Source organism: Oncorhynchus masou, chromosome 25 (genome assembly GCF_036934945.1).
Source record: "Oncorhynchus masou masou isolate Uvic2021 chromosome 25, UVic_Omas_1.1, whole genome shotgun sequence".
NCBI classification, from domain to species: domain Eukaryota; kingdom Metazoa; phylum Chordata; class Actinopteri; order Salmoniformes; family Salmonidae; genus Oncorhynchus; species Oncorhynchus masou.
Window position 1 is genome coordinate 26,369,108 of NC_088236.1, and position 51,587 is coordinate 26,420,694.

A 51,587-nucleotide genomic window follows, 5' to 3' on the forward strand; every position below is an offset into this window, starting at 1 on the left:
TAAATAGATGATGGTTTTAGATCGATAATGCACACTTGTGTCTCCCTGGGAACTTGACCTCAAACTGTCGCCATACTAATATTACTGGGGCATTTCTATCCTGTTTAGTTGATAAGTGCCAGGTTGATGTGTTCAGGCTGATGTGTTGAGGCTGATGTGTTGAGGCTGATGTGTTGAGGCTGATGTGTTCAGGCTGATGTGTTCAGGCTGATGTGTTGAGGCTGATGTGTTGAGGCTGATGTGTTGAGGCTGATGTGTTGAGGCTGATGTGTTCAGGCTGATGTGTTGAGGCTGATGTGTTGAGGCTGATGTGTTGAGGCTGATGTGTTCAGGCTGATGTGTTGAGGCTGATGTGTTCAGGCTGATGTGTTGAGGCTGATGTGTTGAGGATGTGTTGAGGCTGATGTGTTCAGTAGTGAAATACAAAGAAAATGGTGTGTGTTTTAATGATATTGTAGAGATTGAGGGGCAACAGCCAAAGTTTGTCCAAACCTATTGGCAAAGGCCATAGGGTGTTCACATTTAGGGAGGCTCCTACAGCATATGTTGGAAGAACAGGCTTGTAACACTGCTGTTTAAGAACAGTAGCATATTTTCTCCCTGATTTATGTATTACTTTCTGAGGGAGAGAAGTTGACCTCTGTGTGGCATGCAGTAGCAGATGCCAGGCTGGTGCCAAATCTAATGAATGTCATTGATTGTTGAGATCCTGTGACAGCAGCAGAATCATTACTTGGGTGGACTGAGAGGAGGGGAAATTTCAGGCAAGTTGCAACTCAATGTGCTGCTAAAATACATCTACAGTATTGTGTTCATAAATCACCATCACAATGTATACAGCAAGCATGTTTAACACCAGTAAATTAGCCTAACTTTAACACTTAGTCCAACTAACTATCAATACTAGGCTTAATCCTTGTGTTTTGTGCTCGGTGTTGTTCACATTACTGATGAATCTGCCTCATTGACAGGAAAAGATCCATCCTAGCATGTGACAGATGTATGTCCTGGAGAGGGGAACAGGATATCCCTTCACTTCAAGGAAGTCCGCTCTGCCTCCTGACGTCATATAATGGGAGGGAAAGCAGACCCACCTCTGGAGAGCAGTGGTCAGCCTTGTGCACCTCTCACACCATACTGCTACATTATGCATATTTATGATGCACACATGTTACATATCAGTCACGCCTGTCATCCGTCAGCCTACAAATGATCTTCTTCTCATAAATACTCATGAACCATGACAGCTGTTACGACACTCCTACAACGCAGGTTGTGTACCAAGTCGTTTCAATTTATTAGTTTGTGATAGATTTTTTCATTCATCCACTACTGTGGATGAGCTGTCAATCATCATATTAACCTGACTGAAGTGTCAGTCAATGGAGCGGATGTATCTTTGGGGATACATCTGTTAGGCTGAAGTTACCCATATGCACTGATATAGGATCAGCATAACTGCCCAATCCTAAATTTAACAGAGGGTTAATAGAGGGAAAACTGAAAACTGACCTTAGGTCAGTGTCCAAGGGAAAATACATCGTACTCAGTTAGGCTCAAGGGATGCTGCCATTTTACGGGCTGGATTTAACAGGAACTGATTGGCTGGGTATTGGCAGACTGTCATGGCATTGTGGGTACTCACGTGCTTACGCATATCCATTTTACTAGCCCTGGTTCTCGTTGCCAACCAGGCCCAGAGGGTAGAGCCAAGCTAAACAGCCATCCCTCCTGCAGTGCTAAGCTGCATGAATGGGCAGGACTAGATACATCCATTAGCTCTGTGTGCCCTGTAAAATACCAGGAGAGCGTACAGTACAGCTGAATTCTCACATCTAGAACTGTGCTCTGCTCTCTGACATGCACAGGCTTGCATGGAGAGCTTACAATATGCATGAGCCAGATGAAAACCTACTCATTGTTTTCACTTTTATTATGTGTCACACCCTGACCATAGTTTGCTTTGTGTGTTTCTATGTTTTGGTTGGTCAGGGTGTGATCTGAGTGGGCATTCTATGTTGGATGTCTTGTTTGTCTATTTCTATGTCTGGCCTGATATGGTTCTCAATCAGAGGCAGGTGTTAGTTATTGTCTCTGATTGGGAACCATATTTAGGTAGCCTAGGTTTGACTGTGTGTTTGTGGGTGATTGTTCCTGTCTCTGTGTCTACACCAGAGAAGACTGTTTAGGTTTTCGTACATTTATTGTTTTGTTAGTTATTTCATGTCAAGTTCCTTTATTAAAGAACATGAATAACCACCACGCTGCATTTTGCTCCACTTCTCCTTCACCAGAGGAAAACCCTTACATTATGAGTTGAATGGTTTGCATTAATGGTTTGGGATTTGTGATTAAACAATATGAAGGTTAACGCAATATGATCAGAAAGTGATTTTGAAAATCTTTATTTGTTTATTGAGAAGACTGTCTGAACTCACACAATGGAATAGGTACAAACTTAGTTTCATGTCTGGTTCAAAGCTTAGCCTTATATGTATCATCTAAATATGTGGCTCTGGTTCAAAGAACGTACAGCTACATACAGCAAAGAGGAACTTAGTAATTGCTTCCTTCCCTCAGTGTGCACTTACCAGTTTAAAAAAAGGAGTGTACTGTTGGGAAGAAAGTTACTCCAACTGTGAACTGACGTAATGTTCCCCATTTGGTACTTACTGTTCAGTCTGTAACAATAATCATACGGTATAAAATCCAAGACTCAGAACTTGTGAATTAAACATTATCAAAGGCAGTTTTAATCTTGGAGTCAGGGTAGCAGCATGTGAAAATACACTGTTCTATTTGTGGCACAGGCTACTTTAAAGAAGCTGTGAGTCACACTTTTGCCCAGAGAAAACTTTGTGATGATAGTTGAGGGAGAAAGATCCCCTCTAGCACCCTAGCTTAGAGTTTCTCTTGCTAAGCCTGTGCACATGTTAGGAGTTCTCTGCTGACAATGTGACATGAAGCAGTTTGTGTTTGAGGAAGCTGAAGAACCTGCATAATCTGAAGTGAACAGATTGTTGGCAGACACTGACACTCCCAAGAACATCTTCTGAGCTTAGTCTTTATGTTAGGACTGAACTCCACTATCTAAATGGATTTTTAAATGAGCTAGGCTGCTGTAAATTATTAATGTTGGTTAAGAAATCCTCTAAGATTGTGCAACTGGGCCAGTCTGCTATGCTGACTCAATAACAGTTGGATTAAGGTACCTCCAGAAGCTGATCTCTGGTGAGTTTGGTATTTACTTGATGAGATTAGGATGGAAAGACGCTTAACTGATCCTAGATCTGTGCCAACTATTGAGGTGGTATCATGCAACTCCTACTACTCTAGCCAACGTACTATTCCTTTTCTGCAGGATGTTTGACCTCCTGAAATGTGTTTGGATGTGGAGAAGAGGGGGCATATTGGTCTTGGCTTGCATGGCATGCGTCACATCATTTGATGTCAGCGTTTGTAGTTTATTTGTGTGACTCTGACCGAAGGAACCACCGACTCCAGAGGCTGTCGATGTCAAACCACATGAATTGAGACCTGGAAGTGTCATAAATAATGCCGCCTGTTCCTTCCTCTTGTACTTCCTGCCTTGTCTCGTTGTGTGTTCATGTTTATGTATGAGGAGCATGTATAATTTACCTTCAAGAAAGTTACTCAAGCATCCCGAGTGGCACATTGCAGCCTGAGGTTTGATTCTCCGACACAATGATGCGGCTGGCTTCCGGGTTAAGCGAGCAGTGTGTTAAGAAACAGTGCAACTTGGCGCCTCTCCCAAGCCCAATGGAGAGTTGCAGCGATGAGACAAGATTGTAACTAGTAATTGGATAGCACAAAATTGGGGTGAAAAATGGGGTACATTTTTAAAAGACAGTCATTCAAGATGGATATCCAAGATAATACATGTTTAACCTGTCTTTATATAATGACTGGAGGAGAAAAGATATTCGACCACTGAAGATGACTCATCATGTACAGTAATTGAGGTTAGCTGTATACATATTTTCTCTTAACACTCACAAACACACACAGAGACACACACACACACACACACAAACACACTCACACACACTCACACATACGCAAACTCACACACACACACACACACACACACATTCACACACTCGCACATGCACACACAGGATTCAGTGCCTTGGCTGACAAGACAATCATTTTAAAGACACTCCACTTTCAGGTCTGAATACCTCATGGTTCACTGACGCTCTCAGGCTCTGCTGTTAATAACAGAACCTGTCAACAACAGACAAGTCATTTTTCAGGAAGTGAATAAATAAGTGGTGGGAAATGTAATCCAACTCAATGTTAAACCACTATCTCAGTAAATGCTATTATTACGTTATCATTATCATCAATTCTATGCGATGCAATGCTGAATATCTGTGAACTGTAAATGGAGGGTGAGCCAGGGACAGGCCTCATCAGAACAGAATGAGAAGATGAATAGACAGGCAGAGCTGAGGTCAGAGGCAGGCTGACGAGGAGAACCACGTCATGGACCAGGCTGTCACGAGGACTGTATGTCTCTCTCTTACGTAACCAAAGTCCTTCCCATAGAAATAGAATTCTTGATCGAGCTCTACCTGTTTCTATGGATACGAAGTCAAACAAGGTGAAAGCAAATATCATACAATTAGGAATTAGTCATTCAATAGGATCTCTATGGGAAAGATGATCTTAAATAGTCAAACAGGAACATCAAGCACTGATGCAATAATAACTGCGGCATAATTTTACGACATTTATTTAAATTCATTCATTTAACCATTATTTTATCAGGGAGGCATGGTGACACCAAGGTCTATTTTACAGGTGAGTAAAAAGAATGACAGAAATGACAGAATATACACATATCAAAACATAAATACCAAATGCAAACAGAAAGAAAAACAGTCATAAAAAACAGTCATTTATCAGTAATAAGGTCCTGAATCAGCTTTCTGAATTGCCCTAGAAGCACTAAAACATCACATTTAAGAACATTTAGAAGATTGTTCCACAAATGAGGTGCAAGAAAAAACCTAATTTACCTAACTCAGTAGAGACCAAAATAACTTCCAGAGTTAACATCCTGAGACTGGGTGTGGTAACTCATAAGTCTAAAGTGTAGTGATGATGTTAGGTACCGTGGGAGTTTTTGTGAAAGGGGGGTTGTTCTTACAAAGCAACTTGGAACGGCTATCAATTGAGAAAGCAAAAGAATAGACAATCTGAAAGTATAAATTCAATATTTCTCAAGAGTTACCCTCATCCACCCACCCTCAACCTCATCCACCCTTAACTCCATATTCCTTTACCATCCACCCTCACAACAACCAATTCAATCAGCTATTTCCGGTGAGGAAATTAAAGTAGTGTCATTTTCCAGCTCCAATGTCAATGTTACCAATGCTGCACTCTGAATCATCGTCAAGCTTCCTCAATTCACCAAAGTGCTTTAACAGACCCTCACGTCTCCCTTACATCCCTCAAGTCTCCCTCTGTTCCCTGACATGTGAATGCACTAGAAACTGCTGACATGGGAAACTAGTAAAAATTTAACTGTCGGAATGTAAATGCAAGTGAGTTTAAAGTATAATGTATTGCCTGAGGCTTTGTGGAATTCATTCTGTCAGTATTTCAAAGTTCTTAATCAAAACAGCCGGGAAATGTTTTACACCTGGGGAGAGTTTCACTAAGACAGGTAGTTCATTGTATCTCTAAGAATAGCAACCATTTCATAGCAATCTTTAAAACACAATTCAACCATAAACGCTTGAAATAGAGACAGACCATTTGATATGTGCAAACCCCAATAACTCAGTCATATCACAGAACATATTTTTTGAAAAAGTTGTATATTTATTAAATACTTCACTTTTGTACACAATAAGTTATTTTTTTCCAATGTCTAACAGTGTAATGGCTCTTCTTGTATGATCAACATCATTCTCCCCCTCCTTCACAGTAAAACAGCCATGTCCATCTATCCTCACAGAGAATGAATCACAGTTTGAAGTTAGCTAGTGTTTCTCCCCACACACAGCCTCCCCTCCCTCTGCAGAAGTGCTGTGTACATTACAGTCTTGTAGTGTAGGTTTTCCCAAACTCTGTCCTGGGGCCTCCCCTGGGGCCACATTTGTTTTTTTACCCTAGCATTACACAGCTGATTCAAATAATCAAAGCTTGATGATGAATTGGTTATTTGAATGAGCTGTGTAGTGCTAGGACAAAAAACAAAACGTGCACCGAGGGGAGGCCCCAGGATCGAGTTTGAAGCATCCATCAGCCCTTATGGTTATACTTTCATTAGAAAAATAACAATAACATAACAGTTTTATCTGGTTCCAGCCCAGTGTTACTGTCCTCTTCACTTCCACACTCTTCCTCAAAAACAGATGGTTTTCACATTCGTACCTCCATCCCCTCATCATAACATAACATCCAGTCATCTTATCCTCCAATTATCAACATACACATCAGCCCTTTTCTGTTCAAAGTCATTGTGCTCAATACACTGTCCTTTCCAGAGCCTCTCCATCCAGATTCAGCTGCAACTCTGCTGATAGATTGGCAAAGGTTACCAATCAGTAGTCCATTGCTTTACACAGGTCCGACCCCATTCACTTTCCCACCACCTGCCGCTGCTTCCTTGTTCAGTGCTGCAGTAGCATGTTGAAGTCTGTCCGGCTGTATAAACGGTTCCCCGCGTGGTGCTGCTTCCTGGTTCAGTTGCAGCGCTGCAGCAGCATGTTGAGTGAGTACTCCATGCGTTGGCGCAGGTCTGCGGGGCAGCCGGAGGTGAGCAGGGAGCTCAGTCTGAAGGTGGAGGACACACGCTCCTCGTTGATGTATGTCAGCATGTACTCCTCCCTCTGGGTGCACAGGATGATCTTGGTGTGGTCGTGGTAGAAGTTGACCTGTTAGAGAAAGATATGGATTAATAAAGTACTGAAAATATAACAAATAGCATAATACCAACATTAATGTACATTGTCTCATATTTAACCCCCCTGGAAAACTGATGAACAGTGTGCCTGAAATGTGGAATAAGTACATTTGGGTTCTTATCTGAAAATATATCTATGAGTCAATAGAAGACAATAACTGATTTGAATATTTAGCTGATGTATGTGTTATGCATTTACATGAAGTGTTCTGTGGATTTACCATAGCTGCACTGTGTCTATTTTGCATAATGTCTATTTTGGCTGTGATGATGTGTGTGTTTACCTGAAACGTGCCGTCGTTGAAGAGCATCATGAGGGCACGGTCAGACTTGAGCCACTGCAGCAGGTAGAGTCTGGGCATGTGCGTGTCTGACTGGCTCACTAGGTCTCCACCCTACACAGCAAACACAGGAACAGGTTTAATCATTAGACTGAGAGAAGACTAGGAGGAGGAGGAGAGAAAAGACGACAGAGGGAGAGAGCAGTACAGGAAAGGAGAGGGGGGGTGGAAAGGAGAGTGGAGTGAAGGACCGGGAGAAAGAACAGGGGAGAAAGGACGGGAGGAAAGGAGAAAGTGGAGTGAAGGATAGGACAGGAGGAAGAAGGAAGGGAGGAAGGACAGGAAAAGTGGAGTGAAGGACCGGGAGGAAGGACAGGAAAGGAGAGTGGAGTGAAGGACCGGGAGGAAGGACAGGAAAGGAGAGTGGAGTGAGGGACCGGGGGGAAGAACAGGAAAGGAGAGTGGAGTGAGGGACCGGTTGGAAGGACAGGAAAGGAGAGTGGAGTGAGGGACCGGGGGGAAGAACAGGAAAGGAGAGTGGAGTGAAGGACCAGGAGGAAGGACAGGAAAGGAGAGTGGAGTGAAGGACAGGGAGGAAGGACAGGAAAGGAGAGTGGAGTGAAGGACCGGGAGGAAGGACAGGAAAGGAGAGTGGAGTGAAGGACCGGGAGGAAGAACAGGAAAGGAGAGTGGAGGGAAGGACCGGGAGGAAAGACAGGAAAGAGGATTTTTGGGGGGGAAATGGTAACAGTAAGAAGAAATGACTGAGAGGATAGATAGAATAGAAAGATTGTCAAAGATAGGATCATCAGGAAAGGAAAAGAAGAATAGAGGATGAGAGGAGAGGCTAGAGGCTAGACTTACATCCATCAGGTTCTCTTCCATGTAGTGAGCGAAGTACTTGAGGATGGTCACCTGACCTATGAAGTGCTCAGGCACGTCAGATGTGGAGAACACAGAGCACTGACCCAACTCAGCATAGTAGTGGACAGTCCTACAGACAGAGAGAAGAGACAGAGGGAAAAGAGAGTTAGCAACCAAAATTAACTACTTGCATGTTTCTGAAGGACAAGATGCATGCCAAACAGATGTATTTATCAGTATGACAGCAAAGACCTTCTCTGTCGCTTACTTTTTGTTGACTTTTACATCTGAAGCCGGCAATACTTTCCACTTCTGTTTATTTACGCCCATCAAGCATTTTGATGTTCAATCTGACAGCTGAATGTAAAAACCCATAGAGCCTAAACAATCTCCTAAGGTATGAGTGATGTGTTGTGTGATAAAGAGAACAGAGTACGCACTTCTTGTCTGCGAGGAGGCTCATGTGTGTCCCGTTGTTGAACAGAACGCCCACTATGTGGTCTGAAAGCTGGTAGCCAAAGCCATACTTGTTGGAGTAGTCCACCCACTTAGTGACCCACTGCAGGTTACTGCACTCTGTCCCTTTGGGGATGTCATCCGCTAGAGACAGAAAGGTAGTTGTGATTAAAACACAATTCAACCATATGCAATAACAAAGGGAGTCCAACTTTATCATATTAAGTAACATTGGTGTTAGAATCATTTCTTTACATGGTAGTAAGTACTACAGTATAATTACACTGTACCTGCCTTATTTCAACAAAATCATGTCTCCAGGATTATAAGTGCATTAGGCTTACCTTTGGGCATGTTTTCCAGGCATCCTCTGAGAACGCTGGTGATTGTCTCAGCCACACTGCCAGTGGTGCTGTCCTCTAGACATTCGCTACTGCTGCTGCAGCTACCCAGACTGCCCCTGACAATAAGCCGGATGGTGTCTCGCGCCGTCGGGGGCAGGCCCTCTGTTGCCAGGGCGACAGGCCTCCCAGCAGATGGTGACGGTGGCCTTCCATCCTGAGGTGAAGAAAGAGGGGTTAAATAACATGGCCTCACACATTCCTTTATCATGATTCGGTATTTCCTCATACAATTGCTTTTCCATAATCAGACTTTTCACTACTCCCCTAACGCTGTGCATTACAGTAGTCTGTGTTGACTTTATATTTGATTTCATCATGACTATCATGGTCAAATAGAGAGTGATGAGCTTCTCACCTCAGTCATCTGTTTGATCTGCTGCTGCTGGCTGATAACCGTCTTCTTCAGGTCATGTCGAAGCTTGTAGATCTCCTCTTCCTCTTTGGTGAGTTTATCTACCAGAGACAACACACAGTCAGCAAATGTTCTGCATGGCCTCACCCTGCAGCCTGTCATTCATACCAGATGTGTGATTAGATAGGAAATCTGCCAAAAACACTCATGATACATCAGCGGATTACGACTCCACAGCTTTCATCATCACTTGGTAATTAGCAACATTGTATAATAATTTTACAAGGTAAACAAATTTGAACTGATTTAATAATTGGCGACATTGGCTAAGGCAGTCTTATGAGGAGAATAATTGATATACTCACTCAGAGTCTCGTAGTATTTGACCTTGTCTCTCTTCCCGCCGAAGAGGGCAGCCGCGGCCTTCTTGAAGAAGCTCTTGGCAGGGCTGGAGACGTGGAACTCTGGAGCGGAGTGGCAGCAACTAGCAGGAAGACGCTCTGGCACAAAACCCTGGAAGGAGGGAGAGAGAGATGTTAGGAGAATGAAAAAGTGCATATAGACAAACAATCCTATCATAAGTAGGAAACAGAATTTTAAAACAAAATTAGATTTGCAGTCTCATGCTCCATACGGTACAGAGAGAGCAAGAGAGAGAGGCTGAGTAGGGCTAGCTAACTCACCTGTGAGAAGAAGTCATGGCGCAGTATGTGGTCCAGGTGAGGTCTGTCCTCCGGGGTCTTGGCCAGGAGGCTGGAGATGAGCTGTTTGGCCTGGGGCGACAGGGAGGAGGGCAGGGAGTAACGTGCCTCCCGGATACATCTATACGTCTCCTTCAGATTGGTGGTCTCGAACGGGGGTCTGCCCAGGAGCATGGTGTACCTGGAGAACGGAGGGGGAGACTTAGTTGGTGACTGGTTGTCATAACAGTGTATTTACATATGGAATAGAATTTTACAGAGCCGTCTATTGACAAAAAACCTGAAATAAAATAGAATGTACTTACATGACACAACCCAGGGCCCAGACGTCTGACTCACAGCCGTGGCCCTGCTTGTTGAGCACCTCAGGGGACAGGTAGTTGGGTGTCCCACAGATGGTCTTCCTCCTGTTCCCAGCAGGCTCTAGCTTGGCAGCCAGCCCAAAGTCTCCCACCTTCAGCTCCATCGTCTCACTCACAAAGAAGTTACCTAGGAGGGGAGAAGAAGATTACAAATATTGTACCATTTACTGAGTCATCAATAACATAGTGGTTGGTTTACAGATTGACAGGTGAAGGTTGCAGGTTTGAATCCCTCTGCATTGTGCTTGCCAAAGCCGATTGAAAGATAACGACTCTGGCTTCGATTGTGTCTCTTGCCATAGATGCTTACCAAGTTTGAGGTCTCTGTGTAGGATCTCTTGTTCATGCAGGTACTTCAGCCCTGAGACGATCTGACGGAGGTAGTATCGCACTTCCGGCTCTGTGAGCACTTTGCGTGCCTTCAGGATATGTGCCAAAGACTGTACAAAGATAACATGGGAATAAATATTAGATCAGTCAAAGCAGTCTATGGAAAATATGTCTGCTGCCCAGTAAGGGCTGTACTTTTGAGGTGCTGCTACTGTATGCAGGAATTTCTCAGTTCAGTTCAGTAATAAAGGCTTAGTATTCAAGTGTAGCAGTTAACACTCACTCTTCTACTGCAGTATTCTAGGAGGATGTAGATGTTATCTTTATCCTCGAAATGATGGTAAAAGTGCACGATGTGTTTATGGTGGAGAACTCTGTGTAGCTCGATTTCCCTGTCAATCTATGGAGAAGATATATCATAGTGATTATTAAAAGCAATTAATTAATTAATTATCCAAATGTCCTGGATATTCAGTTTCAATCTATATAGACATTATAATTATAATAATACATGATGAATAGTGGTGCGCGCTCTTACCTTTTCCCGCTGGTGCGGTTTGGAGACGCGCGTGTGGGGAATAATTTTCGCTGCATAAACTTTACTCGTGGACAGGTCGGTCATCTCATAGCACTTGGCGAAACCTCCCTGAAAAGAAAATAACACAATCATATTGATAAGCATATTTACCAGGTTCCTTTAAAGTGTGCATGCTTTGGAATAACAGTGTACTATTCCCAAAGTAGACACATAAAGAACCATATTGTCTTTGCGTAATTTGCGTTTTGTTGTAATTCACTGGATGGCTACCTTTCCCAGAACTTTCCCACGGCAGTAACATTTCCCGGTGGCAGGATCCGTGATAATCTTCGACATCTCTGCAGGTGCATGACCGTGGTCCTCAGTTCTCTTTCTCCGCAGTTCACAGGACCCGGGTTGGTTGGGCTCGTACACCCTGTTGCTATTCGTCGGCTGTTGAGAGATATTCCTCAGTAATTCCATAGCGAGGTGATGACTTCGTTGCTCGTACTCTGAATGCAGTCAAGAGTGCTTGGGTTTATATGCAGCCTGGTCTCATTGACTAGCCAGAATGACATCGTAGGCCCCGCCCCTTTGTCTGGCTGGCTCTACGACGTCACTCTAGAGGTCCGGTAGAGCTCCCTCACAGTCATGACTGGCATGTCAATGACTGGTGTTTATATGCTTACGATAAAGGAAAATGCTTGGATAAAATGAAAAATATTTACCCAATCTTGCAATGCTAAATATTAATCTTCATCATCATTATAATCTTCATTATTACCATCACATGATCATCATCAACACCATATACCCAGTGTCAAGGTGTGGGACAGTGTCACATACCAGACTTATATCAAGCACAAGCAAAATCTTGATAACAACTAATCAAATCTGATAGTTGTGTGACTCAGTGATGAAAACCAAATGGTTAAATCACGTGTTCTGTATGTACAGTATTAATCAATAAATCAATCAAATGTATTTATTTAACCCTTTTTACATCAGCCGATGTCACAAGTGCTATAAAGAAACCCAGCCTAAAACCCCAAACAGCAAGCAATACGGAAGTTTATTTATTTAACTAGGCAAGACAGTTAAGAACAAATTCTTATTTACAATGACTGCCTAGGAACAGTGTTCAGGGGCAGAACGACAGATATTTACCTTGTCAGCTTGGGGATTCGATCTAGCAACCTTTCTGTTACTGGTCCAACACTCTAACCACAAGGCTACCTGCTGCCCCCTGTAGAAGCATGGGGGCTAGGAAAAACACCCTAGAAAGGCAGGAACCTAGGAAGAAACCCAGAAAGGAACCAGGCTCTGAGGGAATTATAACAGTATATGGCCAAGATCGTCAAGTGTTCATAGATGACCTGCAGGGTCAAATAATAATAATAATCACAGTGGTTGTAGAGGGTGCAACAGGTCAGCACCTCAGGAGTAATTGTCAGTTGGCTTTTCATAGCCAAGCATTCAGAGTTAGAGACAGCAGTATGTGTTGTAAAATCATATACATTGCTACAGCGCATAGAAATGCTACAAAATTGTGAGTGTAAATTAATACAACTATGGTTTTCTGCCACTCTGATTTTAATTTGAGGTTCTAGCACCATCAGGTGGTTATTTTACAGTCCTCCAGGTTGGAATACAGTTTAACGATCTGCCAGTATGTCATAGCAGATTACCATAGTTCCTGGGCACAGCCATGGGTACTCTGTGGTGTACAGCAGAGCCCTCTGCAGGCTTTAGATCTGTGGGTTATGATCACATTGACCCAGGCTCTTAGCGGAGACCGTGTGCCACCTTGATTTCCCTACTTTTGACATGATACCGATGGGCCCTGGTAAAAAGTAATGCACTATATAAGAAATAGGGTGCCATTTGGGATGCACAACCTTCCCACCTCCTGTGTGACTGCTTCTGTCTGCTGACTAAGGGGGAGACATGCACGTGGGACGTGCAAAGCCCCCACTCCCTCCACATCTAAACAACAGGAGTTGGCTTAAGAATTTTCCCGTGCTTCCCTCACTGGTCTACTACTGTTTCTCTGCTCTCTCCTACCTGCTTGGCATGTGGAAAGGCAATACAATTAACGTGCCTTTTTAGTTAGAGTGGGGATGATATGACATGAAGTCAGACAAATGCTGGGCTCTCTACTATATGTCCTGCTCTAACCTCTATATCAATGCACACTGGCCAGTACAGTGATCAGCCTGGATAACTAATGCTCTTCTAGCTTTTTCCATAGTAGCCTCCTGTAACTCAGTGGAAGTTAAAATGACTAGGTCCTACAGAATGGACATTTTATAAGACAATAGCCCAGCTGGGAACAAAAAACATTGTCAACATCATCCAGAAAACAGAATTGTATTAATTTCTCTCACAGTTTGCAACCTTACTTCCACACCACAGTGGGAAAGACTAATTTGCATAATTACTTCAAATGATCTGCATATTTGTTCTCACGGGACATAAGAGTATCTGGCACCTGGTTTAATTACAGTGTAAGGACATGTTTATAATTCCCTTCCTTTACATTTGACCAATGAAGCTTGGCACACACCTCACCCTTCATATATTGTTCAATAAATCAACAAACTGCTCTTGCTGGTATTACAATGTGTGAATGAAGCTCTTAATTTGGAATTAGTGCTACAAAAAAGACCCACTAAAGCTAAAGAACACTCTGTAATGTTCACCTCCACATATACTTTGAACTCGCGCAAAGTGGGAGATGATGTCAGGAAACACTGGCATGTTTTATCATCGGACCCAGCTCTGCCAGCTGAATTTAAGAATTCACGATTTATTGTTTAAAGGAGGAAGCAATTTACGCGAGAAATTGGTCCATGCCAACTGTCAGCCACAAAAGAAAATGAGCCGGGCTCTTTAACACCCTCTTCCGAATGGTGCACAGTGCAACAATATGATGGAGTGTGAATATTTCTGCCACCCACATACAAGAAAACGGTTCCAAATAAATGACATTATTACGTGCTCCACCACCCATATTATTTACATTATTAAATGTCCATGTGGGCTGTGTTCTGTAGGTTAAACCTCTGCTTCTCTCAAACAGACAATTAGTGAACGTAATAGTTCAATCAGGAGAAACGACAGGTATTATCTAGTCACAGTACATGTTAAAGACCAAAAACATGACATTTCTACCTTTAGAATTTGTGGCATAGAGAAAGTGAAGATATCAGACATGGGAGGCGATATAAATAACACTGAGCAAAATACAATTGTTTTGGGATTTTCACCCTCGACATTATTTCCTAAAGGACTTAATGATGTAATGCCTTTATACGGTATGTTGTAAATGTGAACATGAATTAATGCCACCATTTCAAATTACTCTGATGTTTTTCTTGCGCTGTAACCAATGATTTATGAAAACTTGCTTGATGGGTTGATGTCCTTATTGTGGTTTGACAGACGTGTTGTTACGCCCTGACCTTAGAGAGCCGCTTTATTTCTCTATTTGGTTAGGTCACGGTGTGATGTGGGGTGGGAATTCTATGTTTTGTGTTCTGTTTCTTTATTTCTATGTTTTGGCCGGGTATGGTTCTCAATCAGGGACAGCTGTCTATCGTTGTCTCTTATTGGGAATCAAACCTAGGTAGCCCTTTTCCCCTCCTTCAGTGTGGGTAGTTCACTTTGTTTGTGGCAGTTAGCCCTATAAGCTTCACGGTTGTTGCTTTCGTTTGTTGACGACATTTTACAATAAAAGGAAAATGTAGCTGACCACGCTGCACTTTAGTCTACTTCCAACAACACCCATTTAATATGTTTTATGTTGACACTTGCTCTGAGACCTTGAAGTAGTGGCTCCCCTTGCTCTGCAAGTGCTGCAGCTTTTGTGGAGTGATGGGTAACGATGCATCGTGGGTGACTGTTGTTGATGTGTGCAGATGGTCCCTGGTTCGAGCCCGGGTATGGGCGAGGGGACGGTTTAAAGTTATACTGTTATAAGCATTACTAAATATAACAAATATTCTAATAATTTTCCCTTAACTCCAACCCCATTCGATGCATTGAACGGATGTGGGTGGAGCTATGTCTACATAAGGGTGTAAAAACGTTTTTTTTTAACTCACAAATGCTCTGAGGAAGGCCATGAGGCCTACACATAGAGCTTATTAAAGAGCAGTGATACTATCAAGAGCAGTGTGCGGGTTTCTTCTTTTTTCTCATCTTGTTCAACTGTTACCATGCACCTGCAAGAAAGATAGCTCAGATGTGCGAGTGCCTTTTGAATAAATGAAAAAAGAAAATGTACACAAAGACAGAAGCAGTTGGCGATACTGGGTTTGATTTGGGGTGATAATTAGCATATATTGGGTTTGGTGTAAACCAGTGAATGACATTAGGATTAATCCAGTCATCGATGCACAGTATAAGGTCATAGGGTCATGCCTGGCCCAGAGCTGAGCGTACAGTGCTGATGTCATAGGCCCAGGCCTGGTCGAGGCCGTCGCCCTGCGAGGCTCGGTGGGGCCACTGGGGGAAGGGGAAGCGGCAGGCGACGACACACGCGTCATCAGGAAGCTCCCTCAGAAGCTTCTCACACAGCACCTCCATCTGAGGACCAATCAGAGAGGCTGGTTTTAGTCATCAACCAATCAGATCAACACTCTCTTGTCAAATGATCCAGCACACCCAATAATTTCTGAATTAGGACTGTTTGAATATAATTTAGTTATTAAAAATCTAATTGTAGAAATAATCGTATTATAAGAGCAGGAATTGTTCTTGCTGTGCGGATGCCTAGCATGGATAGAGCGCTTACCAATCCTGGGGCTAGGAATACAGTCACGTTGTTGTAGTTTGACAAATCAGTCTGTCAAACGAAAGAAAACACATTTAGTAAAGAGTATGTGTCTAATAAACACAATGTTAAAGAACTATACTGTACCTTCCAGAAGTCCTTGTTGACAAAGTTTGCCTGTCTGGGTGGTACTCCTGTCCAGCGTGCCTTCACTCTAGCATATGCCAGCAACATGGAGTTGATCTCAAATCCAGTACACTGGAGGCCAACAGAGTAGGCAGCAAACACCTAAGACAAGAAGGTACATGAAAGTTGAGTCATACAACTACCTATAGCAAAAGAGTGACTTCACTATAATTTGTCTGTTGCTTGTTGTCCTCGCCACACAAGATCCCTTGCTAGAACTGAGAGAAATGTAAGTGTCAGACAGAGTATGTGTCCCAAATGGCATCTTATTCCCTATATAGTCCTCTAAGAAGTACATAATATAGGGGAGAGGGTGCTATTTGGAACACAGCCTCTATTGTTCATAGCAGAGAGTTTTATTTCACCAGAGCCAACTCACCAGTCTCCCGTCTCCTGATCCCAGATCAACTAGTTTGCCTCTGCGTCCCTCCAGCAGCTGCATGACGTTTACGATCTGAGCTTTACTCGAGGGCAGGTAAGGCACCTGTATGAAAATAATATTGCCAGTCAATAATATGGGAGACGGTTAGCCTGGTCCCAGAACTGTTTGTATTTTTTCTAACTCCATTGGTCATTGTCCAGCCAAACATGACATCGATTGACAAGAAGTTGGCATGTAGCACAAACAGACTGGGACTCAGACTAGGGGACGGAGTATGTGGGAGACTCCACTGAGTTGTATATCACCTTAATTGGTTCTAGGTAGGACATACTTATCCCTTGGGGTTTTACAGTTGTAGACTAATAAAGCACTACTGTAAAAAAAAAAAAAGCAAGGGGATTGAATGGAGCCTGCCTAATGTCATCAATTCAGCTGCATAGGTGGAAAAAGCCTTGCAAAGGGCCTTGCACATACAAGATGAGACATCAATGACCCAGCCAAGACCAAAACAAGACCCAGCCAAGACATCCATACAAAGGGTTGTAAACATGTGACGATCCAATCTATCTTCCATTCTCTATGGCCCTGATGGTGAAGAGAATAGCACAGGATCCATTAATCAAAAACACTGCATCATGGCGTAATTTGAAAAAACAACCAACAAATATGACTTACCAAATTGTTCTTCTAAAAATATTTGACTTACCACATACACCCCTTTCTTAATTTGAAGGCACCATGAAACACACATGGAGCATTCCAAGACAAGCAGCTAAGCATTCTTAAGAGTATTACTGTTTATTGATTTCACTGCCCTTCCTGAGCACATTCATGTGAATGAGATGTACCTTGAGTCTTCTTGGAACTTTGCGGAAGCCAGGAAGGGCAAACATAGTCCATATTCCGTAGAGGCCAGCAAGCAAAGCCCCAGTAGCAACTGTCAGGACGGGGTTGTCCTTACTGCTATGGACCATCCTGGAGCCTTGATCCTGGAGAATGAATTCTGTGGAGTCCTCCATGATAAACTGTCTCTATTAGGCTACATAAAGCAGTGGTTAGCATCCATATTTATACTGTACTAGGCCAATCAAAACAGCAGAGGCAACAGTCAGGTAGACAGGGATAGGCTTAATGTCTTGATTCATTGTTTATTTTTGACACAAAAGTTGTTGCCGGCATTCAAAGTAGTTGTAAAGCAATGCAAATAGAGTTTCTCTGATATTGACATTTGCAACGTGTCATAGACATCGACAATTAATAAAGTAATTCAATAGACATGCAAGGATTCAAGCCCCCAGCAGAGGGTGCCATAGTGTTATATGATCGTGCAAAGCAATTTCTAGAAAACTTTTGTTTACGAAACTTCAGCCATCAAAATCTTTTCAAACATAACAATTGTTCAAAGCGAATTTGCTACTATATCAATGCATGCGTTAATATTGGTGAGTTGATCATTACCCAAGATGTTTAGCAAGATATTTCCCACATATGTTATACACGTTGATTCTGCAAGCCTATGTATGTTTTATAGAACATTTTGCAGACACATTTGTAGACGAGAAAACATGCGTTGTAATATTATTGCACGACATAAATTGGTTACTTAAGATAGTTGCACAAATAGGCTACAATTTAGTAAACCACGCACATTTGGCTTTGCAACTGCGACCTACCTGACGCGCCGTTTTAGCAATCCCTTATTTTATAGGTCAATGAGCCATTCAGGCGGCCAGTAGACATCAATCAAAAGGCCAAATGTTTAATTCCTGCCCATGAGTCATTAATAAATAACACACCCAATCAAATCCGTTCCTGGTACATGGATAGGTAATTTCATTCCATAACTGAGGTTACCAACAACTAAAGAATGGGTAGTGGCCACGCTACAGCCAATGAAATTGCCTGTCTATCTCATTATGTAACTTTAGTTGTGTCTGGTAGTGTCGTTACGTCACCCAATATAACATTTTAATCAGATATATTGTCCGAAACACTTATATTTTACATAACACAATCTAGTCAGATGTAGGCCAAATTAATTATGCTTTATAGGGCAACATGGAAGACTTCAAAGTCATTTATTATCATAATGGCACTGGAAGTGTCTCCAGTCTTGCCTTTTGTCTGCAGCACCTTCACAAATCAGCTTTGGTTGTGCAGTAGATTCAGCCTATTATCATAATGACATGTGCAAAATACAGAAGGTTATTGTGACCTTAACTCAGACTAGTCTGACAACCTGATACCTCCCAGCATTTTGTTCCCCTCAGGACTGTAAGAAATAGCAACATAGATTAGGTGTGGTCTAGTTGATCACAATTGTAACCATGGGATAGCCTGGTCCCAGAATGGTTTGTACTCTTGCCAACTCCAATGCTGGCATTGTTTGTCATGGCCATGAGTGACAGGGAGGTGGCATGAAAGTACAAACAGACTGACACTCAGGCGAGTCAGACCAGAAATAGCAACAGAGAACAGGTGCGGTCCAGTTGTCTAGAACAGTAGCCACATGAGCCTGGCACAGATGATAAATGGGCTGAATGAAATGTGGAGGGGTGTTGACTATGATGACATATTATTGTATATTGGCAATGTAAAGGGGGATACCTAGTCAGTTGTACAACTGAATGCATTCAACTTCCACATTTAACCCAACCCCTCTGAATCAGAGAGGTGCGGGGGGGCTGCCTTAATCGACATCCATATATACACTACCGTTCACAAGTTTGGGGTCACTTAGAAATGTCCTTGTACTATTTACTATATTTACTATCCAAGTTTGTGTGACATTGGCACAATATTTCCCACATTTTTTAACATCCCCCATCCAAGGGTTAAGGACAATATTGCAAATCTCATAAAGGCCATACCTAGATGTTTGAATTTGCTGTATTTTGCTGTATAGGCCTACCCCTATATATTTTTTCCCTTATGATCTTATCTATTTTCCAAAATGATGATAAAGGCATAATTGTAACTGACACATTGTTGCACATCTTGACTCCATCTGCTTAACCCCGGCACGCCCGATGCCAGAGACGCTATCAATCATGTGCACCAGCACCTCCTGTTCTGTTTACTGTTCTCTGAAGCAGAGCAGGATTTCTGGGCGGGGGCTGAGAGACTGACGGCAGTGATGCTCAGAACGAGCAGCCATTATTGACTTCACAAATAATTAATTTCAGAAAGAAGGTCTTGTAATATCGGTCAAGGTTTACTGTTTTCATTAACATTTGGCTCATATCACAATACATTTTGTTTTATTTATTTATTATTGGGTAGCAGAGCCTACATGGATTTATACGGAAAGGTAAGATTTTACCAGCATCTATCTGTATAGCATCCAGGTTTATATGAGGCTATACAGAACTCCAAATACACATAATCATTACATTGAACAAATTGATGTAGTAGACTAAATGCACATTTGTGAAATGTAATATTGTTTATTCTAAAAGCAAGCATAGTTTTTGCTAATGCCACAGAGGAAATTTTATAGTTGCCAAAATACTTCATTAGTAAAATGAAAATGGTCACAAAAAGATTTTAAAAAAATGTTTATGCAGTCTTCATGTAGTTTTAAATGGTTTTCTTGAGCTTATCAAGAGTAATGCAGGCCCACAGCTGTTGTCAAAGTGACTTTGTTGTATGCTGAATGATGTAGTCACATCGCTTTAATATTCCAATCTCCTGGAGCGCTTTTTTCATTATAAAGACTACATGCCCCATATTGTGAACTTTGACGTCGTTGAACGTGCTTACTACACTTTCCAACCGTTCAGTTTCGGGAAAACACGGGGACAGCTCCGAGGTGCTGAAATTGCCTCGGCTCAAACAGAACCGTCTCCAACAGTAAGAATTTATATAACAACAGCCTTATATATAAACTAGGAAAAGCCACTGACTGACACGAAGCCTTCGAATGAGGTTTGTTTGCTATAATGTCGTCAGATATGTTTTCTACATCATGTCAATTTTTCTAGACTGTGATATAATTTCGGAAAGAACTTGATTGACCTAGGGCGGCTACTATAGATTACAGTGTATTTGCGATTATCCAACATTCTGTGAGGTTTTATCCAATATAAGAAAACTACATCTGTGTAGCAAAATGGAAGCGTATATTTTCGTCCTCATCATAACATTTTAAAATGGAAATTAGCGCATTAAACAGCTAAAATGATGTGTCCTTGTATAGCTTATTGCGTAAGGTAAAATGACATTTTGTTTACGAAACATTGTACAGTGTTGTTAATAGTGCAATTGTAGACTTGCTTGATGTAAAACCGAAAGCATCATTCTTCGTGTAACAGAACAAACAGAACAGGCACATGCTTGACATGGCAGATTGCTGAGGCACAGTGAAAACATTAAGGCTATTAGGAACAAAGATGTCTGCTGTAGCCTAGTTGTATTTTTGTAGAATGCTGACAAATGATGGCGAATTTTGCAAGAACGATTCAACATTCCACATTTTGTATTTGCTAGAGTCAGTAATTGGATTGTAGAATTGATTGGCATACCCCTTGATAAATCAAAGCCTATTTGATCAAACACCTTGTGAAGGATCTGACTGATGTTCATTGGCAGGCACATAGATGTGAGGATGTAGAACACAGGTGGACTCTTCAATTCTCCAGGGTGTGTAGTGCTTTTCTGGTTTATTCCACAATAGCCATCTGCCATCAGACACACAGTCTGTGCTTTTAACACCTAACTGAGAGACTGGTGTGTCAATCTGGTCTGAGCATTTCATATTAGTCTAATCAGAGACACGCCATTTAGTATGACATGTTACGTTTTGTATGCTATGTATTCATTTTGTGGTTGTTCACCACCCATTTCGTATGATAAATGTTACGAATTACAATTTATATTATATGTTACTGTAACAGTATAACTTTAGACCGTCCCTCGCCCATACCCAGGCGCGAACCAGGGACTCTCTGCACACATCAACAACAGTCACCCTCGAAGCATCGTTACCCATCGCTACACAAAAGCCGCGGACCTTGCAGAGCAAGGGGAACCACTACTTCAAGGTCTCAGAGCAAGTGACATCACCAATTGAAACACTATTTAGCGCGCACCACCGCTAACTAGCTAGCCGTTTCACATCCGTTACACTCACCCCCCTTTTGAACTCCTCCTTTTCCGCAGCAACCAGTGATCCGGGTCACGGCACCAATGTAACAGTATAACTTTAGACCGTCCCCTCGCCCCAACCTGGGCTCGAACCAGGGACCCTCTGCACACATCAACAACAGTCACCCACAAAGCATCGTTACCCATCGCTCCACAAAAGCTACGGCCCTTGCAGAGCAAGGGGAACCACTACTTCATGGTCTCAGAGCAAGTGACGTCACCGATGATTGAAACGCTATTTAGCGCGCACCACCGCTAACTAGCTAACCGTTTCACATCCGTTACATTACGAATTTGCCAAATGTACAATATGTTACACATTTGCAAAAGGTAGAATATGTAAACAATTTACAAAACGTATGATATGTTACTAGGTGGCTAATGTTAGCTAGCTGACTAATATAGCTAGGCTAGGGGTTAGGTTTAGAGGTTAAGGTTAGGATTATGTTTAGGAGTTAGGTTAAAGGGTAAAGGTTAGGGTTAGGGGAAGGTTTAGCTAACATGCTAAGTAGTTGCAGAGTAGCTAAAAAGTAGTAAGTAGTTGAAAAGTTGATAATTAGCTAAAATGTTAAAGTTTACCCTGATGAGATTCAAACTCACAACCTTTGGGATGCTAGACATTTGCGTTATATGACCAACCACACTACTTTTGTTTTTGCCTTAAGTAACCCCTGTCCTGTGTAACCATACCAAACGTAACATCATATTAATTTGAGTGTCACAGGATTTACGTTTACTATGTTATGTCTAGTCTATGAAACCAGGCTGGGTCTGTGTGTGATTAGCTTAATAATTTATTCTTCTTTTACACGTCCTTGACGTCCCTCCTCCATGCAACATTTCTAAACCTTAAATAGTACCATTTCTAATTCCAATGAGTTGATTTTCAGTTTGTCATGACCTTTTACACTGTGACTCCTGATATTACCAGATGTCTGCCACTCAGGGGACCACTCAAGGGAAGGAGGGCGGGGACCAGAACTTTGATTACATGTTCAAGCTGCTGATCATTGGGAACAGCAGCGTGGGTAAAACCTCCTTCCTTTTCCGCTACGCTGACGACGCCTTCACCTCAGCCTTCGTCAGCACTGTGGGCATCGACTTCAAAGTCAAGACTGTCTACAAGAATGACAAGAGGATCAAATTGCAGATCTGGGTAAGTCTGTCTCTAAAGTCCAGGGTACTTACTATTGTAATAGATCATGTCTAATGTAAGTATAGCTTTTCAACTACAGTTTGGACAAATATCAGCTATTCATTCAACTGCAATATTGATCTTACCTTGCCTTGGTTAATGAACAGTAATTTTGATAATTTGATCTAAATACTCAACAGTATTAAGTTCAAAATGTCAATGCCAGTTTTAGTAGATTACCAGTGCTGTAAAATGGCTACATTCAAAACAGTTTAACAATGGCCAGAAAAGCCATTAAGCAGTGCTGAGCTTTTCAAGATGATTCTGCCTTTGCAACCACACTCCAACTTACTTTATTGCATGACATCATGGAGAAACTCAATATTTTGTATCTCTCTTTGAAATCTATTTTGATATCACCAGTGTATTGCCGCTAGCTCATAAGTAGTATGCATATTAGGAGACATCCTGACCTACAGTAGTCATAGGAACTATAGGCTCCTGTTAGAAGTTGCCCGCAGGCACAGATCTAGTTTACAATATCCCAACCCTAACATTCACCATTAGAAGGAAAAATACACAAGAGACCATAAATCAGCCTCGAGAGGCAAATTCATTCTTCTCCTACAGGGGCTCGGCATCAGGCTAGAGTTGTCAATCTATTTCAGACATTGTCAGTCTCTCATCATTACCATTATGCACTCATTCATTCCCAAGGGGCTCGTAACTATTGAAATAATCAGTGTCTTCTCATGTCATTTGTATTCTAGCCTCCCAAGGAGTATTTGGAGGACTAACCTAACAGTGGGCTAATGGAGGTTCTATTGAACATGAAACAAAAGCCTTCACTAATTGTTAAGGGGAGTCTGGAAAAAGAAACTCCCCTGTCCAATCTCCCTTTCTTTTAACCGAATTACCCTGGTCTGTCAACCACATTAGACTGTCAATCCATAGCCAGGCCCCTTCCCCTGTCCCCTACTCTTGATCAATAACTATCTAGCACTGTGACAGGTTGTAACTAGATGGCTCATGGTTGGCCAAGCATTCATTCCCTCCATTTCTCCTGAGTAATTTGTTTTCAGAAAACACACTTGTAGTTAAACTTAACAAACGTAATTGTTTGCTGCTTCAAATCTTTTTGTCCATTCCTGTTATGGTTACCAAGCAACTGGTATACTGACTTCTACATTGTTATAGATTTCTATGAGCCAACTAGGATCCAGTCACAATTACATTTGAGGTGGCTTGTGCCGCTTATCTGTATGAACAAGGCCTAGAGTGATTGAATGCGAGACAGGGAAACGTGGAGAACCGAGACAGGGCAATGTAGAGAACTGAGACAGGGCAATGTAGAGAACCGAGACAGGGCAATGTAGAGAACCGAGACAGGGCAATGTAGAGAACCGAGACAGGGCAATGTAGAGAACTGAGACAGGGCAAGGTAGAGAACCGAGACAGGGCAACGTAGAGAACCGAGACAGGGCAACATATAGAACCGAGACAGGGCAACGTAGAGAACCGAGACAGGGCAACGTAGAGAACCGAGACAGGGCAACGTAGAGAACCGAGACAGGGCAACGTAGAGAACCGAGACAGGGCAACGTAGAGAACCGAGACAGGGCAATGTAGAGAACCGAGACAGGGCAATGTAGAGAGAACCGAGACAGGGCAACGTAGAGAACCGAGACAGGGCAATAGAACCGAGACAGGGCAACGTAGAAGAGAACCGAGACAGGGCAACGTAGAGAACCGAGACAGGGCAACGAGACAGGGCAATGTAGAGAACCGAGACAGGGCAATGTAGAGAACCGAGACAGATGGATGTGTCATCGTTAGCAGGATGCTTGTAACCCTTAGCTGAAGGACATCATCACCGAATAACACTCCTCTCAGACTGTGTTCCCCTCCTGTGGTTGGTCGACTTTGCCTAAGGCTCTTTTAATTAGGAGGTTTCGGAGATGGAAGAGTTTGTTTCTGAGCAGCTCTGAGGCAGCTAAGGCTTCAGTTTAAAGCCTTCTTCCTCCAAACACCCACTCTTTCTCTCTCTTAGAGAGGCAATGCTGTTCGCTGTCATATTTACTGTCTGTTCCACCAATTCATTGGTCCCAGACAGGACTGTAGCAGATAATCAGCTGATTTGCATGGGACACAAATCACACACACTTTATCGGGAAGCAGAAAAGCAGGGTTGAATGTAAACAGTTTAAATTCTGAGTAATAAGGGTAATTGTTTTTTGTCAGTGAAGGAAAGACAAGCAGGTTCAACAGAGACAGAATTGCCAGAGAGAGCATCCAAATGAATAATTGGGCGTTTAGAGAGAACTGTTCCTTCAGTGGTCATTTTATAATAATGGATGATGTCCTTGTTGGATTTACAATATTAATCACGTGAAATAGTGTGTCATAGTCATTTGCAAATACAGTTACGTTTACTGGTTATAGTTTTATGTATTATCATAATCATGTTTGTGTACTGTACTATTCCTGACGAGCCACAGTATACCAGAATTGACCAGTAAGATTCAATCCCTACTGTCACTCTGCACTGACTGTACTAAATGTTCTGTCCATTTCTTGGGCTTATTCACACTGTGGTCCATGGTGATGCATAAACAAACTCAGTCAGGTAGTTTCTAATGGAACTCCTGTTCACTGGACTCAGCAGGATTTTTCTGTCTTGCTGTGTCTTTTAGCTAAGAACAAGCAAAGCTGCACACTCAAATAACCCAGAGATAAAAAAGGTCATCGTCAAGCACTTTGCCCTGAATCGATATTGTAATGAAGTGTGTGGATGCATACAGTTTGTCCTCAGTATTCAGCCAAGAAGAAAGTCAGCAGTCAAAGCATTGTCTAGATTCATGTTTAATGTAAAGTAATGTCACAGTCTGCCAAACAAGATAACCATTAGCACAATGTGTGAAAAAGGCTCAAATGATTTCCTTTCAAAACATTATATAGGACTCAGTAATTATTTAGGCCTACTGTGCATATTGTATTGTACAAAAAATAACACACACACACCTGTACACCCTCATGCATGTGTATAAGTAGGTGCACATACAATACATCAATGTGTTAGTGTGTATTATTGTGGGTTTCCATTGCTCAGCCCAGCTGCTGTATGGAGGAGATGGAGGGAGGCAGCCTTTGAGCTGTGTGTGCTTTTGAAGGTCAGAGATGTCCTCTGGCTACCACACAGACATAATTATAGCCATATTCACAGAGCAGAGCAGGCCTCTCTGGAGCTAATGTAACCCAGCACTGTTTTGGTTTAGAATTCCCTACAGAACACAGATGACAGATAGTTTTAGTGTTTTCGCAAAAGGACAGTGGGATTTTGACCCCTCCAACGACCTACTTCAAACATGAGTTGGAAATCAGACAAAATGGCCATGTGCCATTTTCCTTTTGATGAATCAGACAGTCTGCTACATGACTGATATGCTATCTAGAGTACCAGCTATGACAATCAATAGCCCCTATACAATATGTTTACTGTACGCCCATAGACATTACATAATACAATATGGCACTTCCAGTAGGCCTCAGCCACCACAGTGGCTTTACTGGGGAGACTTGAACCTCTAGAATCTGTGAATAGATAATGACCTTCCTATCAATGACAGCCATGCAGCATACATGATAATCATAGCCGGCCAAACCAGTCAGCGATGCATTATGCATATGATAATCACAACCAGCCAAACCGGTCCAGAATAAATACACACATGAAGGATGGGAGACTTTCTCTGTGACTAACTGTTAGTTATCTGTGTGACTGTGTATGTGTGTGTGTCTGTGTGTGCATGCATGTGCATTTGTTTGTGACCAGCAATAATAATGTTCTGTATCTCTCCAGGACACGGCGGGGCAGGAGCGGTACCGGACCATCACCACTGCTTACTACCGCGGAGCCATGGGCTTCATCCTTATGTATGACATCACAAACCAGGAGTCCTTCCATTGTGTGCAGGACTGGTGAGTTTTACTGGGGTACAAAACATTTTCACCCTCTCTAGGAGGAAAACAGGGGCCGAATAGCGTACGTTTCTTTTCTCATCGAAAACCAATACCTACCAACAATACATCTTTCATCAGCACGTTGGTAAGACTGCAATGTTGTGTCAGTACATCATGCATCATGAAATACACGAGGGAAGGAAGCAACTTCAGATGCCATGTTATGTTATGGATGAAGTACTGTTTATCTTAACCACATTCTCACAAAGACTACATATCTTTATGGACAAGGACAACAGAAGAGGTGTGTTGTTGTTGGGTTGTATTGAGACAGGATGAGTATAATATTTCTCCCTGTGAAGAAACAGGCCCAAAATAGCTGACCTTCATCCCTTTCTGTATCTCCTTATCTAAGCGTATTGATTAGAGCGCTTGCTGTCAGAGAGCCACTAGCCCACCTGTGTGGGGGTCCCTGGGAAGGTCAGGCAAAGTCATGAATCGCTGTCTTTGTAAACCACACAAGCTATTTCCATCTGAATACTGAATACCTACACTAACCTGTACTGTGTGTTTCCTGTACCCTGGATTCAACATGATTTATTCAGGACTGGAAATAAGAACACAAGAGGAGTCTATTTCATCAGTCACAAACAATAGGTTTCTGGGATAAAGTCTACCAGAATGTTTTGATGGATGCACTTGACAAAACTATGAACTGTCTCAAGGTGAAACAAAAAGAGTGTTGTCATTGTGTGTGGGGCATAATGTGTAGAAATGAGACTGGTTAAACATCTCTGTTCACTGTGGTTGTGTAATATAATATGAACAAAAATATAAAGATGCAACAATTTCAACAATTTTACTGATTTACAGTTCATATAAGGAAATCAGTCAATTGAAATAAATTCTTTAGGCCCTGATCTATGGATTTCACATGACTGGGCAGGGGCGCAGCCTTGGGTGAGCCTGGGAGGGCATAAGCCCACCCACTGGGGAGCAAGGCCCAGCCAATCAGAATGAGTTTTTCCCCAGAAAAGGGATTTATTACAGATATAAATACTCCTCAGTTTCATCAGCTGTCCGGGAGGCTGGTCTCCGACAATCCCGCAGGGGAAGAAGCTGGATGTGGAGTTCCTGAGCTGGCATGGCTACACGTGGTCTGCGGTGGTGATGCCTGTTGGATGTACTGCCAAATTCTCTACAACAGCATTGGAGTCAGCTTATGGTAGATAAATGAACATTAAACTGCACATTTTAGAGTGGCCTTTTATTGTCCCCAGCACAAGGTACACCTGTGTAATAATCATGCTGGTTAATCAGCTTTTTGATATGCCACATCTGTCAGGTAGATGGATTATCTTGGCAAAGGAGAAATTCTCACTAACAGGGATGTAAACAAATGTGTGCACAACATTTGAGTGAAAATAAGCTTTTTGTGCATATGGAACATTTCTGGGATCTTTTATTTCAGCTCATGAAACATGGGACCAACACTTTACATACATTTATATTTTTGTTTAGTATAGTTACAGTAGCTAATGACTGCTATTATCCTGGAGCTGTTCAAATCAGTGAGATTTTTCTCTAGACCAGGTATTCCCAAACTGGGGTACGCAATGCCGTCGGGAGCACACCAAATAAAAATGTGATTCACTTTTCTTTTTTTTTTACATTTCTTCACATTTTCTTTTTTTTCTGTGATGTGTTTCTTTATTTCTATGTTTTGGCCGGGTATGGTTCTCAATTAGGGACAGCTGTCTATCGTTGTCTCTGACTGAGAATCATACTTAGGTAGCCCTTTTCCCTCCTTTCAGTGTGGGTAGTTCACTTTGTTAGAGGCATCATAGTCCTGTTAAGCTTCACGGTCGTTTTGTATTGTTTATGTTTTTTGTTGGCGACATTCTAAATAAAAGGAATATGTACGCTCACCACGCTGCGCTTTGGTCCGCTTCTTACGACGTCCGTGACAATTTGCCAAGGCAGGATACTCTGGCAGTGGCTTCTGATTAAATTATATTTTCACAGAACCTCTTGTTGCAATTTCAATGAGGCTCTCTTGTTCAAATATCGGTAAGTGGACTGGAGGCAGGGCATAAAAGGGATAACGAATCCAGTTGTTTGTGTCATCCGTTTTGGGAAAGTACCTACGTAATTGCGCACCCAACTCACTATATCACATTTGACATTGTCCATCAGCTTGAGTTCATTTGCACAAAAAAAATCATACATTGATGGAAAGATCTGTGTGTTGTCCTTGTTAATGCAGGCAGAGAAGAGCTCCAACTTCTTAATCATAGCCTCAGTTTCATACCGCACATTGAATATAGTTGCGGAGAGTTCCTGTAATCCTAGATTCAGATCATTCAGGTGAGAAAAAACATCACCCAGATAGGCCAGTTGTGTGAGAAACTCGTCATCATGCAAGCGGTCAGACAAATGAAAGTTATGGTCAGTAAAGAAAACTTTAAGCTCATCTCTCAATTTAAAAAAACATGGCAATACTTTGCCCCTTGATAACCACCGCACTTCTGTATGTTGTAAAAGCGTTACATGGACGCTTCCCATATCATTGCATAGTGCAGAAAATACATGAGAGATCAGGGGCTTTGCTGTAACAAAGTTAACCATTTTCACTGTAGTGTCCAAATGTCTTTCAAGCTGTCAGGCTTGCTGCAGCCCCGGACTGGGCACCCTCGCTGGAGGCTCCGGACTGGAGGCCGTCGTTGGAGGCTTCGTGCCATGACTCCTCACTGGAGGCTTCGTGCCATGGATCATCACTGGAGGCTTCTTACCATGGATCATCACTGGAGGCTTGGTTCTGGGTGCAGGCACAGGACTCACCAGACTGGGGAGACATACTGGAGGCTTGGTTCTGGGTGCAGGCACAGGACTCACCAGACTGGGGAGACATACTGGAGGCTTGGTTCTGGGTGCAGGCACAGGACTCACCAGACTGGGGAGACATACTGGAGGCTTGGTTCTGGGTGCAGGCACAGGACTCACCAGACTGGGGAGACATACTGGAGGCTTGGTTCTGGGTGCAGGCACAGGACTCACCAGGCTGGGGAGACATACTGGAGGCTTGGTTCTGGGTGCAGGCACAGGACTCACCAGACTGGGGAGACATACTGTAGGCTTGGTTCTGGGTGCAGGCACAGGACTCACCAGACTGGGGAGACATACTGGAGGCTTGGTTCTGGGTGCAGGCACAGGCTTGGTTCTGGGTGCAGGCACAGGACTCACCAGACTGGGGAGACATACTGGAGGCTTGGTTCTGGGTGCAGGCACAGGACTCACCAGACTGGGGAGACATACTGGAGGCTTGGTTCTGGGTGCAGGCACAGGACTCACCAGGCTGGGGAGACATACTGGAGGCTTGGTTCTGGGTGCAGGCACAGGACTCACCAGGCTGGGGAGACATACTGGAGGCTTGGTTCTGGGTGCAGGCACAGGACTCACCAGGCTGGGGAGACATCTTTGTTCTTGGCGGAGGCACCGGACACACTGGGCCGTGGAGGTGCACTGGAGGTCTCGAGCGTAGAGCCTGCACAACCCGCAAATGCGGGGCGCTGGCACAGGATGCACTGGGCTGTGCAGACGTACCGGAGACACAGTGCACAGAGCCGGCGCAGGATATCCTGGGCCGAAGAGACGTACTGGAGACCAGGCGCGCTGAGCCGGCACCATCCGTCCTGGCTGGATGCTCACCCTGGCCCGGCAGATGCGGGGAGCTGGGATGTAGTGCACCGAGCTGTGAACGCGCACTGGAGACACCGTGCGCTCCACCGCATAACACGGTGCCTGACCAGTACCATGCTTCTCCCCACAGTAAGCACGGGGAGTTGGCTCAGGTCGGGCTTCCTAGCTAGCATGGTTCCCTCGTAACGATGGGCCCCTTTACCAGCTGCCCCCGCCTTCCTGGCTGCTTCCACCTGTTCCCATGGATGACAATCCCTTCCGGAAAGGATCTCCTCCCATGTCCAGGATCCTTTGCCGTCCAGGATGTCATCCCATGTCCAGTCCTCCTTTTTACCACACTGCTTGGTCCTTTTGTGGTGGGTAGTTCTGTCACGGACGTCGTAAGAAGCGGACCAAAGCGCAGCGTGGTGAGCGTACATATTCCTTTTATTTAGAATGTCGCCAACAAAAAACATAAACAATACAAAACGACCGTGAAGCTTAACAGGACTATGATGCCTCTAACAAAGTGAACTACCCACACTGAAAGGAGGGAAAAGGGCTACCTAAGTATGATTCTCAGTCAGAGACAACGATAGACAGCTGTCCCTAATTGAGAACCATACCCGGCCAAAACATAGAAATAAAGGAACATAGAAAATAAAACATAGAATGCCCACCCCACATCACACCCTGACCTAACCAAATAGAGAAATAAAACGACTCTCTAAGGTCAGGGCGTGACACAAATCGCGCTGTTAAGACACTGATGCCCTTTGCAACCACGTACCTATGTGAGAGTGGATTCTCGGCCCTCACTAGCATGAAAACGAAATACTGGCACAGACTGTGTATGGAAAAATAATGAGACTCTCTTTAATACAACCCAACATTGCAGAGTTATGTGTATCCTTTCAATTCACAATTTTTGATGAACAAATAAGGTTTTATATTTAAGATGATAAATAAAGAGCAAAATTATTGATTATTATTATATTATTATTTTTGCCCTGGTCCTATCAGAGTTCTTTGTCACTTCCCACGAGACGGGTTGTAACAAAAACTCACACTCATTCTTATGTTTAATAAATGTATCTTATAGTGTGTGTGTGGCAGGCTTACAATGATGGCAAAAGACAACATTTGAGAGTGAGCTGACCCTGGTGCTAGAGGGGGTACGCAGCTGGAGGTTGAATGGAGGTACGGGTTGAATGGAGGTACAGGACTATAAAACGTTTGGGAACCACGGCTTTAGGGCATAAATCAGACAGAGCACAACAATACTTTATCATTCTATCCAACAACCTAAACATACTTCTTCTAATGGTAGGTTTTTATTCCATTCTCTATTATTCTTCCTGGTTACAAGGTTTAGGGCAAAGATGCATTGTTTCCATGGCAACAGCTCCTTCCCTGCCAGGCTTTATGTGAATGAGCTCGTGTCCTGACACAAACTAATTTCCTGTGTATGACGCAGTTGTCTCCTAATAGGGATGAAGGCACGCCTATGCTCTTCACAGAAATAGATGCTGCTGCACCTCTCCTCTTCTCTCCTCTTCTCTCCTCTTCTCTCCTGGTTATTGATAATTGAAACACATAACTAATAATTGTGAGAGATAAACATAGACATCGGTAATCACTAACACTAAATATAGGATAACCTAGAGGTAAATTATATGTAAACATTTAATGCAAACCCCAGTTCAGAAAAGCTGTTTTTTACTGGGATGTCATTTTGTGTTATAGCAGTCAATAGCCAGATGTGAATTGACCTATATCTCAACTCCTATGACCAGTCTGATCTGGACTGAGCAGTGCTGACATCACAGTACATTATTGTGTTCCGCTGGTGCTCTGGCCTTCTTTCTGTGTGGCCACAGGGGAAATGTGTTCCTGAAATGTTTCTCCCAGATTCCAGTCCTACTGTAGCACCTCATCGTCCTGATCTGATGATATAGGAGGTGTGTTGTTTTCACTGTATCAGCTTATCACTTATAGCGTCTATTAGATAGATGCAGTGCTCTGTTTTGAGTTTTAGTTCCTGTTTTTTTCTGTTCATGTGTGTGTGTATGTGCATGTGCAGGTCGACCCAGATTAAGACCTATTCGTGGGACAACGCCCAGGTGGTGTTGGCTGGGAACAAATGTGACATGCAGGAGGAGAGGGTGGTGGCTGTAGACAGTGGGAGACAACTGGCAGAACAACTGGGTGAGCTGCTGTCATTTCATTGATCAGGGACACTTTATATAAGCAGAGATAAAAGAATGAACACATTGAAACATCAACAGTCAGATAGATACGAAGATCTATAATGCTTCAGCTCATCCTGATTCGCAGCACCAGTGCCTACATGGGCTTCTGTAAGTCCATTGACTTATTGTAAGCATGACCTACAGTATTTGACAGCCTTACATTTCCACTAAGACATTGCGTCAAGAGATTTCTGAATGTGGATAATTTACTTCTTGTAAACCAACAATATATTATTCTGTCTCTCTATCCCTTCACAGGTTTTGAGTTCTTTGAGACAAGTGCCAAGGACAACATCAACGTCAAGCAGACCTTCGAGCGCCTCGTTGACATCATCTGTGACAGGATGTCCGAAAGCCTGGACACTGACACCACCGTTACCATGGGAACACCCAGCGCCAAACTGACAGACAGCGCCCCGCCCCTCCAGCAGCCCGCCTGCAACTGTTAGTGGCTCCTCCCAGTTACTGTGTCGCCAAGATACCCAATCCCTTAGATGTAGTCTGCATCCCAAATTACATCCTATTACCTATTTCAGAGTTTCTTAAACTATGGGTTGGGACGCAAAATGGGGCCTGGGCATGTGAGAGGTGAGTCGCATTATAAAATACATCTATAATCACACACAATTTCTTCTTAATATGAGTCGTTGGAAGATGATTTGGTTCACGGGATGATGGTACATTTTTTTATTTGGGTCTCGAGCTGAAAAAGTTTAAGAACCCCTGCCTTATATAATGCACTACTTGAGCAGGACCCACATAGTGCTCTTGTCAAAAGTAGTTCACTATGTATGGAATAGGGTGCTATTTTGGATACAGAAAGTCTTAAAGGTACAATGCTGATATTTTTTAAATCTTAATATCATATAATTTCTGAGTAACAATAAAATACCTTATTGTTATTGTTTTCAATTAAAATGGTAAAAATAAACAAAAATTGCTTCTTAGCAAAGAGCAATTTCTCAAGCAAGAAAAATTTCAGGCGGCCTTTTCAAACTGCTCTTACACTAAAAGGGCATTATCATAATTTACACAGTCACAGTATTATTCCAACCTCCTAGTATGGAAATATATATAAAACACAGGAAATCACATTATTTACTGTACTGGGCCTTTAAAGCAGGGGTGCACAACTAAAGTCCTGGATGGCTGCTGTGAAGGCTGACTTTCCTCCTTGCCCTTTAGTCAGAGATTGACCATTGTAGCTGCTGTAGGTGCATTGTCTGGCCAATCAGTGACAGTAGTTGATCAATTAAGTGCCAGGATGGAAGGAAAACCAGCAGGACTTCATCCCTAGTGGACTGGAGTTGTTCACACTTGTCTTTCTGTATCCTGCACTGTAACAGAAAACTGTAATTTATTCAGTCATTTTGAGTATTAGTAAAATACTCTGAAACTTTTTACTACAACATACTGTATATTATGGTACATTGTGGGAAAACGTTTTGGTGGGAGAAGTCATTGCTTTGTTTCGAATGGTACTGTAATTCCACCCCACAGAATACAGCACCATACCGTATCTTTTGAGGGCCAAAAACCTTTTGACCACTAATGGGTGCATGGTATTGTTGTGCATCTCAAAAATGATATTTTTGTTTTTGTTTCGCTGTTGAATCAGTCCCTAAATGTTCTGCATGTCAGCATTCAAGTTTTCAAGATATTGAAAACGCATCATACTGTGACACTTTCGGTATTTTGAAAGTTCTTTATCTTGAAAACTTGATTGCTGACATGCAAAAAAATAAGGGACTGTATCATCGGTGGACTAATGAAAAACATACATAAAGGTAATATTCCCTTTAACATATTTTGAGGCTTGCACCTGCATGTGAGAATGCTGTACCAATTTGACTGCTATGTGGTGATAGGGACCCATTCATTCATAATGTATAGTGGACAGATTAGAGTGGCAGCAAGTCAAACCTTAAGTGGTTGAGCATGTTGCCAGGTCCTTTTGGTCTGTTTTGTAGTCGCTGTCCGTTTGGAAACTTTGGTTAAGGCCTCTAGATGGGCAAGTGATACAAAACACCAAATATTAATAAATATGATATAATGTGTAAACACTTTACATAGCAGCCAACTTGCTTGCACCACTCCCTTGTAATTACAGTAAAATACTGTAAAGTACAAACCCCTCCCCTCAATGAATTTCATTAATCCATTCATTCATTCTGATTACGGTAGAATTAACTTTTTTGTAGTATAATAGGGTACATTTTACGGTATTGTACTGTATGCGTCATTACCAAGTACTTGCATTGATACCATATTTATATAATAGTAGGTGTACTGTAATATGAAATACAGAATTAGACTTGCCACTGAGCTGCCTGTAAGTTACCGTCAAATTCACAGCAACTCCTTTACAGTGTGGTGTGTTATCCGACCGCTTTTTTTCATTGAACATCAATGGCAATCAACTAGCCTTGGTGCCAGTTTGTTTCTGCTCTCTTGCCAACTCTTTATGGAATTGTGGAGTTGGCAAGAGCACAGATCAGTGACCAGGCTAGCAATCAAAGTATGTCCCTCTCCATAGCTGTGTTGAGGAACATATACAGACTTCACACCTTTACCTGGAAACACAGAGGGTCAATATAAGTCTGAGTCGATGTCGGCCTATTATAGTGTGGCTGATAATAGGACATTACAAACAGACATTATTCTCTTTATCTTACCATACAATATTCACAAAAATGATGCTTGTAAAGGCTTTTAGAATTCAATGTGTGGTCAATGCACGTACTGCACAGTAGCTTTCCAGCTGGCTTCAAAGACTTGTTATCAATTGTAATTCTGTGAGGGGAACCCATAGCTGTCACTGTTTTTACTGTCCATCGTAAAACCTGCCGGACACAGAGTTATAATCAGTGCTTTTATTTATTTATCCTTCTATTTATGTATGTATTTTATTTTGTATGTGTTGTTGTTACATAGTCTTCTGCCACAGCCAAACTATATCATTAAGTGTACTGTATACAAACTGGTAGGTAGTAGTGATTTCTGTTTGCAGTTTGTGTGTGCGTGCGTGACCGTGTGCCTGTGTGTTTTAGGAAAAATGAATGAGTGTGGCTGTGTGAGTACTTTCAATCATCTATCTTGGATAAAAACAAATGTGGCCTTTTAGTATTTCCAACATGGCCTCTTCTCCTTTGTGCTCACCTGCCGCATTTATTTCATATTTAATGAATATACTATACATGCATTGTGTCTATGTGAGTACTGTATTATACTGTACATGCATTGTGTCTATGTGAGCACTGTATTATACTGTACATGCATTGTGTCTATGTGAGTACTGTATTATACTGTACATGCATTGTGTCTATGTGAGTACTGTATTATACTGTACATGCATTGTGTCTATGTGAGTACTGTATTATACTGTACATGCATTGTGTCTATGTGAGTACTGTATTATACTGTACATGCATTGTGTCTATGTGAGTACTGTATTATACTGTACATGTGTTTTGTAGTAGTAGTCCTGATGTGTGATCTGATGAGTGTCTGCATTTCTGCTAAACTGAATAGATCCTCTTTTCCTAGCCTTAATAAGAATAATACAAGTGTGATGTCAAATAGCCAATAACCTAAGTTGTGTTTTTATACCCAGACCCTTACATTTAGCTTTACCCAAACAATAAACCCTTCCCTCATTTCCAGCAGATTGACATTTCTTGTTTTGAATCTTGCCCTGGAGGCAGAACTGAGTGGTTTCTGCTAGATAGGCCAGCTGCAAAGTCAAAATGGTCTATGTTGTAGAAATTTATGAAAACAAACATGTGCTTTTTGGTCTTAATTTAAGGTTAGGGTTAGGCATTAGGCTTAGCAATGTGGTTAAGGTTAGGGTTAAGGTAAGTTTAAAATCAGATTTTATGAATTTGTGGCTGTGCCACCTAGTGATCACTCTGCAGAGCTGCCTCCAGTACATGATTTATGTCAATAAATACCAACCTGCTCATTTCCACTTCTCAAGAGAAATGAAAACATATAATTCACAAATTAAACACAGCCAAGATATGATATGTTATGACCGATGGATACTGAAGCCATGATAGATAGTCTGTCTGACTGGATAAACAGCAATATTCTATGAAACAGACAAAACATCCATATTTCATATACCTGCTCCAGTATATGGGTTCCCTTTTATAAGAAACTAGTGCACCTTTTCCACATCCCTGACCAGCTTAGGGATCATGTTATTATTGTCACTCCATCCTTGGCTGAAGCAAATTGTCCTTTACATTGAGAATGTCCTGTAAATCCCAGTAAAGATAATCTCTTCTATATATTAAGTTAATAGTTACATTGATCCTTTAGCTACAAATTACCTAGAAACAGAATAGTAAAAATATATAATTGTGCCAAAAAACTGGCTGTAGTTTGTTTTGCACCGTCTAGAGTTTCTGCATAGAAAAATGAAGATTCAGAAAAGTTGCATGAAGACATTGAATTATCTATATTTCTATCTATAAAGGTGTATATTGTCTATGTTTAAGTGCATCCTCATAGCTTTGTCTGTGGGGTGCAATGGGCCAACAAGTGCAATATTCTATGAATGATTTCCTGTACATAGTACTCCTAGTAGTTATACCTGCAGTAGAGTGACTGTTCCAATGTTCTTGTTGTACTGTATGGCACTGCAAGCATCACACACACTAAATATGTGCTTTATCTGGGATTCGCTGTGAGGTGACGTTGTGTGTGTGTGTGTGTGTGTGTGTGTGTGTGTGTGTGTGTGTGTGTGTGTGTGTGTGTGTGTGTGTGTGTGTGTGTGTGTGTGTGTGTGTGTGTGTGTGTGTGTGTGTGTGCACGCGCGTGTGTGTGTGTTACTTATTGTACGTGTTGACCTTTTCTACTGATGTATTCATGTACTACTTACTATATACTGTTCTTGTTAGCTAACTGTTGGTGAACTCGTACTATACGTCAAGATGCAGTGTTGTGAAAGATAGTCAGGGAAATTAGTGTATGCCATATGCCGTACTGATATTAAGTCTATGTGATAAGAAAGGGAAATATCTCAACTCAAACATGATGTCTGTGTGAGACATTATTATTTACCTGTACATCAATAATAGGCATTATCCTGCTGAGTTTGAGACCACTGACGTCGCTCCATTCAAATCCCGTCATCTACTTCTTCATCTGTGATCATGTACAGTATATTCATGACTGCCACTGGCCGGTGAAAAGCCACTTCAACATGTCATTACTGATAAAGGCTTAAGATGATAATAATGAATAACAATAATAATCATAATTATTATTCATTGTACTTATGAAGTGCTTTTAAAAAACTTGAAGAGGCTTTACATGAAACTATAGTACACTCACGCTCTGGTCACCTCATTAAAGTGTGGACTGATATTAAACTGGATATATTATTTGTACCTTTAAGTGCAAGCAATGTACAAACTATGTTTTTGAGATGATAGGAAATAAACAAATTGTACTCATGTCATGTGTGTATTGTGTTTGTGTGTGGAGATCCATTCGCTCCCTCTTGAGATCGGTGTTCAGCTTGTCAGTGTGTTTGTGTGTGGAGATCCATTCGCTCCCTCTTGAGATCGGTGTTCAGCTTGTCAGTGTGTTTGTGTGTGGAGATCCATTCGCTCCCTCTTGAGATCGGTGTTCAGCTTGTCAGTGTGATCACTCTATTTCTAGAGAAAGTATGCCTCCTAAGGGACAAACTGCGGAAGTTAATATTTTACAAGTTCTACCCATTCAAGAAGAATTCAGCTGGTTTTGCTGCGCTGGTCCTGTATCACCTAACCTTGGCAAATTGGGAAAATTATTATTCTATACATAACATAGGGTTATGGATATGACCATGCGTTGAGGTCAAGGAAAGGATTAGGGTTGTGATTGAGGCTAGGGTATGGGTTGAACAGGGATGTGAAAATGAAGCTAGGGTTAAAGTTAGGGTTGTGATTGAGGCTAGGGTATGGGTTGAACAGGGATGTGAAAATGAAGCTAGGGTTAAAGTTAGGGTTGTGATTGAGGCTAGGGTATGGGTTGAACAAGGATGTGAAAATGAAGCTAGGGTTAAAGTTAGGGTTGTGATTGAGGCTAGGGTATGGGTTGAACAGGGATGTGAAAATGAAGCTAGGGTTAAAGTTAGGGTTGTGATTGAGGCTAGGGTATGGGTTGAACAGGGATGTGAAAATGAAGCTAGGGTTAAAGTTAGGGTTGTGATTGAGGCTAGGGTATGGGTTGAACAGGGATGTGAACATGAAACTAAGGCTAGGGTTTTGTCTACTTTAGAACCCGGGGTGTGGACACGGAAGTAGGTTCAGGCTAGGATTAGGGTTAAACCGGGGTGTGGACATGAAGCTAGGGTTAGAGTTTGTATTGTTGTGTTTGAAGCTAGGTTGAACTCTAACCCTCAACCCTGACTCTAACCCAAGCTTCATGCCCACCTCCCAGTTCAACCTAACCCTAACCCTAGCCCAAACTACAAACAAAACCCTAACCTCATGTGGTTCTGGTAATGTCCGTTTTCACCACTAGAGGCCTGGCCTTCTCCACATACATCTAGTCTGGAATCAAACATGTACAGGCCGGGACAAGTGCTCCAGAAGTCCTCTTAGCACTGATCCAGACTACCCAAGCCTAAATCCTAACCTTATGGATGGACTAGGACATACACTATATATACAAACATATGTGGACATCCCTTCAAATTAGTGGATTCGGCCATTTCAGCCACACCCATTGCTGACAGGTGTATAAAATCGCGCACAATCTCCATAGACAAACATTGGAAGTAGAATGACCTTACTGAAGAGCTCAGTGACTTTCAATGTGGCACCTTCATAGGATGCCACCCTTCTAACAAGTCAGTTCATCAAATGTCTACCCTGCTAGAGCTGCCCCGGTCAGTTTTAAGTGCTGTTATTGTGAATTGGAAATGTCTAGGAACAACAACGGCTCTGCTGCGAAGTGGTAGGCCACACAAGCTCACAGAACGGGACCGCCGAGTGCTGAAGAGAGTAGCTCGTAAAAAACATCTGTCCTCAGTTGCAACACTCACTAACAAGTTCCAAACTGCCTCTGGAAGCAACGTCAGCACAAAACTGTTAGTCGGGAGTTTGGGTTTCCATGGCCGAGCAACCACACACAAGCCTAGGATCACCATGCGCAATGCCAAGCATAGGCTGGAGTGGTGTAAAGCTCGCCGCCCTTGGACTCTGGAGCAGTGGAAACGCGTTCTCCGGAGTGATGGATCACGCTTCACCATCTGTCAGTCCGACGGACAAATCTGGGTTTGACGAATGCCAGGAGAACATTACCTGCCCGAATGCATATTGCCAACTGTAAAGTTTGGTGGATGAGGATTAATGGCCTGGGACAGTTTTTCATGGTTTCATCCTTAGTTCCAGTGAAGGGAAATCTTAACACTACAGCTCACAATGATATTCTAGACGATTCTATGCTTCCAAATTTGTGGCAAAAGTTTGGGGAAGGCCTTTTCCTGTTTCAGCATGAGAATGGCCCCGTGCACAAAGAGAGGTCCATACAGAAATGGTTTGTCGAGATCGGTGTGGAAGAACTTGACTGGCCAGCACAGAGCCCTGACCTCAATCCCATCGAACACCTTTGGGATAGATTGAAACGCCGACTGCGAGCCAGGCCTAATCGCCTAACATCGCTAACATCAAAAAATCAAAATAAAATTTGATTTGACATCAGTGCCCGACCTCACTAATGTTCTGGTGGCTGAATGGAAACAAGCTCCTGCAGCAATGTTCCAACGTCTAGTGGGAAGCCTTCCAAGAAGAGTGGAGGTTGTTACAAAAGCAAAGGGGGACCAACTCCATATTAATACCCATGATTTTGGAATGAGATGTTTGACGAGCAGGTGTCCACATGGTTTTGGTCATGTAGTGTACTACGTAGATGGACCCAAAGAAGCTACACAGGTGGAAGACACTTCACTGCCCAGAGTAAAAAAACTGACACCACCTGATACCTTCTAGCTCAGACAGACAGACAGACAGACAGACAGACAGACAGACAGACAGACAGACAGACAGGACAGACAGACAGACAGACAGACAGACAGACAGACAGGACAGACAGACAGACAGACAGACAGACAGACAGACAGACAGACAGACAGACAGACAGACAGACAGACAGACAGACAGACAGACAGACAGACAGACAGACAGACAGACAGACAGACAGACAGACAGACAGACAGACAGACAGACAGACAGACAGACAGACAGACAGACAGACAGACAGACAGACAGACAGACAGACAGACAGACAGACAGACAGACTACAGACTTTAGAAAATGCATGAACAGTGGAGTTGTTTATTCTTGACATCTCAGCTTGAGCCTTTCTTCAGAATATTTCCGATTTGATGGCTAGAGTTGGCGAAAGCAACACAGCCGGCACCCTGGCTATTGCTAGTTTTATTGCTTGTTGGAAAAGTTACATTACAGGTGTTAGATCCACTTAAGTCATTAAGCATTGATACTTGGTCTATAATACATATTTTAATGTGTCTAGTAAACAACAGTTAGCAGAGCTGGCTTCATGAAAAAACCTCATCCCAGAACTATGCTAAGGACTTCTCTTTTTTTTCTCCAGAGGAAATTATTATTATCTCACTCCCAACATAATGACTGTTTTTTCAGGCACTGCACCACCTCTGTTGCTTTCTTTCACAAAAGAGACAGAAATTATTTTATTTCTTCCTGCATTGTTTCCAAGGTGCATGTGAAGTAGTGAAACGTGTGGCTGTTCAGAAAACAGTTAATGGCTTCAATGTGGAAGGCTAGAGCAGAAAGCAGAAAGGAAGGCTAGTACAGGAACACATGGACACCAGGCTAGAGCAGAAACACACGGATGCCAGGCTAGAGCAGAAACACACTGACACGAGGCTATAACAGAAACACACAGACACCTGGCTAGAGCAGAAACACACAGACAACAGGCGAGAACAGAAACACACGGGCACCAGGCTAGAGCAGAAACACACGGGCACCAAGCTAGAGAGGAAACACAGGCACCAGGCTAAAAACATGGACACCTGGCTAGAGCAGAAACACCAGGGTCTGGAACAGAAACAATACGAAACCAGGCTAGAAAAGTCCTCTGTCAGCCTAAATGACAGATGAATATGGTTATTTCCTAGGTCAGAGCTTTTTATCACTTTCATCAGAGGACATTTACCCACCCACAACACAGACAGAGAGGAGGCACAATTGGCAATTTTGTAAATTAGGTGGTTCTTCATTTCACAGAACAGACTCAAAGTAAATAGGTGAGGTTAGATTAGACCTTTATTGAGTTGAAATGAAAGCATTAATTTGCAAACATGCACAAATAATGAACCAGGATTATGATAATTTATTATAATGTCAATCTCATAATTATATGTTTTTGATACCATCACAAAACCCCAGGAGAATGATCTTGCTGATGTTGCCTTAACTTCAACTTTATTGACCAGCTAAGGACAATGTGCCAAATCCTAACACCTAACTGTGACTTTCTGATCTTGTAAAAAGAGTCAATAGTGTTATTACAATTCCAAAAATGAGCTTAATCTGAGTTAGTTGGTTACAATCCCTTCTGCGCTTTTATCAAGACACACAGTGCCAGTCCCTCCCAATACTGTCTCCCTTTGTTCTGTAGATGTATTTCTCCCAAAATATGTTTTTTACACAAACCAACCAAACACAATGGATAAAGTGCTAACTATTTATGTAGTTCTTAAAGGAAATGCATCCATGAATTGAATATGAGCATCCTGTCAACAAAGAAAGTAAAAAAAATAAAACAACAGCAAAGGCACAGGACACAATGTGGAACATCTAGGTGAATGGAGCCAGTATTACAGCAGCTGATGTTGGATGTCACCAGAACCATATAAATATATGGCTGTGGATGTCACTCGGAGACAAACATACAACAATGACACACTTCTGACATCTGAGGACAGAGAGGAAGTGGGTGGGCGTACAGTATGTTAGCAGAGTTCCCTGCCATTAACTAATGCAAGGCATGTTCCTAAATACAATGTTCCTCCCAACTCATGACAAACAAGGCCCCTTGGCATTTTTCATATTTTGTTGTCTTACAACCTGGAATTAAAATACATTTTGGGGGGGTTTGTATCATTTGATTTACACAATAGTAGGCTGGGTAGGCTGTGTTAACTAACAACTAATTTCTTGTCAATGATCATTTTAATGGGGGGGGGGGGGAAGGACATTTCTAAGTGACCCCAAAATATATACATCACACTACCGTTCAAAGTTTGGGGTCACTTAGAAATATATATATACACACACACACACACACACACACACATATACATATAAACATGTATATATATATTCTAATGTTACCTAAGACCTTCATAAACACAACCAAATGATTATTTTTGCAATAGCATATATGAAATGTATTAATTACACTGTTAGCTTGGAGGGGGTTCCCTCAAGGCCAGCGGTTGTCGTGATGAAAGGGGATGTTTGGCATTATGTTAATACTGTATATGTTCGAGGCCTAATGGTACAGTCCTGGGAAATGTTGATATCTATACCAATTCAAGCCAGCCCTACAGTATCGTTAAACAGGGGGTTACATACTGTACCTATTGAATATAGCATGGTTGTTTAAGAGACTATCTGTTCTGAAATCCTGCAGCTGCAGGCTTGGACTGATTCATGTAAATGGCAGAAATGTTATTTAGAAAATAGATTTTTTTGTAACTTTGCCTTCTCAAACCGCCGCGGACATTCAAATTATTACTGAATCTTGGTTTAAGAAGTCGAGGCCAAATTCTGATGCGTTTCTGACTTGTTATAATGTATATAGATCTGACAGAGTTGGCAGAGGTGGGGGTGTCGCCAACTTAAATGCTTCTGTGTCAATTTCCATCCCAAAGCAATTTTAATGTCTAGTCCTTAATGTGGGCCTTGGTAATAACACCCAGCTAACGGTAGTGGGAATTTATTGCCCTTCATCGGCTACTCCCTGTGAGCTTAAAACATTGTCTGACTTGCTATCGAAGTAAGCCTGAATTATTAATAACAGGTGATCGGCTGAAATATTTTAGTACTGAGTTAAACCTCACTCAGCTGATAACTAAACCAACCGCCCCAACATTAATAACACCCTGAAAAAGCTACTCCTTTATATATCATTCTAACAAACGCCCCTCATAAGTATACAGAAAATGGAATCTTTGCTAATGAGCTCAGTGACCATTGTCCTGTTGCCTGCCTAAGAGATGTTAAGTTACCTAAATCTCGGCCATGCATTATTAGAGAGACATTTTAAGAATCTGGACAGAGCACTGTTTCAGCCACTTTGCTTGTTTTAGATATGTTCAAATGCCTGAATCATAAAAATCATTGCGCTGCCTTATTTATAGAGCTTTCCATGTCCTTCGGCATTCTACGGCCATTCACCTTTCCCTACTCATTCAAAGACTGTTTGAAATGTGCCTGGATCAGGGGTCTTGCAAATGGTTTAAGAACTATCTGACAGACAGGATGGACTCAATGTGTGCTTTTTTTTCGATGGTGTCAAGTCTAGTTTCCTCGATATTACAAAAGGTGTACTGCAGGGATCGGTTTTGGGACCTGTTCATTTTACGATTTCTATATTTTTATTTAACTTGTATTTATTCAGGGGAGCCCAATTGAGACCAGGGTCTCATTAACAATGGTGCCCTGTGTACAAGCATTTGTACAGTCAAGAAAATGGAACATAAAAAAAGTTTCAGTCTCTTGACAACAAGGTAGATGAAATCTGAGCAAGGGTTGCATTCCAGAGAGACATCATAGACTGTAACGTTCTTTGCTTCACGGAAACATGGCTCACTCGGGATACGTTATCAAAGTCAGTACAGCCACCTGGTTGTCTTATTCATTCCTTTACACTTGTGTGAATAAGGTAGTTGTTGTGAAATTGTTAGATTACTGCATGGTCAGAACTAGAAGCACAAGCATTTCGCTACACTCGCATTAACATCTGCTAACCATGTGTATGTGACAAATAAAATTTGATTTGATTTGTGGTGAACTTAGAGGGCACTATGGTTTTGAAGGCCGAGCTGAAGTTAATTGACAGCATCCTCACATATGCATTCCTTTTGTCCCGTGGGTGAGGGCAGTGAAATGGCAATTGTGTCGTCTATGGATCTGACAGGGCGGTAGGCGAATTAGAGAGGGTTGAGTGTGTCGGGGAGGGACGAGGTGATGTGGTCTTTGAGTAGCCTCTAGAAGCACTTCATGATGCCGGAAGTGAGTGCTACAGGTCGGTAGTCATTCATCTCAGTTACTTTCCCTTTCTTGGGCACGGGGATGAGAGTGGACATTGTGAAGCAGGTGTGGATAAATGTCCAAAAACACAACAACGAGCTGGTCTGCACATCAAATAAAATAAAATGTATTGATATAGCCCTTCGTACATCAGCTGATATCTCAAATTGTTGTACAGAAACCCAGCCTAAAACCCCAAACAGCATGCAATGCAGGTGTAGAAGCACGGTGGCTAGGAAAAACTCCCTAGAAAGGCCAAAACCTAGGAAGAAACCTAGAGAGGAACCAGGCTATGAGGGGTGGCCAGTCCTCTTCTGGCTGTGCGGGGTGGAGATTATAACAGAACATGGCCAAGATGTTCAAATGTTCATAAATGACCAACATGGTCAAATAATAATAATCACAGGCAGAACAGTTGAAACCGTCACATGCTCTGACGGCGCGGCTAGGGATGCCTTCTAGGCCAGGAGCCTTGCGAGGGTTAACACGCTTGAATGACTTCCATACGTCCTCTGTGGAGATCGTCTGCACGTCGCCCTCGTCCTCAGGGGCTCTCCTCGGCAACTCAGAGTCATTATGCTCGACGTGTGAGAAAAATGTGTTTAGCTCGTCCGGCAGGGCAGCGTTGGTGACAGCGCAGCGTTGGTGACAGCTCAGCGTTGGTGACAGCTCAGCGTTGGTGACAGCTCAGCGTTGGTGACAGCGCAGCGTTGGTGACAGCTCAGCGTTGGTGACAGCTCAGCGTTGGTGACAGCGCAGCGTTGGTGACAGCGCAGCGTTGGTGACAGCTCAGCGTTGGTGACAGCTCAGCGTTGGTGACAGCGCAGCGTTGGTGACAGCGCAGCGTTGGTGACAGCTCAGCGTTGGTGACAGCTCAGCGGTGGTGACAGCGCAGCGTTGGTGACAGCTCAGCATTGGTGACAGCTCAGCGTTGGTGACAGCTCAGCGTTGGTGACAGCGCAGCGTTGGTGACAGCGACGTGACTGGATTTATTTTTGTAATCCGTGATCGTTAGAAGCCCCTGCCACATACGCCTCGTGTCCAACCCCCTGAATTGCTTCTCTATTTCATCCCTATACTTGTGTCTCGCCATCTTGATCGATTTGCATAGGTTATAATTGTGTTGTTTAACCATGCAATTGTCCCCAGTCACCTTGCAGTGCTTATAAGCAGCATCTCTCCTCTTCTGTTTCCTGACAAGGCTGCCACAGTTTATGATTCGGGCATCACATCATCAATGCATTTTTTTATGAATACGGTGACTGTGGGCGTATTCATTGAGGTAATCCCCAGTGGCGCCTGGGAAATATTCCAGTCTATGTGATCAAAACAGTCATAGAGCTTGGATTAGTTTTTAAATATTTTATTTTAAAGGATTTTCTTTTGCAATTTTGTACAAAACAAAAGCACATTAGATTTTTTTTAAACGCAGCTGCCAGACTTATGAAATGAAGCATTGCTTAGGCAAGACATGGGACAAGAAGAGAGCAACAATGACAGTTGCAACAACAGTAAGTGTTCCTAGTCAGTGTTCACAGTGAGTCTCTGTCCAGACGGTCCAGAAATGGACCCCAAACCTTGAGATATCTGCTGGAGGAGTTGGTCCTAAAAAACTATTATTTTCCAAGTTAATGGTGCCTGAAGCAAGGGGGAGGGGGTCACTTCCATTCTGTGAGGACAATTTGTTTTGCAGCCACCATTGCAAACATCAGAGCCTGTTGTTCCTCATAGGACGATCTTAGAACAGACTCTGAGCAGCCAAAGAGAGCGAGTTCTGCATCTGGGTCAATGGCCCTCTCATATACCTTTGAGTACCAATCAAAGATGTTCCTCCAATAATTATTGAGTAGGGGGCAGAGCCAAAACAGATGAGTTAAGGAACCCTCTGAGACTTTACACCTGTCACAGTGGGGAGGCCTGGGGGTAAATTCTATGTCATTTGGTTTTGGAGTAATGAAGTCGATGCACAACTTTGTATTGTATCAATTGATATCTGGCATTGATGGAACAGGAGTGAATTCTAGACTGGGCTTCTCCCCATAGACATGAGATTTCAATATTTAACTTTTCACCCCAGGTCTCCTTGAGATGCCTAGTATGGCCTCTGTGTAGAGGGGTTTTGAATTGGGAGGGCGCTGTAGCAAATCATAAAACAAATGTTGTACTGGAGGTGTCAGCATTTTGAATTTTCCCTTTGATATAGTGTCTGACTTGTAAGTAACGGAAAAAATGTGAATGGGAGAGATTGAATGTATTCTTTAATTGGATGAATGATTCCAGTTGATTATCTATGTATAAATCTTTAATTGTGGCCAGTCCATTCTCCCTCCATTCAAGAAACACCTTATCAGACCGAGATGGAACAAAATAATAATTAAAGCATATAGGGGTGTATACAGAAGTATCAGGCACCTTACAAACATCCTTAATATGGAATTTCTCAAAGCAAAGTTGTTGCATATCAGTTTGTTTGGGAACTCTGCTTTGGAGAAAAGCAAGGCTGGAAGAGATGAATTTGTGACAGACTTGAGCTCCTTATTTAGCCACACGGGGGCAACAGTGTCCAACTTATCAGGGAAACCCAGTTGCCAGTACGTAAATCCCCTGGCATTTGCAGCCCAGTAATAATGGTTAAAGATGGGTAGACCTAAGCCTAAGTGGCCTTTTGTAAGTGGGCTTTACGAATACGGTGGTTTCTGTAACCCCAGACAAATGATAAGAATGTCGAGTCCAAAGTCTTAAAAAATTATGAAGAAAAATTGGGAGATTCCAGCAAAGATAAAGGAACCTGGCGAGAAAACATTATGCCATTAATGCGCCCCATCATAGAAAGAGACAATATTCTCCAGCTCTCTGTTTGGTTTAGCTTTGCAACCAGTTCACTGTAGTTTCGCTTGAAGATGAACTTTGGATTTTTAGGTATTTTTAGTCCCAGGTAAATGAAGTGGTCATGCACCACTTTAAATGGTATCCTCTCTAGCTCACATGTACATTTATCAGCGATTACCGAGATCACCTTTTTCCTGATTTATTGAATAGCCAGATAGTTTGCCAAATTAATTAAGTCTAGTAGTTTAGGGACAGGGGCTACTGAGTTCGAGAGGTATAATGATACATTGTCTACATATAATGAAATGCGGCTTTCTATGTTTCCTACTTTAAGACCTTGGATATTAGGATGATCCCTTATTTGTATCGCCAGGGGTTCAATGGCGACAGCGAAGAGCAGAGGACTGAGTGGACAAACCTGATGTAGTTCAAAGGGACTGGATTTGCAGTCAATGAATGTTTGGTATGTGAGCAAGGAGGGGTTAAAACGCCAACTGTAATTCTGTTTTGGTGAAGAAAGATTGAGGGACAACATAATTGGACTGTGGTCACTTATTAAGATGCTATGGTGTTTAGAATTAAGCACAAAAAGACATCAATTCAACGTCTATTTCACATTTCTTTTCAACATAATTTTGTTGAAATGACGTGGAAACCATGTTGATTAAACCATTGTGCCCTAGTGATTTATTTTAAGTGACTGTAGAAGTACTTGTTCTCACTAAGATGTATTTATCCATGACGTTAAGATCTATTTTCCAAAACCAGTCTGAGGTCTAGCTGTCTGGTTTAAAACTGCATGTCTTTTGTCTCTAGCCTTTCCAGACTTTATCATTGCCTTCAACAGAGTCATATTGTCACGATCATCATAATGATTGGACCAAGGTGCGGCGTGCGTAGAGTTCCACATATTTTAATTAACCCAAACAAGTACTAACAAAATGTGAAGCTACTGGTGTGCACACAAGCAACTAACTGTAGACAAGATCCCACAAATCACAATGGGGAAATGGCTACCTAAATATGATCCCCAATCAGAGACAACGATAAACAGCTGTCTGATTGGGAACCATACCAGGCCAACATAAACCATTAATCACTTAGATGACCCACCCTAGTCACTATCACGCCCCAACCAACAGAATAAACAGCTCTCTATGGTCAGGGTGTGACACGTATCTAGATCATCTTTACAGGGAAAGCAGGAGCTGGGTAGGGTTCAGCCTCATGAGGTTTAAAACACAAGTAAAGACATTTGTTTAAAATGAGTTCCTATTTCTCACTATAAATAACCCATTTGGAATCCTGATTTATAAAAAGCTCTGATTCTGAATGATGTGATCTTTAGCTACTAGATAACCCTTTAAAAAAACCTGTTCCATTGGCAGATATAGTGAAAGTGTGTCCCAGTTGAGTGTCTTTAAGTGCTTGCGTGCGCATATACAGTTTGAGTATGATGTTTGATGTCTGTGCACTGTGGCAGGCCTCTAACATCTTGTTCATTTGGTTATGTCTTCCCCTTTAACCCTGGATCGCTAAGTTTCTATTCCATTATAATCCCTGCCCGCAGCTGAGAGCCAGTGGAAACTATTCACCTCTGCCTTAAACAAACCCTACCATCTGGGGCCCGAAGAAACAATTTTACCTGTGTTTTTGTGGTCAGGCTTGAAGAACATTCTGGATAAACCACTACAGAACCAACAACTTCAACCATAACCATAGCACCACCCTAACCCCAAACTCAGACTGGAATGCTAATGTAGCCAGCAGCAGGGTAGCATGCCTCATGAGGATATTGAATAATATCCCTCTTCTCCCGCAGTCAGATGTTGATGATGATCTTGTAGGAGACACGTGGGACACCAATAGACAGGTAGAGCCTTCTATAAACACGTCCACACCTATAGAAGAGTTACTGCGTTGACTTTGCTCTCACCTCTTCTCGTCACCAGAACACTAAGGACAACTGTCCTACAGTCATCAACTCCTCCCAGCTGGACACAGAAGGATGGACAGGGAGACGAGTGTGACAATGATGACAACGGTATCCTGGACGGGACAGACAACTGCAGACTAGAGGTCAACTCTGACCAGACATATGAGAACAGTCAGTCACTCCACTAGTTTCATTCCCTACTGTGGTGTGCTCTCAAGTAGTTCCTCACTCTGTGGGTGTGCCATACCAAGAACCCACTGGCTACTCTGTGTGACTGTGCCAGATGACAACATGGGTGACGTGTGTGCAGGGGACTTGGACCAGCATAAAGTGATTAGACTGTTCAGAGGATAGTCCAGTACTACGTCACAGGATAGTGTCGTGTCTTTGGCTATGCCGGATTAAGTGATATGACATGCTATTCTATAAAATAATTTCTCTGTAACTAATATCACCTGATTGAGCTAATCAAGTAATTAACTAATTAATTAATTAACTAGAGTCGGGCACCACAAAATAATATTTATAGAGCTGTTATCTTCTGAAAACTCTTAAAGACCTAGTAATATTTTACATCAATAGCAGTCAATATCAATCATCATCTTAATTCAGTCTCATCTGAAAGTTGTAAATTCTTGGTTATCTCCACGAACCCTGGCTAACAATTTGAATCAGCAATACAAAATTGGTTTAATTACTTATTTACTAAATACCTAACTAATCACACAGAATTACACATACACATAATTAAATCATAACTTGATTACAAATTACGTCATAAAGGAAAACGTCCCTAGCGGGCGGAACAGATATGACAGCTTGTTACACAAAGGAAAAGGGCTGGGTTTGAGTGAAAGAGCGGGAAGACTGAGGGACACAGGGAGAAGCTGTGCAATCATAAATACAGTATCTGATGCATTCTAAATTACCGCCCATTCGGAAAAGGAAAATGCAAGAAATATTTACTCTGAGCTGCGCTTCGGTAGGTTGGTGGTAGATGGAAGGCCGTGTTGCCAAACCGAGTCCTTTGAAGAATGTCTCTAGTTGTCAATTGGATCAGTTGTAGTAACGTCGTTGAGTGATAGACGGGATACTCTTGTCTGTTCCTTCCTAACCCTCGTTGCATTTGCTGTTGCTAACTCATCGGCTAGGAGGTATCACTTCTGTAGTGAATAAGAGTTCGAAGTTCATACTATTCGCAACCAAAGCTCACGCTGATGTTAGATTCTTTCTGTAGTTATCTGAAGCATTCTGACATAGGACCGTCATCCTCACATCTTTGGAACAGGAGGTTATATTGTCAAGGGCTTATGTAAGAAGGGAGAGGAGGGCGTGTTTGAAACGTTTTATAGCCCATGTCCCTTCACAGGGGCGAGCCACTGATTGAACAGAGCCCTGTCTAATGAAAACCCAAATCTCACGTTTTAGAAGCTAAAATCACATTTCATCCCATCAGGAATAATTTCATATTCAAACATTTAAATTGAACAGCAATTCCATGTGAATCTGATAACTCTGATGTGTAGACTTTCCACTGTAGTTTGTCATCTTATCATTGATGAGAATTTCTCAGATGACAACCGAACTGACATCATATTCATTAAGTACCACCACATATGTTCAATTGGTTGGATTACCAGAATATAGTTAATTTCCCCCCACCTTCTGATGCTCCCAGAAGCTCTGGTAACCAAGGGTTTTGCAACTGTAACATCAGTAGGGTAGAGAGGAAAAGGGGGGTGGGGGTATTTATGACTGTCATAAACCTACCCCCAGGCCAACGTCATGACACTGTACT

The 51,587-nt window shown here is 42.4% G+C and overlaps 3 protein-coding genes across 5 annotated transcripts; 1 reads left to right on the forward strand and 2 right to left on the reverse strand.

Moving 5' to 3' along the window:
- Window positions 1-5,833: 5,833 nt before the first annotated feature.
- plk2b (polo-like kinase 2b (Drosophila)) lies at window positions 5,834-11,733 on the reverse strand. Its single transcript, XM_064937074.1, has 13 exons — window positions 11,502-11,733; window positions 11,232-11,339; window positions 10,977-11,093; window positions 10,674-10,803; window positions 10,307-10,490; window positions 9,984-10,182; window positions 9,666-9,813; window positions 9,304-9,401; window positions 8,889-9,102; window positions 8,529-8,688; window positions 8,089-8,218; window positions 7,228-7,338; window positions 5,834-6,914 (listed from the first exon to the last, which is right to left on the reverse strand). Exons 1-13 carry the CDS (start codon window positions 11,691-11,693, stop codon window positions 6,723-6,725), a joined length of 1,983 nt encoding a protein of 660 aa, XP_064793146.1. The 5' UTR covers window positions 11,694-11,733; the 3' UTR covers window positions 5,834-6,722.
- A 3,883-nt stretch (window positions 11,734-15,616) lies between these two features.
- On the reverse strand, window positions 15,617-18,396 carry si:dkey-190g11.3 (uncharacterized protein LOC567059 homolog). Its single transcript, XM_064937078.1, has 6 exons — window positions 18,229-18,396; window positions 17,404-17,594; window positions 16,553-16,657; window positions 16,135-16,275; window positions 16,009-16,059; window positions 15,617-15,800 (listed from the first exon to the last, which is right to left on the reverse strand). The coding sequence occupies exons 2-6, from the start codon at window positions 17,572-17,574 to the stop codon at window positions 15,630-15,632; spliced, it is 639 nt and encodes a 212-aa protein (XP_064793150.1). The 5' UTR covers window positions 17,575-17,594; window positions 18,229-18,396; the 3' UTR covers window positions 15,617-15,629.
- A 1,292-nt stretch (window positions 18,397-19,688) lies between these two features.
- Window positions 19,689-38,188, forward strand: rab3c (RAB3C, member RAS oncogene family). 3 transcript variants are annotated; one of them, XM_064937075.1, is made up of 5 exons: window positions 19,689-19,865; window positions 22,632-22,856; window positions 26,695-26,813; window positions 32,557-32,681; window positions 32,984-38,188. In XM_064937075.1, exons 1-5 carry the CDS (start codon window positions 19,848-19,850, stop codon window positions 33,172-33,174), a joined length of 678 nt encoding a protein of 225 aa, XP_064793147.1. In that variant the 5' UTR covers window positions 19,689-19,847; the 3' UTR covers window positions 33,175-38,188. The 3 variants fall into 3 exon arrangements, with proteins under 3 accessions (XP_064793147.1, XP_064793149.1, XP_064793148.1); XM_064937077.1 differs by lacking the exon at window positions 19,689-19,865 and adding an exon at window positions 20,347-20,407; XM_064937076.1 differs by lacking the exon at window positions 19,689-19,865 and adding an exon at window positions 20,350-20,482.
- The last annotated feature ends 13,399 nt before the right edge of the window (window positions 38,189-51,587 follow it).

Coding starts and splice junctions, on each gene's coding strand:
- plk2b (XM_064937074.1), bottom strand. CDS start 11,693: ATGGAATTACTGAGGAATATCTCTCAACAGCCGACGAATAGCAACAGG. Junction 9,814..9,983: donor GCCATGACTTCTTCTCACAG/GTGAGTTAGCTA, acceptor CCCTCCTTCCAG/GGTTTTGTGCCAGAGCGTCT. Junction 7,339..8,088: donor TGGAAGAGAACCTGATGGAT/GTAAGTCTAGCC, acceptor TTTGCTGTGTAG/GGTGGAGACCTAGTGAGCCA.
- si:dkey-190g11.3 (XM_064937078.1), bottom strand. CDS start 17,574: ATGGAGGACTCCACAGAATTCATTCTCCAGGATCAAGGCTCCAGGATG. Junction 16,658..17,403: donor AAGTTCCAAGAAGACTCAAG/GTACATCTCATT, acceptor ATTTTCATACAG/GTGCCTTACCTGCCCTCGAG. Junction 16,276..16,552: donor GATCAGGAGACGGGAGACTG/GTGAGTTGGCTC, acceptor TTCTTGTCTTAG/GTGTTTGCTGCCTACTCTGT.
- rab3c (XM_064937075.1), top strand. Junction 26,814..32,556: donor TTCCATTGTGTGCAGGACTG/GTGAGTTTTACT, acceptor GTGCATGTGCAG/GTCGACCCAGATTAAGACCT. Junction 32,682..32,983: donor ACAACTGGCAGAACAACTGG/GTGAGCTGCTGT, acceptor ATCCCTTCACAG/GTTTTGAGTTCTTTGAGACA.